The sequence below is a fragment of the Cygnus olor genome, chromosome 14 (genome assembly GCF_009769625.2).
Source record: "Cygnus olor isolate bCygOlo1 chromosome 14, bCygOlo1.pri.v2, whole genome shotgun sequence".
In the NCBI taxonomy this organism is placed as follows: Eukaryota; Metazoa; Chordata; class Aves; order Anseriformes; family Anatidae; genus Cygnus; species Cygnus olor.
Window position 1 is genome coordinate 8,933,913 of NC_049182.1, and position 60,906 is coordinate 8,994,818.

The 60,906-nt window shown below is 48.6% G+C and overlaps 2 protein-coding genes and 1 long non-coding RNA gene across 7 annotated transcripts; 1 reads left to right on the forward strand and 2 right to left on the reverse strand.

The window, feature by feature from the left end:
- Positions 1-1,933: 1,933 nt before the first annotated feature.
- On the reverse strand, positions 1,934-17,854 carry LOC121077741 (serine protease inhibitor Kazal-type 5-like). Of its 5 annotated transcripts, none has more exons than XM_040573198.1 (14): positions 17,726-17,854; positions 16,575-16,600; positions 15,385-15,512; positions 14,827-14,890; positions 13,235-13,362; positions 13,099-13,150; positions 10,921-11,051; positions 10,264-10,345; positions 9,701-9,768; positions 8,607-8,697; positions 6,220-6,347; positions 5,790-5,853; positions 2,653-2,705; positions 1,934-2,184 (listed from the first exon to the last, which is right to left on the reverse strand). In XM_040573198.1, exons 1-13 carry the CDS (start codon positions 17,781-17,783, stop codon positions 2,700-2,702), a joined length of 1,026 nt encoding a protein of 341 aa, XP_040429132.1. In that variant the 5' UTR covers positions 17,784-17,854; the 3' UTR covers positions 1,934-2,184; positions 2,653-2,699. The 5 variants fall into 5 exon arrangements, 4 of the variants coding, with proteins under 4 accessions (XP_040429132.1, XP_040429131.1, XP_040429133.1 ...); XM_040573197.1 differs by having other exon boundaries at positions 15,385-15,569; positions 17,726-17,852; XR_005824280.1 differs by lacking the exon at positions 6,220-6,347 and having other exon boundaries at positions 15,385-15,569; positions 17,726-17,852.
- A 6,249-nt stretch (positions 17,855-24,103) lies between these two features.
- Positions 24,104-44,729, reverse strand: LOC121077743. The gene is made up of 3 exons (XR_005824281.1): positions 44,606-44,729; positions 27,492-28,814; positions 24,104-26,683 (listed from the first exon to the last, which is right to left on the reverse strand). It is a non-coding gene; the product is annotated as an uncharacterized LOC121077743 (long non-coding RNA).
- A 9,769-nt stretch (positions 44,730-54,498) lies between these two features.
- Positions 54,499-59,474, forward strand: LOC121077744 (pancreatic secretory trypsin inhibitor-like). The gene is made up of 4 exons (XM_040573201.1): positions 54,499-54,664; positions 56,115-56,155; positions 56,759-56,871; positions 59,284-59,474. The coding sequence occupies exons 1-4, from the start codon at positions 54,610-54,612 to the stop codon at positions 59,363-59,365; spliced, it is 291 nt and encodes a 96-aa protein (XP_040429135.1). The 5' UTR covers positions 54,499-54,609; the 3' UTR covers positions 59,366-59,474.
- The last annotated feature ends 1,432 nt before the right edge of the window (positions 59,475-60,906 follow it).

Sequence of the window (60,906 nt, forward strand, 5' to 3'; positions counted from 1 at the left end):
CTATGATTTCTGTGAATGATCATTTCTGCTGGTAGCAGGAGAAATTCAGAAGGTGCTCAAGCCCTGGCAGAAGAGGCTAGTAGGGCACCCTCCTCATCAGTTCATTGATTTTGGAACACAATTAATGCAAGTTTTATGGGGGATTATTTCAAAATCTAAATGCTTGAAATCACTACAAGTTATAATAGCGCTTTCAAGTGCACTGATTTTCATCTGCAAGAATTTATTTTAAGCCTCAAATTGTGTGCTGCTTTTAAAAAAATATCACGCAGAGGTCCGTCCCTCAGTGAGCAGACATCATCAGCGAACATTTTTACTGCCTCATATTCATCCTTCTCGAGCTGCATAAATAACATTCAAGGGTTCACCTGTTTCATCAGCTCAAAGACAGACAAATTTTGGACCTCCAGAAACAGCTAAATAGGACCAAACCGGTGACTTTTCCCTGCATAACTGTACGTGGTGGGATTTTCCATGTAGAAATAATCAGTGATAATTTATTTCTAAACCATAGTGTTTGCACACGTTAAAAATCAGCATACAAAATATTAACCATTGTTTGTCAGAATCTGCTGATAATAAAGTCATAGACTGATAAATGTGATACATGTGGGAGTACTTTATGAGAGTAAAAATCAATTTTCATTAGCTGCATTAAGGAAAAAAAAAAGGAATTGTGATAACTTAATTGAAAAAAAAAATCAATATCTGTGAAGAGAGCCAAATTAATTGGCACTGAGTGAAATCCTGCCAAAATCTGAAAGAAAGTCACTCCAGCCTTATCTGCAACAGTGCGTATTTACAGATCAGGTCACAGCTAAAGTGGACTCAAACACTGTGTGTGTTCACTCAAGGTCTTCTGGAAACATCCTGCAATAAAGTTTATACAAATAAGAACATATTTGCTTTAAGTAACAGCTATAAATGAAAGTACAGGAAAGGCATGCAAACCACCAATAGGTTTCTGTTAATCCACTACCACATTTTCCTCCTTTGCAAATCCCACCCAATTTTCAGGTGCATGGCGCTAATAGACCCCTAGCTAGCCCCGGGAGCATTTAGCTCAAAGACCCAACTTCATCTCAAAATAGTTTCAGAATACAGATGAACTAGATCTATCTGCAAATCAGCTAACTCTCCAAGTGACATTTTTCTTTCCTTAAATAGTTTAAACTGTTCAACAGTCATGGAGCTTCTCTTCCCTCTCTTCCCCCTCCTGCACTGGCTGAGCCCACGTGCCGTCTGGGACATCAGACATCTGCACAGGACCTGCTTTGCACAAATTAGCCAAGGCAGAAAGGTGACCCAGAAGCACGTGGTGGTAGTCCACAGGCCACCAAGGTGGGCTGCTGAGCTTTCTGCTTGGCCAGCACAGCCTCAGAGGTGTCACAGGCCAGATGCATGCTGTGGATCCCAGAGACCTTCCCAGCTGTGCCCCTGATCCAGCAGCCTCACGCCCATCTGACATGACCCATCAGGTGCATCTGCTCCCCAGCGCTTCTCAAAGCCAAAAGGGCTGGAAGAAGGCACTTACTGCAGCAGTTAAACTGCCTGCACACCAGGTTTAGTGTTTTAAAACAGATTTCCCTCTGCAGGCTTCCAAATGTAAACCAATTAAAATCTCAAAACAACCCTCTGAGGTAGGTAAGCATCTTTTAATGTCTGTTTTACAGGCAAGAGAAAAGGGCCAAGGGGAGGTGAAGGAATTTACCAAAGGCCCCACATCTCAGAGAACCCAACCCCTGGCCCCTCCTCATGAAACCCAGACCACAATCTTCCTCTCTGGGTCTGACATCTTCACTTGGCATTTACGGCAGCAGATGCACCCCAGGGGCCTCTGTGATCGCTTACTGCCCAGGGTACACATGGTGACAAGCCGGAGCAGGGACTTGCACATCCCTCCCACGAGGCTCAGTGAAGAAAAGTGACAGGACGCTGTGGAGTTATCTTTATTGTAGAAGCACACTAAGACACAGCGAGGTGGCAGAGCCCGAGCCGAGCAGCAACCGCAACAGCACGCATGGGGCCAACTTGGGAAGCCACCACTGGGTCCCCGCAACTCTTCGCCCTCCACCTGAGCAAGGACAGGCCCGTTTGCTGCAGAAGGGGACAAAGGTGACTCCAACAGCGCCAGGAACTCTGCAGCTCCTCTGATGCTTGACATCAACTCTTCCGTTACTTGCCCTAGGTAGACAGGGAGAGACAGTTTCTTACTGTAGCCCCAGAAGGCAAAGGATCTGTAAGGACCACCAGGAAAGCTCCAAGCTGGGATACTCTCAAGGACTCTGTGCCACCCCTGCCTCCTTGTGATGGGGGGATAACAGCAGCCTGTTCTGCCAGCATCCTCTCACCCCTGCAGGGACAGCTGGGGAATGGGCAGAGCCCACCACTGCAGGAACTGAGAAGTCCTCATGGAATTTGCACGCTCCCATGGGCTGAGCTCCCTTAGCGGGGGCTTCCCTTCACCCCTCCGCTTCTGCAAGGACCCACACCTTGCTCCCAGGCTGTGTTGCGGGGGAAAGAGCACACTGCAGAGCCCTTTGCCCCAGCCGTGCTGCCTGCCCAGGCAAGGTTTGACACCCAAACCCTTGTGACACACCACCCCCACAGGACAGGCTGGCCAAAAGGGAGTAAATTACTGTTTCTCTGTACCTTTGGTCACAGCTGATCCCTGGTATTTGCTGGCAGTCTGAACTCCGTTACTTCTGGAAAAAAAAAAGAGCAAACAATAAGCCCATCCCCAAGCACAACACCGTCGTTACACTGGCAGAGCATTAGGACCTGCATGACAGCCCCTCTGGCCAGCTCAGAGGCTGCACAAATCAGCTGGGGCAGAGTGTGGCACTGTGGTAGGTAAGTTGGGTCACTGCCAGACTAGAAAACAAGACAAATTTCAGCCTGAAGCTAGGTGCTTTCCATACCCACTATCTAGCAGAGAAAGGTCCTGTTTGTTTTTTGTTTTTTTTTTTCCTCCTTCTTCTGCCTTCTTGAAGAGAGGCATGACAAAAAGAGCACTGTAAATAAATGGAGTAGCCCGTTGAAAACCTGGGATTTGTCTGTTTGTTCTTTAGGAAACACATTAAAAATTGACATCCCCTTTTTGCCTGACCTGTTAACTAATACAGGCAGACTGGTGTCTATTGCATGGGAGATTTAGGAGAAAGAGGAGAAAGCCTTTGAACAAGAAATTAAATTGCAAGAGAGAGCATTAAAAGTGAAACATTCTGGGAAGACCTACAATTAATAAACCCACATGACACAGCATAGCAGGACATAGTGGCCAGCTGGTCTGCTAAAAAAAATATCTAAGCCCTGGACTCAGCTACACTCCTCTGCAGTAAAGCAGAACCAGATCAAAGGAATTTGGTTATGGCACAGACCTTGCATGGGAGGCAGGAGCCCTGACGCCAGACAGCCCCAGGGCTCTCTCTGCAGGAAGGTTTTCCACCACATCAGTGCACGCTGTCCAGATGTACCCTTTAATGTCGGATCTCTCTCAAACCACACTGCTCTCATCCCTTCCTACAACCACCCCTCCCTGATGGCAATCTGGCCAACATCAAGGGAGCGTTGCCAGCAACTCCTGGAAATTCAGCAGGAGCTCTGCTGGCAGGTGTGGCTGCAGGCACTGAGCTGGGAAGAGATCAGGCAGCTTGGACACACATTTTGTCAGGCAACACAGCACCTCCACAGCTAATTTCAAAATAAAACTCAAGGAAAAATTATATGTTTTTTAGTAGCAATTTATCTTTTTTGAAGTTTAAAGAAGTCTTTGGTCCTTTGCATTTTCATTCTGCATATTGCGGCTGTCTAAAAGCATTTCTGATGCCAAAGGCACTGCTGGAGCTGGTCCCCTCCAGGTTTTTGTAGTAAATAGTGAGTACCTGGGTCTTCATGCATTAAAAGGCATGTTACCATGAATTTCAGTGCTAAAGAATAACATTGATCAGGGTATTTTTCATAAGCTTCCAACTGAGAAATAAGGGAAGTCTTTGATGGACATGAGGTTTCCCAAGGAAATGGGCTTCCATCAATTTCTAATCTGATTCTTCAAGTGACACAATATACATAAAGAAAGAATAACTCATTGTTCAGAGGGGTGTTTTGGCCTTTTTCAGTGGAAAATCTTATCATTTTCCTTTTACTTGCTTCCAACCCTCCTTGGAATAACGTTAACATAGCTAAAATTGTCTGACTTTCAGTATATGGCGTATTGCTCTAATTGCAAAGACTTGAGAGCTTATCACAGCTTGGTAAAACATGAAATGGTAAGGAATCCCAATCCAGGCACAGTTCTGAGGGAATCCTCTGTTTTTTTCAGTTGCCATGGTATACCCAGTCTTGGCCGTCCCCAGCAGCGTGAGCACAGCCCCTGGCAGGTTTGCTTAGTGCCTCTGCTCCCAGCGTACATGAGCCAACACTGACTTTATCACACTGAAGGGCAAGACACAGAGACCTCCACTACAGTCACAGGCAAATTTTTTCCCTGCACTACAGTTTATTCAGATTTAAACAGTGTTGAGAGCATTATGCTGCTTCACAGAAGAATAGGAGCTGGGTTGCTTCACTTTCAACACCTTGGGGATCTACAGGCATCCTGGCTCTGAGCAAAGGAGGGTAAAACCCCTGTGATGGCTGTTTTGCATTATAAAGCCCTTTATGCCAAGGAGGGTGGTGATACTGTTTTGCCTACAGAAACATCAATAGCAAATTCATATTAAGAAGCCAAAGTTCACATCCAAAAATTTATAGAACTTGCCAGTTTGTCTTGATATTTTGACTCACTCCAGGTTTAGAGTGCGACAAATATCAGCATTTCCCTAGGGATTAATATTTATTTTCTCAAGAACTCATGCCAACACTAAGGTCAGTCCTGCACACCCAGGACATGCAAACCGAGACACCCTGGCTGCAGATCAAAGCTCCGAAGGCTGTTAAGCTGCCACTGAGAAGTCTTTGAGTCATCTGCTATGGGAGAAATCACATAAGGTTCAAGACCTTTCCCAAAAGTACGTCACCTCATGAACAATTTTCACTTCCCAACCATCCCCGTGGATATTATTTGGGAAATGAGGCCTCTATGGTTTATGCAATTCTGGACTTTTTGGTGTCACCATAGTCTCAGGAGAAAAGCCAGATGTTTTCCCAGATGTTGTGTCACTCTCCTACCATATGGTCTAGGTAAAAATATGGGGATCATGCCTCAGTTAAATCCAAGTCTGAACCTATCTGAATGCATCTTGAACATGAGCACCCCACTCCCAAGGCTCTGGTGCTCCCACCACAGACACAGTGTGCAGGCTGGGACCCCAGCACACATCTGGAATGAGGGTGCCACAGCAGGGAGGCATTTTGGGTGGCCATTTTCTCCAGCTCCCAACCACCCGCACTCCAGCAAGGAGGGAAAGAAAGGAAGAAAAAGGAAGAGATCAGGGGCTCCGTTGCCCCTCTGACCCTAACGCCCTAGCTTGTTGTGCCACGTGACAGAAGTGCACCCTCAGAGCATGGTTTTAATTAAGTCATTAGTTCAGTTAACCTGTTAGTTAACCTGCCTACAAGGTCAACTTGTGGACTCCTGGCTGTTGCTGGGCGAGCACAGCAGGGCAGGTGGTCACCAATGGCCACAGCTGCTTATTTTTCACTCTCTGTGGTGGGTGGGGAAGGGACAACCTCTCCATCACAAACCTGGATCAGGGCCCCACAAGCTCACACAGTGCCAACAAAGAACTTTCACAAGGGAAAAGGAAAAGACTGATGCTCCCCCAGCCCGGCAGTGACACGCTGCTTACCATTTCAGGGACAGAGTTTCGGCATTCACCTCGATAGTTTACTGTGATGTAGACTGACGCTCTCCTGTAAAGGGAGGACAAGACACTGCTTATTATTCACTTGCAGTGCCACAGCTCTCTGCCATTGGCATGATGGTCCTCTGTGGACTCCTTAATACTTTGATGCTACTTCCAATTTGATGGCATTTATTACTCCCCAAGCAATCTTATGATTGGGCAGAAGGGGAACAGGGGACTCTGGAAAGTTGTGTATCTTAATTAGCTGTCATCAGATTAATCTCAAGCATTTTGATCTATGTTTGCTTAACAGCAAGGCACCAAGGACACACTTGATAGTGAGTCATGATGTATCAAAACAAACACTGTGCTGCAAAAGACACTCGGGAATGGTGGATGGCCCTGTATTACTGAAATCTCTCCGCCTACTCACATGGCAGCTGAACACAAGTCACATTCATTTTTGTATGTTTTCCCATCAGTGCCACAGACGGGTTGTGAGGATTTGTTGCAGAAAATCCTTCCACCCTTTACCCCGTGCAGAATTCGATCACAGTCCAGCTGAAGAGAGAAAGAAATCACATTTGGTGCTGGTTCTCTTGCAAGACCTTCCTTTACGCTACTTAACAGAGCTCACAAGCCAGGCATTGCCCTGAGGCCCCTCTGCCCTGCGGCACATCCATCACACCTTTGGCAAAGCCAGGTTTGCAAAGAGGTAACTCCTTCTGTTGGACTAGGCAGCCCAAATCTGGGGGCCAGAGCACCCCTGCCAGGCACAGACCTAGAGCTGCTTGCCTGACCTGCCTTGACACTTTGGTCCAGGGCACATTTACTTCTCTGAGGAACCATGAGAAAGCAAAAAACTTCTGCTACCTGTCCCTAGCTCTTCTTTATTAGGGCTTTCATGCCTGTTTCTTCTGCAAGACAGCAGACACTCATTGCCAAAAACGAAGGAAAAGCCTTGGCAAAGTAGTCCAGCCACCCGAGGGTGGTGCAACACCGTGCGACTTGACACCCATGGAATGAGGAGACGCAAGCACGTATGAACAGCTATGACTAAGTGTGCCCTCCTGTTTCCTCTTAGACATGACAGCAGGAGCATCTAAACACAGCTTTTCGTATAAAGCACATGTGGCACAGCCAGGAAAAACTCAGAACAGTAGGAGCAAGACGTCTCATGCTTAGGTCATCATCCTACAAGCACACCAGCACAGACGTTTGCAGAGTCATGGCAAGTTTCAAACAGATCAGAGATCCTGCAGCCTCCCTGCCATGCAGACCCTTCCCCAGCCTCACTGCCCACCTCTGCACCAGGGGCCGAAAAAAAGTCCAAGACAAAGGAGCAACTAATGTGTTCCCATACCCTTTCTTTCTCCAGGTCCTATACAAATGTGTCGCAATGACTGTGAATGGCGCAATCGGAGGAGATCTGCAGCCAGGACAGGGAAGACATCTCACCTCCTCTCCCTGTGCCATTTGGCACAAAGAGATATTGCCTTGCTGGAGTCAACAGCACTACGGAGTGGGAAGCACCATGCAGAAGGAAGGTTTCTTGCTGGGCGGCACAGTGGGTTCAGTGATATCGGGGTGCTGCAGCAACACCCTCTGGTTAAACGTCACTTGCTAATTTCATTAATGTGCTGCTTCCTCCCTCATCTGGGTGATCAGCGATGACGTGAAGACAGACAGCGCTGACCTTTGCAATTCCCTGCCAGATGCCTTCCTACGCATCAGACACTGCTGCCTGTGGTGCGACCCATGCGTGTGCCACCACCGCCTCGCCGGCAGCACCACATCATGCAGGGACCAGCATCGAGCGCTGCCCCTCCTTCAGCTCTGGGAACTGGAGCTCCCTGTGACAAACCCCACAGATGGCCCTGGAGAGAGGAGAGGGGCAGGTTTGCTCTCTGAATCACCTCTCGTCAGTCAGGCTGATCAGCATCTGCTCCTCCTCTGGAGCTACCAGGAAATACCACTAAGCCCTGAAGCAGACTGGCGTTACTATGCCTGATGCTTCCTCTGGAATGCATTAAAACTGCAGTACCAGAATAGAAAAAAAACAGGAGCCGGTTCAGGTATCTTTTTTCTAATAGCTGTCAGTGACAGAGACTTCAGAGAGTTAGGGGAGTTCATAGTCATTTCCCTCCAGCCCCACAGAAAAGCATTTCCCATCCTTTCCAAAATGTTATTTAAATTGCTGCATTGACTATAAGTGGCAGGTCATTTTTTTTTAATCACCCTAGCTCTTGGCAACACCCTGTGACAGCAAGATCCACAGGTTAGTCATCGTTTTTATAGTAACTTATTTTCTCTTATTAGTTTCATAATTTCCACTTTAGCTTCATTGAAACTAATGCATTTTCTTTTTGCGGAGACAGGGAGAGCACACACCCCCTTCTTCCTCCCACGTTACTCCATGCAGTCATTACCTATTGCTCAGTGTGTCCTCCTCCAGCACTCCCTCCCTGCGTGAGCCTTGTCCTTGTCCCCGGTCAGCCCCAGCCCTGCTCAGGGTCTTTGACTTGATATCTTCTCAGCACTCAGCGGGGGACACCACCATCACTTCCCTGAGCTCCAGGCCACCACCACCACCCCCATACCTGACATACACCTATAACAAACCAACTCCAGCAACAGAACTGGCCTTAGAGGCTCCCATATGGCCACATCCAGCCTCACACCCCTTTTGTGCCAAGGGACAGCGGCGGTGTACGGACTCTGCCACCCAACTCAAACCCTTCCGAGGACACAGGTCCCAGCGCGAGTTTCGGAGTGACGTTGGGAACAGGAGCAGCCGCTGGGAAAGGGAGCTGGGCGTACCGGCTGGTAGGTGTCGGGGCCTCCGCGCTGTCCTGGGCGGCCAGGCGCCGGGCTGCAGTCCCCACCGCTCTGGGCCGAGTTTCCTTGCGGGCTGGCAGGGAGAAAGAGCACAGAGACTGCTGATGGCACAGCTGCTGCAGTGCACGGGGAACCCGGTGCAGACCCACCCGCCCCACCAGTCCCCGCAGAGCTGCTTGTGCCAAGGCAGAGGAGGTCAAGCAGCCCCTGGCCATGTACCAACAGGGACAAATCGTGCCCTGTGCTCAGCCCAGCCACATCACTGCCCCGGGGTCTTAACTAGACTGCTTTAATGTGAAATGCCATTATTCTGCACTTTTTCAACAGGGAGCTTGGCTTGCCATAGAGTACAGGCAGACCCTGCAACAGGCCTCCCCCCACCTGCCTGTGGGGAAGTCAGCAGCAGGTCCCCATTACAGAGATTATCCCAGGAGAGTCAGGGAATCAGCTTTCTATGGCAATTGCTGCTACAGAGAGGGCTCTACACCCTGTCTGCCTGCTGACACTGCTGCATTGGGGGAAACGAAGGGACTGCAACACCCAAAACCAAGAAATCTCAGAGCTCCTCAGCAAAAGCTTTGAAAAAGCAGCAACTGATCCCTGCTCAAGTCTGGCAGCCCTAAAATCCAGGGGGACTGACCAGTGCCCAGAGAGCACATGGGACGGCAGGCACTGCCTCCCAGCCAGCACGTGAGGATGTGCTGGGGCCAGGCAGCAGGACTGGCTGCCAGGAGGCAGGCTTTGATGGACAACGTGTCTTGAAAGATTTTGAGCACAGCAATCACCGCTTTGTGTACAGGAGAAGCAAGAATGCCTTTGAAAAGGAGCAAGGGTTGCACAAGAAACGTGCCCTGCTCTATGCCTAGCTTCCCCATCGCCAACCTGAGCTGCGCTGAGCTGCGCAGCGCTGAGCACCGCAGCTCTTGCTTCTCCATCCCAGGTGATGCCCTTGGGTGCAGCTGAACCGCTCCCGCCCTGATTAACCTCCAAACCACCCCTAGGAGAAAGCACGCCACACTTGTGGAAGGGGGCAGAAACTGGTGCTGGGGTTTGTGGGGCCAGGCTGCCACGCTCACCCTCTGTTCGTGGAGAAGGGCCGTCTGTTGTTCATGCCCTGCTGAGACCCTGAGCCACTGCAGCTCTTCTGCAAAAGGGGCAGGAGCACATTTGTCAACCAGAAACAGAAAAGTCTTTAATATGAGCAGAGAAGCAGGAAGTTACAGCAGCTCCCATCCTGCCCCATCCTCCTCCCAGACCCAGGGAACTGTGAGGCTGGCTCTTCCTGAAAAAGCAGCTCTGAAGCTTGCTCCATACAGGGTTTCATTCCCACCAAATGAGCTGACAGAACTATGGAGATCCCAAACCTGCTCTTTATCTCCCATGTACCATCACACCACCGGGACAGCAAGAGGGGCTGTTCTGCCAAGTCCAAACCTGGCCACTTTTTGTATGTTCACACACATCCATCCCACTGCAGGGCTTGCAATACAACCTGCTTCGCCCCCACCATCAGTTGGCTCCAGCATCCCGAGCCCTGGGGTCACCGCAGGCTAAGCACGGGCAGTCCCTGGCCACGAGGATCCCTCAGACCCCCTAGCCCGTTCCCTGAGCTCAGGGGAGGCTCTGAGCTCGGTCTCACCTGGTTTGCACATTCTGCAGTGAGCGGTTTGTTGCGCTGGGCAGTTCCACCAGACTGGCCTCCTCTTTGGGCTTCTTTTTTGCTGGAAGAAGAGGATAGGAAAAAAGAGGGAGCGCTATGGCAGCGCAAGTACCACCAGGACCTGGGGCTGCCCCGCAAACCAACGTCATGTCATTAGGCACCAGCTCCCCATCCACAGACCCTGTTCCTGGTGGCCCTGCTCCTAATTCCCTCCCTTAAGCCTTCTCCCTTCTCCTCACCATTCCCACTGTACGCTACATCCTGGATCCAGGTGGCTGCTTTCATATCAGGGCTGCTTCTGCATATGCTCTATGGGAGTAGAGAGAGAGCATCTGGAAGGCAAAGTACACGCATGGGAAACTCCTCGGGAGCTACCCGCGGCCGACAGCCCCTGGGGAAGAGGTTGCTCTCTATCAACCCTGCTTCTCCTCTACTCCCCGCTGCTTCTCACCTGCCCCTGAGCCCTTCTCACCAAGAGGGAGGTAGAAAGAGGGGCAATAGCCAAAGCCCTACGGCAAGAGCATCTCTCAGAGGGCCACTGGGATTCGGGACTCCCCCAGGCGTCGCCCAGGTGCAGAAGCCGTGGTTTCACAGCGTGAGGTTTTCCTCTTTGCCGTTGCTGGAAGCTATACTCACAACTTCTCTGCACACATGAGACACTTGTTGGTGTGCTGCTTGCCAGAGGAATCCCGAACAGGGTCGTTCTCCCGTGTACAGGACAGCCGTCCTCCGGCCTCAAACTGGGAGCGATACTCACTGCAGTCATCCTGCAGAAGGAGGGAAACAGTTAGGGCACCCCGTCCTCCCTGCCTTGTTGACCTGATTCTTAGAAACCTGGGGTTTCCTGCCAGGAAAGCACTGAACCATCACAAATGCATCACAGGGAAGGCTGGGTGCAAGCAAGAGAAGAGGGTGTGCAGTATCAGCCACTTAGTATATAAACAGAGTGAGTCAGAAAAATGATGGGTGCCTCTGCCTGCACAGCACGTGTCAGGAGTTTTCTACTACAGCCTGACTAATTATTGTGCTCCATGTTGGGCTATCCAAAGCATGCCAGTGACGTGACCGATAGGTAACAAAGCTGTCCTACTTCTCCCACCATCCTTAGTACACAGCTTCAGCATTTATCCCAGATGTTAGCTCAGATAATTCCATATACAAAGCAGTACTACTCCCCACAACCAACCACGCTTTGGGACAAAAGCACAATGCAAACATCCTTAAAAGTCCCTGAGCAGTGGAAGGCTGTTTGGAGAGATGATGATTAATTTGTTCCCTGCTGAAAGTCACTGCACAGAAACTATGTTAATTTGCCCCCGTTATGTAACCTGGAGGGAAGCATTCGGTCCCTCCAATTTCAGCTACTGGAGATCCTGCAACAGCTGATCCCAAATAGCAGATATTGGAGATGCATACCTGGATCCCACTTACATCTTACAAATAGATTTTAACATTTGCTATTTTCTGCTCACTTAGTACACGAGAGGTTTTGGCCACCTTGCATTAAGGTCCTTAGCAGGTCAGTGGCCTCCTCCTTTGCCTAGAAGTCACCAGTTCTCTGTGCCCAGGGAGGATTTCCCCAGCAGCACACCCCAGATCCCTCAGCCTCCCACTCCTCAGCTTTGCTACTGGACTAACACTGGCAGCCACCAAGAAAACCACTCAGAGCACACAAACCCACACCTCCCTAGTGCCCAGCTAGCCATGGGGAGCAGAGGCACAACCCAACACCAGGTGAACCAAGCTCCAGGTGACCCCTGGACCTGCTGTTGCCTCAGAGACTGATCTGCTTTTCCCCTAGCAGCCTCTCTCAAACCCTCTCCCTTTGAACCAGTATTTCTGGAGCTTTTTTCACAGCCTGACCTCTGCTGCAAAAACCTTGCTGAGACATACATTTGCCTTTTTCATGGGTCTGTCGCATCCCTGACCCACTAATAAATGCAGGGCTTTCTTATCCTTTGTCATTTCTAATTGATGAGTAGGAATTCTCGTTAATCACTGCCTGTGTGATCTTGCACTCTGTTATTATATTTTATCTTGTTTCTATTACTCCAGGCCTCAGCACTATCCAATTAGTCCTGAGTGATCTGCTGATCCTTCTCTGCTGATGCTGCCTCCCAGCTTTGCCATCAGCAAGTTTCACTCACACTTCCATTTTTTTGTGCCAATGTCATTAGGAAAAGCACTAAAACAGGATTATCCCCAAGACTGAGGCTTAAGGGGACCGCGCTAGTCCCCAGTATAGCAGAAATCAAAAGGTAAATATTGATAAGTACCTCTTTTTTTCATTACTGAATTGCTTTCACCAGGAAAGCATCACGGCACAACAGCACAGTGGCTGCATTATGAGAGCAAAGTTTCCAATGGGGAAAGCTAAAAACCGAGTTACCCTAGAGACTGCACAGGGCTGAGCTCTCCTCCCACAACAGAATGATCTTTGGAGTATCTCAGAGCACAGACTTAAAGCTTTTTGCCCAGCTTTTCTTTTTAACTTAATTAGCACCCTCAGCAGCACTGGCTTCCCCATCCTTTGCCAGATGTCAGGACAGTGCAGCACACACTTTTTTTTTTTATTCTCATGGGGTTTGTCCCTGTGTAATTAGACCTGTGGGTCAGTGGAATAGACCATAACATTCAAACACAAACTATTTACTTAGGGGATTAAAGGGCATCAACAAGAAACAAGCAGGGAAAGCAAAGTGGATCTCCAAGTTAAATCACTAGAGACAAAACAACTGAGTACAGTAATGCTGCCTCTTTATCTTGAATGAAAATCCAATAGAGTTGTCTATTGACCTAATACTTAAATCTCACCTTATCTTTTCTTCCTCTGGTTGTAGTTGCTTTCTGCTCATTCTCCCTTTTGCTGAAAGAGAAGCAGGATGAGAAAGTGAAGAAACTATTGCTCCAGGGAGCCCCAGTAACAGAAACAGTGGTTTTCTCTACTCACAACTTCTCTGCACACATGATGCACTTATTGCTGTGCTGCTTCCCCGAGGAATCCCGCACAGGGTCATTCTCTCTTGTACAAGAAAGTTTCCCTTTCTTGAACAGATCCCGAAACTCCCGGCACTCATCCTGCAGAAGCGCCAGAAACGTGGTTTCACATGGACATGCTGACCGCGATGCATCTCCCACAAATCCACAAAGCATCACGCATCCAATCAATTACATTTCAAACACAATTTGTTTCCTTGAAGCATAACTCTCTGGCAAACCATAAATTGTTTGCCTGATGTGTCGTTTCTTAAACTGTAGCATGCAGCATAAAAATCTCTATTCTTAGATGAGCACATTTATCATCTCCATCCAGGGTAGATTTATTTCTACTTCTAATAGAGAAGACATGCAAGAGCCTGCCTGAAGAACCTAGGTTGAGCTCTATGTATAAAAGCAACAATGTTGTTAGTTTTCCCATTGTTAGTGAGTAAACACACTACCAAGAAGTTTAAAAAGCAGTGGACAGTAGAGAGATGAAGCTGCAGGCATTAAAAAAATGCCTTGTACAGCTCACACTTCCAGGTATGCAGGAATAATAGGGGGGTATTTTTACCCTCCACATAACATTATATATTAATTTAAGGAAAGCACTCTTTCACAAAAATATTTTTGTAGCAAAACCTGCTTAAGTATTTCAGCCTGTCCTTTACTTTCTTCTGAGCAGCTTTCCTATGGCTTTTGGGACAAACAAATAGGCCTGCAGCACCAGTAGCACATGCTATGTGCAAGCCTTTAGGATCCTTTCCGCAGCACTTTTAAGGTTATCTGCCACGTGGTCTGTAACACATTTTCCCCCTCACAGTGCATTTGGAAGAGATGGCATTGCAGCTTATCCCAGATCTGCAGATAGGAAAACCCAGAAAATTACTTGCCAAAAGCCACACTGAACCTGTGGCTGAACAACGAAATTCAGGGTAGGTCTCTGCCTGACGCCCTGGAGCTGTCCTTCTGCCTTTGGGACCACACACTGGCAAGTCTGACGTTTAAAAAAGATTTCCCTTCGATCAGCTATGTTTTACAAATCATTTCAATTACCTGGACAGACCAGAGCAAGAAAGCTATCCTACTTAACCAGGAGGTATAAAAAAATATATCCCTGTAACCAACACTATCTGATGAACACCAACTCTCTCCTACACAGGATGAAAACCCAAGGCTGGAAAAGACAAGTCCCTCTACGTAAAGACATGCTGTCTAGAAAAACAGCTGTGGGTAAAAAGAAACCAGCCAGGTGCATCGACAAGATAAACAAGGCACAATTAGAGCCAGCCTGTCCCACACCCTGCCCTAGTCAGAGCTCACATGCACCATCACTGCTATTAATTATTTGCCGAATGCCAGCAGTGTGCTTTATAAGCAGGAGACATCTTCCTTAGCCTACACTCTGGGCCAGGCACAGAACATATGTACTGTGTTGGTAACTGCCTGATAGGGACTGCAGGCAGGGAAGCACACAATGAGTGGGTTGGAGACCAACAAGGCCATGCCACGGCATCGCCCCGCTGCTGGTGTCCCACCAGAAGTAGCGATGCTTCACCTCACCTCTCCGGAGCTCACGTCCCTGTTCACTTCTCCACCACTCCCTTTGTTTTTTGAGTCTCTTTCCCTGCAAGAAAGGGAGGTGTGAGCGACAGAGCAGCATGCAGCCCTCAGACGTAAAACCAAAATAAGTGGTGATTAAAGGCCAGCCCTGCCAACCCCACCTCCCCGTTGTGCAATGCAGCGGGATGGCCCGGGACTCGGGGCTCCAGCCCCGTGAGACATGCCCAGGGTATTTAGCATCTCCTCATAGGTGGCATTTTGCCATCTTTTCTCTCTGCCTAACACCCGGGTGTTCCATCCCATTCGACATCATCTATAGGAACAAGAAATGAAATCCATGTGTTTTTTTCTTCCCCGTGGATTTGTTCCTCACAGCCTGTGCCCCCCGCTGCCTGTACTATCAGGTGCAGAGCACTACCAGGTGCACAGGTTTGCTGAAGATCTACAGACAGATCTGCCTGGCCCAGGGCTGCAGTGCTTGGATGGAGCCTCCCAGGAGCAAGCACTTCGCTACAGGACGAAAGGAGGCACCCAAGGGGCCAGGCAGCCAATACTCACAGCAGTCTCTGGCACATCAGGCACTTGTTGAGGTCCCTCTTGCCATCCGGGCCGTTGATGGGCTGCTTGTTGGTGGGGCAGGAAAACTTGCCGCTGCGAAGGAGGGACCAAATTTTCATGCACTCATCCTGAAATGTGCGGAAGAGGGCAGTCAGCGGAAGGTTCCCTCGGAGGCCATCGAGATCCTGAGAACAGTTCATTCACATTTCATTTTTGGGGTGGTCTGTGTGCTCTGGACAACAATGAGCTTTTCACACCAGGGTGGCTACCACGTTCCTTGCCCCATCCCTCACCACAGGCTGTGCCAGGAGCCCCTCTTGTGGCTCCCGAGGCAGAAGAGACAAGAAGAAAGTTCAAAGCCCGTTGCAAGGGCCATTATTCATGAGAAAAGGAATATGCATTTAATTTGCATACAGCTGCAAATTGCTACCCACTGCAGGGGAGAACTCTATATTATAAAGTAATTCAAGAGCAGCAAATAAAGCCCTAGAAGTGCCAGCGGGATGTGAAAGCAATGAATCGGCCAGAGCGGAGTAAGTGAGGAGAGATTCGGGTGCAAGGGATGAGCCATAGAGAAGCGTGATCTTCTCAGGGAGCAGAGCACCAACACTGTCTAATGTGGCATCAGCCAGTTGCCTCTTCTGCCAGGGAACTGGAGATGCAGGCTAGGGAGAATCAACGAAGCATTTAGGTTTTTTGTTTGTTTTTTTGGGGGGTGTTTTTTTTTGGTCTACTATATTTTCCAAATGGGTCTTTGCTAGGGAGAGACAAGCTTGTTTGATTAAAACATGAATAGAACTGACTTCTCGGTCATTGAATCAAATCATTTTCTGAATCTCAAAGGACTTTGCTTAATTCTTTTAATTATCAGACTCAGAAAAGGGGGTTTCTGCTGGATCAGAAGCAAATATCATTAGAAATATAGCTCATGCCATTTCTAACTTCATCCCGTAAGACTTCGAGCTCAGAGCAGTTTGGTGCACTATGCTGAACATACACTGTCAGCTAGAGCCATTGCTGATTATAAGCATGTTGTCTCTAAACACGGTGAAATTCAATCCCTGTTTTCAGCCCTAGAACAACAGTGTGATCTCTCAGTAGTTTGTCTGAATGACTTTGCTTAAAGCGGGCATTAAGCAGCGTAGTTGTCAAAACAAAAGGAGAACCAAAATAGAAAAGGTTGGACTCGCCTTAATCGAAGCTTGGCTGGCAACATCTGTGGAGAAAAAAAAACAACAATGAAACCATACAAGGTCTTTGAAGGAAATTTTTAAAATCAAAAGCCTTTAATTAAAATACTTGATGCAGTTTCATAATCCACTCAAATACCTCTAAATAAAAGCTAATCCAATACATTATTGTACATTGATAGAAAGGACTGGGCATTAGAGACTTTCTGGAAGATTGCATTTTTTTGCAATTCAAATGCAAAAACAAATCCTTTTTTGTGCCCCCCTTTACTGCGTTACTTTTCACAGTCTTAAAATCCCAATTTCAAGGATTGTTTGATAACTGTTTCTCTATTATTCTACTCCACTGCCTTGGTAGTGGCATCAACCTTACCCAAATACTTTTAGCTTTCTTCATCTTCACATAAAACTGGGACACTGGAGCCAGCCCATAATGTCATTGTTTATCCAAACCTTCAAATTCCTTTTCAAGGCCCATTCCATTTGCAGTATTTCTTATAAATTACCAAATTAATGAGTCAGTAGATGAGTCGCTGATATGTTTCTTTCTACTAAGCCATTTAGAGCAAGTATAATATATTTCATCCTTTTCTCTTGCATCATCTGTGGCATCACAGGGAACCATCAAAAAATCCTCCATCAGCTCTTTTTCAGTATAAATAGGCAGCAAAGTGAAAGACCATTACATCAAGCTTGAACTCCTGCTGAAGTTTCTCTACTGCAGCCATATGAAAACATATTCACTAGCAAGAACTTTGACAAGAAATTCCCATTTTTCCAAATTCACCAAAATATACTTTTGTTCAAAATTAAACATTTTATGTGAAAGTCCAGCCAGGTTGGAAATTTGTATTCTTCCACATAAACAACTGGGGTGATTGGTTTTAGGGTTTATTTTGTTTTATTATTTTTAAACTGTTAACCCTACTAAATATATTTCCATCTATTGGTGGAACTTCACCATTTTCATGTGCAAAAGAAAAAGCAATTATCAAGAATGTGTTAAATAAAAATCAATCCCATAAGTGGTACAGAAAAAATGGTCTTCTGTTGCTCCTTTTAAAGAGCAAGGGCTCTCTAATCCTCTATTTCACTGTCTTTAAGTGCTGTACCAGGCCCAGATTTCAGCACAAAGAACAGAGTTTACTAACCTGAGAAGAAGCAGAAAAATGCGAGAGCAAGGACCACCGAGGCACCTTCTATTTTCATGGTGAGGGTGGCGGCTCTTTGCCTGTGTTGACTCTATTAGTGCATTGCTCAATGAGACCCAAAGAAAGGGCTCAGGTCAGATCACGTATATATAGATGACCAGATTCTCCGCCTTCGTTATGACATAATCTTCCCAAGAACCATCATTAGCCGCAAAAACCAGTTTGATGACAGTAGCTTTAAATTCTAATCATCCCATTAACACAATTAATTTCCATAAGGATGGGACATATTTGAGTCACTCCCTGCATTTTGTCAAGGTAAGAAAATTACAAATGGATCATTTCATTTTACCCACACGGCCAGGGGAATTCTTACCACCTTCAGGGTGGTTTATAAGACAGAGGTACTTCAGAGCATACCACTAATTGCCTTTCATATCTCAACAAAATAGCTGAAAGGGGTTTATTTTAATTATTTTGTTTCAGCAGACAATGGGAGTACGGGGTCACTTAAGACCTCTGGAAGTCAGTCGGCTTCTATTAAAGCACCTAAGTTTGAAGGCAAATAGTAAGCATCCAGGCAAGTTTGAAAAAAACCAGGCTTGAGGCAGTGTTGAAAGACTTTGAATTTGTTCCTACAATTCACATAGTGCTGTGTTAACAAGAAAACCTTATTGCAAGATCCTCATTCATCCCTTCCCTGTTTCTCCCCATTATCTTTGGAAGAAAGGGCAGTGATATTAGTGAAAAACCTTTCCTCAGCCCACCTGGGCCTTGGCAGACCATATAGATACTGCTCCTCAAGCAGATCAGTGCTCACAGAGGTGTGACGTTATTGATGATAAACGGTTCAGCAAAGCGGCCTCGCTTAAGTCTCTCCCAAAGAAAAGGTGAAATAATGAAGGTGGTTGTTCCAGGGAATAGAGTTTATCGGAAGATACAAGAGAAGAAAATAAGGTTAACATCAAAGTTTTGGAATGTGATTTACACAGGAAGAAGCTGTGCAACTTGTTCACTGGGAAAAATAGGAGAATTTGAAGAGAAAAGTCATTTGCAAGGTTTGAAGGTGGATAAATGGCAATCCAGCAGACCAGAGCCACAAGATGCTTGAGCACAGGCAAGCAGGCAGAGGCCGCACCAGAGAGACAAGTAAGCGCCATTTGAAGAAGGAAGAAAACATACTTTTGCATGACTTATGCATTTGGCCAGAGAGGCCAACGCAGCTCAGCTCAAGTATAAACTCTCATAATAAATTGCTGCCACATGTTTCCCAAATCAGAATAGTTGCTGCTGTTTACAACTGGAGCCAAAGCCAAACGAGCAGAAAGTCCTAATTTGGTATGTGGTCATCCCTAATGTTTCTTTTCCACTCAAAAAATTAAGTCATATGCAGGTTCACAGGGGTGAATTTGGAAAATGAAAATGCCCAAGGTCATACAGATGCTTAGTGGCAGATTGGAAGAGCTGTGTGTTGCCCTGAACCATGACATCATTTCCGTACGCATATTTGGGCATGGACTTAGAGGGGAGACCAACAGGAAAAGAAAATAACTAACCTGATATAGCACGTCTCAGTAAATTCTTGGGAGAAACTGGAAAAGAACTAGGATGGAAAAAGCCAAAATATACGGTAGTTTAGAACTGCATAGAGCTGGAAGCCTTTTTGGAGCACGAAAACAAAAGACATTCTTGGCTACTGAGGTGTCTTCCCATGAGTCAGTCACAGGGTAGTAAGGGAGATGCATTTTTAGACAGGTTTTATTTTAAAGATCATTTTTTCCACTAAAAGTTCCATTCCCATAAAGTGAAAGAACGCCCTGATTTCAGACAGCTGGCTGACCACCTCATTCCTGAAGGAGGTACTGTGGGTCCTCCACCCAGTCAGACTGGCCAAGTGAGAGCAAATTGCAGCCCTGACAGCACACCTCAGGTCAAGGAAGAGGGAAGAGACCCAGACCCCGACTCTGGACCAACCCTGTGACTGCTGCATCTCACTCCCATCCTCGCACCCCTGCACCCCATCCCCCAGCCGAAATCACACCAATTTGTGGGAGAAGGCCAGAATGCCCCAAATGCCCCTCAAGACCAAAGCCAGAACTACTTTCAGTACTAAATCTCAAAAAAAAGAAAAAAGATTTCCTTCTAATTACTACCACATAATTACAATCTCCTGAAAAAAAAAATAAAAACAATCAATGGTATGAAAAGTGATGTGAGGGGACGGGGAGAACCCTACAAAGCCATAGGATTTGAAGGATTTGCTCCTGTGTACTGTACTTACAAGAGGAAACCCAGTCACAATAACGAAGGATGACAGCAAGAGTATTAAACAAACCTCGCCTGACTCACTTGATTGCCTTTATTGATGGATTTACACAATAAAGTCTCCATCCTGCACTGGAATCCAGTCAACCCACTAATTTCTGTGGGATTTTGTATTGCAGGATCTAATCTGCTTTTTTAGAGATGTTCCTGATCTTTTAGCAATTAATTTGGTACAGTGCCTTGCTAATCTTGATTTAAAGATAATGCCAAACATCTGAAGAGCGATGTGCCATTGAGGAAAGCAGCTGGAAGCAAGAGATGCTACAAAGACCCTTTTGTTCTTTTCTCAATTTCAAATTTAGATGAGAAGTAAAGAGCGTATAAAATGGTGCTAGGTAGGACAGCTCTCACAGAGTCCAATTTCCTACGCACTCTGCTAGGAAAATTGGAGAATGGGATAAAAATAATCATGGAGGAGCAACTGGGAAAATGCAGGGGGGGGATGGAGAATAACGTGAAATTTAGACAAACTTGTGAGGCAGAAATCCAACAGGCTGTAAGGAATCCTAGGGACAAAACAGAACAGCAATCAAACTGGGACAGCCCCAGCGTGGGCAGGACACAGGCAGAGACATTTACCTCTTCCCTCTTCAGAGCCCCCAAAGATTTCAGAAAATAGTCCAATAAGCAACCAAATGGTTCACAAACTAATAAAATAAACGCCTTGTCCTTTCATCAAATAGTTTCCTTCCTTTTGTGACATGGCACTATCCCATTTTGCATATGGGATCACCTCCTTTCTAATGGGTTCAGCATCACCTGGGGATATTTTAGTCCCTGACAGTATAACTGTCCAAATTCTCTGCCTTGGTAGTTCCTCACTGGTCAGATGCCAGCCTCCACCTCAAGCAGCTGAAGGGTGTGCTCCATGCTTGAGAGCAGGAGCAGTGCAGCCCCATTCCAGAGTAATTCAGTGTTTTGGCTCAAATCTCTAAAGGCACCACATGAAAACAAAGTGACCTCAATAAGGACAAGCCCATGTTTCATTTACTTTGGTACTTCTGCCAGGGACTGTCCCCTTTGCAGTGCTAAGTTTGCCCCTTGTTTTCCACGGGAAGCCCTGCATCCCTGCAATCAGTGCTGTGGCTTCAGCACCATAACCGTGACTCCCAATGACAAAAGCGGACTTTGCCTAATGTCACTGCTGGGTCCTCAGACCAAACTGAAAAAGTAACACATGCTTGCATGAGCTGCTAGCCCTGCTCACCTGCAGAGCCTAGGTCTCCTCACTTTTCCTCCTGAGCACCAGCCGAGCTCACCTTAGCACAGCCTTGCTGGTCCCAGGGTGCTCCCTTGGGCAGTTCGTGCTCTGTCACCTCTCCAGGAGCCCTCTTCCCACCAGCACAGGCAGCCTGTGGCACCAGCTGCCCTCTGCTGCTCTCATCATGTTCCAGGGAAATAAACCCCTTCATACCCAGCAAGAAATAACATGAGGAGGGAAACAATTTAATGTTTAATAAAACTACCCGTTATTCCCACCAGAGCTATTCTTTTCTGTCCTGACTGGCATGCTTTTTACCTCCCTACCGCCTTTTTTCCCTTCTCAGAGCAACTCTGTCCACACCAACACCAGATGCTTATTTCTCTGAAACTTCTTTTCCAGCCCACCACTACATCTCTCTCAGATCAGAAACCCTCAGGGCTAAAAGAGAATAGACATGGTTGTTTGGCATATTTAGCAAAGGAAATGTAGAGTAGATGGTATTTTGCTTCCCAGCGAAGCAGAGTCCAGAGCTCTCAACGTCAGTAGTGCTGTATGAGTTGCACCTTCAGAGTGAGATATTTCAAAACCCAAGGACTTCAAAGGCACTTTCCTATTTTTAATCAGCCTCTCAGCACAAGAGGCCCCTTGCAGCTCCTTTGGGCTCATCTGCAGCTCTCAAATAGAAAATAAAGTGTAGAGCACTGTGCTGCCACACTAATGCTGCAAGCTAACAGTCTTTTGGACTGCAGCTATGTGGGTGTTGCGCACAGAGTCCCCATTCTTTGTATCTTGCTGCCTTGCTTAGTGCCTCGGAAAAGGACTCATCTTTGCTGTCAACAACATCAGTACCGTTTCCTCCCCTCCAGGGACACCCAGTTATTCACCCATCCCATGCTGCAAGAGCCACGAGTCTTACCCATCTCCTCAGTGCAATTTGGGAGGCACCTCACCTGCATACATCCCGTGCAAGACAAGGTTTATGACACCAGACAAAGTTCTTTAGCTTGCACCCACTTCTATGGCTGAAATCCAGTAGCTGATCAGCCAACAAGCCAGTCAGCCCCAAACTAATGGAGTTTGAGTTTCCAGACTGCAATAGCCAAGTGCCTCAGAGCTCCCTTGTTCATACCTGCTGCTGCCACAGCTCTCAGGCAAGCTCTGCCCAAATCTCCACGGAAGCAATCTTGGTCATCCTGAAATCCAAATGACACCACAGTCACCCAAGGTCTATATCACAGTCCTCTTCCTTCAAGCAGGATGAGCTTTCTGAGCCCAAAATTGAGCCCCACCAGCCCAACCCAGTGAAAGGTCCTTCAAGTGGCTCCTCGTTTCCAACCCTTGTGTTGTGTGTGCAATTCAGCCCAGCAGCACACCACCTGGCTGCATTGCTGCAACGGCTGATTGTGTTAACTCTCAGCATCCTGGAGCACTATTCCCTCTGGAGCAGGTCGCAAAGGAGAGTGAATTACAAGAGGCCAGGAGGAGAATGACAGGAATTTCCTGACTCCATCCACCTCTGAGAATTTTGGTTGCAGAGCAAGTCTTGCACATCCTAGAGTGCGCAGAGCCTCAGCAAAAAGTTTCGGAAGCATGTCTGGAGCACGGCGGTAAGCTTCACCAACAAAAAACTCTGGGTCAAGCGGACTCACTGCTTCAAAGGGAAAGAATAGGGATGAGCTTAATTTGTATCTGCAGTTTTATAAACCTCTATGCACAGAGAGCATCTAACAGCTTTGCCTAAACCCAGCACCTACTGCATCCTCCTCCAGACCCAGTATCTCATTGGTTGTGCCCTTCCCTGTCACCATGTCCTTTCCTGCCCAAATCCATCTTTTAGCTCTGATCAACACTAAAATCGCAAAAAGCATCTTTGGTTATGGACTCTTACGTGTCATTTGCACAAACTCCAGCGCGGAAAGGTTGTGACACACACCAGGTCCCCACGTCACATCTGCAGTACAATCACGGCAACTTCCAGCACTCTGTGCTCGAGCCAGCCTTGCCTTTGCAATCCTTCTTAGGCCATGAGCCACCATGACATGTGGCTGACTCTTCTGGACAGGCCTCTGCCACTGCTGACTTGGCTTGATGATGCTGGGGAGGAGGGGGAAATGAATCAGGAAGTGAGCAACTGTGAGAGGTGTATGTCTGAAAGGCAGGGATGAGGCTAACTTTGGAAGATCACAATAACAGCGTGTAACACATGCCATCTTCAAAGCACTAATGAATCCCTACAAGGTTCCCCTGTTATTATTTGCATTTCACAGATGGGTATATTAAGATGCAGAAGGCCACATTATCCTCTGGGTCACACCTATTTCAGACTATTCATCTCTGGTCTTATACTAGTATTCATCCCTGTGGTGTGAGAGATCCTCCCACCAGTCAAAACAACAATGCTATCTCTCAGACAGGCTTGGTGTGGGAATCACTAGTATGATCTATGGTCTGATTTGCACAGCATGCTGGGCTGACTGGTCCTATTGATCTCTCCTGGCCTTGAAAACCTACCAGTTAATCAATTCTCCCCTCCTACCAGGCTGAAGGTACAAGGAGTTCTGCCTTATTGCTGGCTTGGATGCCTTTAATATTTATCTTTCTTGATGCAAAATATGACAGAAAACCAAGAGAGAGATGCATCTGGGAGCATCTAACATGCTACCCAGCCTTGATTCAGGCAGCAGTCTCAGCCCAGCCCACAGAAAGGTGCCACCTTCCAGCCAGGAGCCTCCCCACAGCTCAACAGCTTTTGTTCACAAAAGAATGAAGCTGCCCTGGGAAGTGGGCTCCCTGAGAGAGCAAAGCTGCTCCCCGAGCTATAAGCAATACCATGTGGGGCTGGGGCAACAGGATGCTGGAACCAGCCCCTGTATTCAGGGGAGATCCAGCATAGAAGCAACAAGCTCCTCCTGCCAGCTTGGGGGAAGCAGCCTGCCGATCCTGATGTCAACGCTTTCCAGGACAGTATTTGCTCATTAAAAGTTGCTGTGCTGGAAGTGGTGGGAGCTGGGTTTTGATCTACAAGGCCTCAGCAAATAACATCTGCACAGTGAAAGGACTTCCCACCCTGACATCCCATGGAGCTGCAAAGGACTTGCAGGCTCGGAAGGCCACCAAGATCCACACTTTGGTGGGCCCTACCAGAGCTAGCTGATTTTCTGGCCGTTAACAGTATTTGTAGCTTAGATAAGGGTAATCAAAATCTCATCATTCAGGGCGTAAACTGATCGCCTGCAGGGGTTAGAAAGGAATTTTACTTCATGTGCAGCGTTGCATAACTGCCTGGATTCATTGTGGGTATTTTCCAGCTTCTGCTGAGCACCAGCCATGGGCCATAGCTAGAAGCGAAGCACAGCACACCGGCTGAAAAGACGAAGTCATCATGCGAAAAAATCACAGCCCCATTGTTTGGAGACAAAGTAGAAAGTTTCTGATTCTGGCTTCAGCTCACACATGGAAATAAAAGACAATGACTGTCAGTGGGCTGCTGAAACAGCAGAATTTCAACAGAGGAAGAAAAATCCATCCTGAGATTAGTTTCCTGTGGACAGTAAGAAGAGCAGCAGCAAGCCCACAAGAACAGCACACAAAGGATTACGCAACATGAAATAACCCATTTGAGTAACATTGCCCCCTCCCATGCTGCCAGCTGGACCCTATAAGTGCTGCTCCACTGAGGGGTATCAATAACCTGCCCTCCAGAGAGGACCAGGCTCTTCCATGTCCTCCAGCAACCCTCGTCACCAGCCATCCCCACCTGAACAAGGAGGGACAAGAACATGGTGTTTTTCTCTCAAGAAAATTATTATTTATGTTTTATTAGTGGCAAAGGCTCTATAATGTTGGAATTGGCCACAGGGCGTGGTGGCCTAAGTGCCAGTACCCATCAGCACAGCAAGAGCAGGAGGCCAAAACATGCCCTGTGTGGGTGGTGGTTGCTCTCAGATTATAGTATCACCACACCCCACTCTGCTAATTGCAGCATGAAACTCTGATCTCCACCATATGCCAGTGCCACTACTTCTAGCCATGCATGTGATCCATCACAACACTAGTCGTTCCTCTGGGGAAACCTGCAGGAAGGCCCCCGGTTTCTTTCCCTTGTAGAAGGTAATTGAGAATATGGCATTTCCATGCACGTGAAAGACTAAGAATGGGGAAGACAATAGTGGCACTACTAGATGTACCTGATGCTGTGGTTTGTGACTATAACTGCTTGAAAGTTCTCCATAGAAAAAATGATAGCTTTCTATAAAAAAGAAACAGCCACATCTGAAGAAGTGAAGTGTACCCATGAGAACTATGGATCTTCCATAATCTTGTTTTATTTCATATTCTCCCAATTTAGGTGAAAGCACACAAATTGCACAATTGCACAAAGATTTGCATTTTGTGGAAAACTGTTTTGAAATTTAGAGGTGTAAGACATCTTCAAGGCACCCATGGGTTGCGTTTCAGACACCGTGCAACATTTCCCCAACCTGTGATGGTGTACCTGGGTAAGATGAAACTTGTTCCTTTGTGAGATGCATAAAGGTTTAATAAAGGTTTAAACAGCTGGAAAGGGAGGCATGTTGTCAAATAGCACCATTACTTTCAATCACATCTGGTTGCTAAAGAAATAGTTCATCCTGATGAAAGCTGATGGCACAATCCTTGATACTTCAGGGAAGATGGGAAGCACCAGAAATGCATCAGGATTTTCAGGAATCACATTAGGTCTAACACAAAGAAATCTTTATTCCATCCTCACTGTTCAGTTGTGTATTCAAGTGCCAAAACCTGGGTTTCATGTGGGTGTTCATACCCTACAGTCTCCTCTGCACTCTGGTCAAATACTCCAGAGCAGAGAGTTTGCAGCCAAATTCCTTGCAAGTTGGTACCTGATTCCCAGCTAATATGCTTGCTACTGAACAAATAAACCCTGTTTTCTGTTGGGAGTGTTTGCCAGGCCCTTTCTAGCAACCGTACTAAGACACTGAGCATTTCCAGCTAGCATAACTTCCCAAACATGCAGACATGAAACTTCTGGCATTGACATTCCACAGCAAAGCCCTCCTTCATGTCTGATAGCCAGAATTTTTCTACACAACCCGTCTGGCCAGACACCAGCAGTTCTGTTTGTGCTGAGTACAGAGCTTGTCCTGAGCCACATAAATGTTGATGAGACATCCCAGCAAGCTGTCCGTGTGGCCAGTAAGCTGGGGCACACCATACACAGGACACTCCAGGTACTGCCCACCCTGCAGGTCTGGTGAAGGTTGCGTCTGGGCTCCCCAGGCATAGACATGGATCACACCTCCCAGCAGGAGTGCAAGATGCTCATCAACTGGTCATCTGCTGTGCTACAGGCACCTTCCAACATCTCAAGCAGACACAGCTGATTGCCATGGCAGTCTTGTTATTTTTTTTCCCCTCCAGCTTCTCTTCTGGAAGACAGAGAAGGGAATAAGCCATCTTCCTTCTCCACATCACAAGGGACCATACCTGTGCTGTTGGCTCTTTTTTTGTTCCATGTTTCGCTGAGCTCCCATTTACTCCATCAAAGATGGGGAAAGAACTTTTCCTAAAGAATTTCTGGGTCTTTCACGCTTTTTCATCTTATTTGGTGGTCTGAAGCACTCTCCTAACCACTGGAAAATCATAGTCCTTTTGTCAACTTTTCAAGCACGTGCACTTCATGCATTTAACCCAACCACTTTCCCCAAGGGAAAGTTATAAACCACTCTTTTCCATGGGCACTCATCCACACGCAGTTCTGTTATACCTGCAGCAGGAGTGTACTCACCACAGAAGCCCTGAGGTTTACCTGATTACCTTTAACTACCTGTGGGTTTTCCCTTGTGTTTAATAACACCATTCCACACAACACACTAGCCTGTGTACCCATATCCAACTTAATAAGCATCCCATTGCAACCAGGTCACCAGTCTGGTGGAGGAGCAGAGAGGTTAATGAACGCCTAATGACAGCAGTGGAAGCAGCATGTTCACCAGTGGGGATCGACTGGCAAACTGGCTACTGGGAGCAGCACATGGCAAACACCAACAGAACCCCACAGCTGAAACAAGACCAGGAAAAGACCCAAATCAATGCTATTTCAAGGTTGTTCTAGGAACATCTGGAACATGACCTAGCCCTGTTCTTCACCAGTCAGTGCTTGGCAGAAGGGCTACACCCATAAAACATCATACAGGCACTATCCAACCATGGAGCCAAGCTCCTGTGGGCACTCACCTTTGTTCTAAAACATCTGGTGTCTTGGTTGAGTGTGCTCCAAGTGTTTGTCCATGTTGGTGAGAGACCAACAGCAACATTGTCTTTGCTGGCAGACTGCTGGGATCTGAGCCTGTGGTCCCTTCCAGGACTGGGCTTCCATTTGCCATTTGTTTCCCAGCTGAAAATAAAGCCATGATCCAACATTTAGGCTGCAGAAATGGAGTCTTCCAAATAGGATTTAATAAGCTTGTGTATTTCTTGCATTTGCACCTTCTGTAGGAACAATGCATGGGATAAAGGATGCCACAGATGAGCTATTTCACTTGAGTACATCTGTACACACATGGCTGCACTTCTCACACAGCATGAACGAAAAAGGAGACATCACTGCTGGACAAAAACAGGGAGCAGCAAATGAGCTGCTACCTCAGGAATCCCCCCTTCATTTTTTGAAATCTCTGCTTGTAACAAGGTAAGTCTCCTGCATTTGTAGAGCCCTTTTCCTTTCTCTCCCTTCTGCATTTTTTACATGTTTATATGGTTTCTGCTGCTGCTTGTCCTTCTGCAGCCCATTCACACCACCCAGCTGATGCTGGTGGTCCATCCCTGAGCAAGTCCTTGTCTCTCCAGAAGCTGTCCACCCATCACTTGCTGCAGACTGACTCAGTACCAGATGCTGCAGACAACTGCATCTGAAAGCTATTTTCTTGTATTCATTGCCCTACATGTTCGGCTGTTTTGCCTGGTGTACTGGCTTTAGGGAACATGCTTTGCCTTGTTAATCGCCATTGTCAGCAATGCCATGGAGCCTGCTTCCAAAGATGTAGGACAGATACACCCGTGATTCACCCTTGGCATCAAACACTGCACTACCTCCATGGAGCACAGAAGTGGAAAGAACCTCCTGGGTCATCAAGTTCATCTGCCTGTCGTCACTAGTAACCACATCACTAGATCAATTAGGAAATGGTTGATTGGCCTGTCACAGCTAATGGGCTCCTCGGTCTGGCAGAGGAATAAAGGATCCAAGTCTGGAAGCTGCACCTAGGTGAAGTCAGACTGGCAACGAGGGGTTACCATTTAACGGTGTTGGGTTTGTACAGAAGAGCAGCAGTACAGGGCATCCTGCATCACCTGCAAATTTTCAGTCTAGTCCAAATGTTTTACTAACACAATATTATCCAGTGGCTTTCTGCCTCGAATTCACAAGTCTCTGGACTACTGCTACAAGGTTTGTGAAAGGCAAAGAAAAGCATTTCCCATCAGCTGCTTAACAGTATGCTCAGTAAGAATTTTTATGGAATTTCACCTTCCCTGGAGAGATCCATAAGAAACCACAAGCTGAAAGAAAAGGTTTAAAAAAAAATCACTGCTCCCACTGAAACAAGAATTAACTCAAAGCAATTCTCTGGCTACAGTTAACTGGTTTAAATCCCACTCTAAGAGCTGCACCCATCACCAGGCTTCCAAAAGAAAGCAGTTAACTGGAATTTATTATTTGTTTTCAAGGTAAGACAAAATAAAATTGAAAAGTACCATATCCACATGCCCTGGGCTTTTTTCCACATGCTTTTGAAGATGCTCTCCTAGAGATTAGGCTGACATCTAAGATAATTAGCATATCTTCAGGCTAGAAATTTAATTAATAAACAAATAAGTCTCTCACTTACTAAGAGACCTCGGGAATTTTTGTTGTAATATTTTCTCCTAACTAAACAGGTATACATTGCATCATAGTTATAACGGTGTTAGTACACACACTGTTCACTGTCAGTTCCAGGGGAAAAAATAAACTTAAAGGGATAAAATAATTTTAGGTCAAATAAAGTGTTTTTCTTCATTCTCGATCTTTCTATGCTTCACATTTCACAAAACCATAATATTCCAGACTGATATGTAGTTTAGATAGCAAATCACTAACATTCAAAGCACTGTCAGAATTAAGGCCTTCATTGCATTTGGGGTACTTTTCAGCCTTCTGTAGATTATGAATAGTGGAGTTGCCCAGAACTCACAGCAAATTCTGCTCAAGGAATCCTGCACATGCGGTGGGAATGGAGGGGGGGGTGTTTGAATCACTAAGTGACAGAACATGAATTCACCTTGCTTCAGAGCAACAGGACAAACAACCACATTTTGCCCAGCAGCAGACATCTCTGTAGCTTCATGCTGGATGTTTGTAGGACCTCCCAAAAAGCAACAGCCTTGAGAAAAGTGCCAAAAGCTTATCAAAATAAAAATGTCCAAGTATTTACATCTGATCACAATACTATTCATGTGAATAATTTATTCAGTCTGTTTAAAGGGTGTTCAAAGACCCTTTTCAGATCATTCCATTCAGTCCCTCCTAATGGCATCTCAAGGGCTGAGCAGAGGACCCATACTGCGGATTTGAGCTGTTAGACTCGCACAGCTGAACAGCAAGGTGCACGTGTTATGGCTGGCCATGGGCAGGTCACACAAGTCTGTACATTGTGAAGAAAGCCCACAGACCTCAATGGCAAAGTGCCATGCCTTGTAACAAGAGTGATTAGGCTTGAGGCTTGCTGGGAATACGACACAGCAGTGACACCTTTAAGGATGCTGGGAAGAACTTATTTAGACCAGCAGTTCCAAAACTGCCTGAGGAAGGAGATCCATTCTGTTGTGCTAAGGACATCCCTCTGAAGATGAGGAATTCAATGAAAAGGATGAGAAAGGCTATTGCAATAGAAACAGCTGAGGAACAGAACATCACTTGCCTGCTAAATGCTAAGAGGGTGGTCTCACATCTGGACTGCCCCCTACTCAGTGAGCTGGGGAAGAACTCGTGGTGTGGTCCACATGGTCTCCACCAACATAGGATGGAGGAGGAGAACAATCTTGAAGGCAAGATTTAGCTGGTAGCTAGCAGGCTAAAGGCCAGGACCAACTCAGTTACATGCTCAGAAATGCTCCTTCCAGTGCCCTGTGGAAAAATCCAGAGACATCACAAGGTTCAGGAAATAGTACCTTGAGGACAGGCTTGAATAGGCACAGATCATGCAGCAAGGATCTAAATATTAAATCCAAATGAAAATAGATCAAGGCTGCTGGCACATAAAGGTCTTTTAAATTAAATATTGTAGGAGAGCCAAGAGTTTGACAAGACATGTGGTTTGGGAAAACGCAGTCTCCAGTGGAGAAGTCATGAAAATTTTGCATCCTTGAATAAAAGGATAGGAGAGTTGCCAAAAACAGTCAGGGAGGAAAGAGCAGACTGCAGCCCCAGCAGACAACAGCCCTCTCAGGCATGCAGAGCCAGAGAACAGAATAAGACAACACCATGTACGCATTTCTATCCCAGTGCCAATGGTCTAAAAGCAAGATGAGTGAACAGCAGTGCCCTGATTTCAGATGGGACTATTAACATAACCAGCACCTTAGAAATCTGGTGGAAGGAAGATAAGCAGCGGGACATGGTAATGAGTGGCAACAAATTATACAGGAATGGGAGTAGGCTGGGCAGGTGGAGGAGCTGAGCTGTACATTAAGGAGAGCTGATCAAAGAGCTCAACAAAGTTAACTGTATCAACAAGTGTCAGAGTCCCTAGGATTGCAGTCCCATGCCCGGACATTATAATATTAAGGTTACTCCATCCACTCATCCAGAGCAGGGCAATGACCATGAAACTTAAGATGAATGAGGCTGTGATGGAAATACCAGGATGCAAGCACAAGCAATGGAAGATATCCGTCTTCCCATACAGATAGTGTAAGTAACAGGACAGAAAGACGTTCAAGTTTAAGAGAGGAAGTTACTGCTTCTCCAGCAGCAATTAGTGACCTCTGAAGCATTAAATCACTTCTACAGCATGTTCTGAGCAGCGCCCAGGAGCACCAGTACTTTGGATTTCAAGAAGCAAAGAGCCACTGGTGACATGCTTAAAACCAACAGTCCTGAAGAAGCCTTGCAACCCTGTCACTGTAAGCTTCACTTGAAAACAGGAAGCTGCCTAAAAATACAGACACTTGCTTAAAGTAAGTTAGGAAGAGTCAATAGGGAAAAAACATGCCCCAGAGGCAAGACAACCATTTGAAGAAATGTTTATTGTAAACACTTATCTCCTAATGGATTTTTCTAAAAAAGTTAGTGTGCTTAGCAGAAAATAGTACAAACGGCAGTGAGACAAGGTTAAGGAGAAGTACTGTCCAAATAATGGAAATAAAAACAATCTAAAATATAAAACCTTCTGCTGTGCCAAAATATACTACGAGTATTCTGAGCAGAATTTTTTGAGTCACAGGCACTAATAACAAAACAAATTTGAGTGTCCATGATCAGAGGGACAAGGGAGCCTCCAAGGAAGATAACACCATAGCAGAAAAGCTAAATTAACTTTTTTATTTACAATAAATGGATAAATCTCATTAACACAGGGTCACAGGCAGGGACTAAGTCCTCCAGCAGCACTGAAGGAACTCAAAAAATGATCATCCAGCCCAAGCTCCGCACTGCACTTTTGCAGTAAAGGGAGGAATGTTCATACAAATAGAATAATGCAGTAAGGACAGAGAAAGGACAGACCAGGGAAGACTCATGACAGGTTTTGGGGAGGAAAGTCCTGTCTTGTCATACATGAGAATTCCACCAAGCACGGACAATGGCATTGCTTGATACAATTAACTTTTACTTCTAATCCAGACTTGAGATCCGTCTTCTAAAGGCTTCTTAGGAAACTAAGGTACCATAGAGTAAAGGAGAAGCTTCTTTGAGTTAAGTGGTTAAAAAAGAAAGCAGTAATGACAGGACAGCTGTCCCAGTGGAGGTGGGACCCAACAGGAATCTCTGCAGCTCAAGTTATTATAAATGACTCGGAAAAGGGGATTAGCAAGGGGACAAATGGAATGATTCAGAAAATTTCAAAGCTCCAAATCACCCAAGAGAAAAGCATAAGTCACTCATGACACAGTAGCTGGACAAGAAAATGGCAGATGAATTTCAGTATTGAAAGATGTAGATTGGGAAATTAGCTAGCTATACTCTAGCTGCCTATTATAGCTCTCTCAGGGGTGTATCGTGGAGACATTGTAGGTAAGGCCACAAGTAGACATCAGGTCAGAGTTCAGCAACCAGAAAGATTTAGCACCTGATTGGAACCATTAAGAGGGAGAAAAGAAAATGAATTATTACTATCATAATAATGACTGCTGGGTCTGTCCAGATTCTACACATCTGTGGCCACAGGGCCACCCCCCTCCTTCTCCCAATGGCACAGCACGGCTGTAGGAAGCTGCAGAAAGCCCCTGCCCTGGCCACCCAGAGGAACAGAGGTAGGAAGGGCTTTTGTCCAGAAAAGGACTAAACTCACCAGAACACCTATAGTGGAAGGCAGGCTACAAAGAGAATAGGAGTATGACAGTCTAAAATAAGGAATGCCCAGAGAAAATGAACAGGAGATGTTCGAGATTACTCATAGCACTCAAATCAAATGATACCAAATGAAATTATCATATAGTAGGTTTAAACAAACAAAAGGAAGTTTTTTCCCCCTTCCCATACAATCTAATTGCATTGTGGAACTCATTGCCTCAGGATGTTGTGGATGCCAAACACATCAAGGGAGTCAAAAGTCAATTAAACTCATGGACTGGTCCATCAGTGGCTATTAAACATGATGATGATGGAGATGCAGCCTCTGGCTGGTGAGTCCCCAAGCCACAGGAAGCTTTATCACAGGAAGAATTGCTTTGTGCTTGCCCTGTTTATTCCCCTCAACATCCATAACCAGCCATGGCCAGACCAGCACCCAGGTTTGGGGTTTGCTGTCCCCAGCTGCTGCAACATCTGAGTTGACGTGGACATTCCCAGATCTCAGCACATGCCAGCTCCAGCCTGGAGGTCGGGACAGCTCCTTAGTCCCCGTCCTGAAGTGACATCAAACCTTCTGAAAACAGGATGGACTGCCAACATCTTGGGCTAAAATTTTGGGCTTAAACCTCAGGAGATCCCGCACACATGAAGTCCAAAATCACACCCAGATGTCAGCCCTTTGTTTGAATGTTACGATTTATATTCTGAGTGACACTTCCTCTTCTGTCTCCCTAACAATGAGGAAACAAAGAGGTATAAACAAATCCTGGCTCCAGATGTTCTGCCCTCATTAGCGACCAGCTTGGCTAATGCTATTTCATCAGCCCTTTGTTTCAGGGTGGCAAGCCAACATCAGCAAGTCAAGGACACTTTGATGGGCTCCCCCTCCTCCTTGGGATGTGACAAATTCCCAGGACACTCCTGCCCAACACTCACTGCAATAACAAGCACGGGGCTGAATGGCTGCCCTCGACAATGTTTGGTACGTGGAAAAACTTGTGCTTGCTAATTGCCATGATTGCTCCATAAAAATCCCCCTCAGGCAGCCGCGTGCGATGCAGGTGAGTGCAGTGCCGCAGCCCTGCCCCTCGGCAGCCCGCAGCCCAGGAGGAGACAGACATCCCCGGTCTTTGAAGAGCCTCCCCCAGCCAGCACTGGAGGTGTCCCACCCACCGGATCTATTCCTAGACACAGCAGTTTCTATTTCTTTTCTCCACCATTACACCAGTGCAAAGAGACAAGGGTTGAGGATCAGCGAGACCAAACACGTACGCAGGCTACAAAGCAAAGGTTTTCCTCCTCCTTTGAAGCCTGCTCTCCATTATCTGAGAAGAGATGCAGCAGATTTACTTCCCTGGGTTGAGCAGTCCTAAGCCTCTTTACTAAACCTGCCAGCGAAAGCCTCAAAGCAGATGCCAAACCCTGCAATCTTTTTATGCATGGTAGAAATAATCTCTTAGCCTGGTGTCTGGGAGAACTGAACCCAGCATCCAGGCAAGATACGGCTGGACTGGGAGCCAGAGCAGAGCCCGCAGCCGGGTCCCAGCACCTTCTCTCAGCCACCTGCTCTGCTTTCACCTGAGCTCCAACCACGATCTTGTGCCAAGGTTGGAAAGAAATATGAGGATCCAACCCCAGAACCCATCAGGTATGCCCTAGGTGGTCTCTGCTAGTAGACTTGGGCCTTGTCTTCCCCAGAAGGGAGCTCTGCGTCCCCTCCTGCTGTGATTCCACTCACACCTGTTTTACAGGTTGAAGGGGGGAGCCCAAAGACACCCTTCAAGAGTACAACAGCTCCAGAAGCAACCCCTGCTTCCTGACTCCGAGCTAACGAGGGCCTTCTTGCTGGCTGGCTGCCCTGAGCTGACAAGGTTGAACCTCATGAGTCACACCACCATTGCCAAATCCCCAGAACTATGGCAACTGCAGATGTTTTCAACCAGAACAAGCCGCAAGGGCAGAGGGAAGCTAGTTGTAAAAGGAATAAATCAAAGGGAAATATTTGGCACTTCACTTTCAACAGGGAGGGACTCATCAACTTTTACTGTGGAGGAATAAAGAGTGAGACGAAAGATCCACTTTCACTTCACTCCCAGGATGCCCAAGGACTTTCACATCCCTATACTGAGAACAGCTGCTCTAAGTCTTTGCATCTCATAATGATAGATTCCTTGCTTAAAAATAAATCAGTGCAGCCTGGGATGCATGCCAACACTTTCCCCCCAGTTTTCCCACGTCCTACATTTTAAAAGCAGCTGATGAGATCCATCCTTGTTTATTCCTCATCCTTCCTTTAATAACTCCGTGTTCTCATTAAAGCCAGTGTGCTGCCCTCCTCACCTTTAAAGTTTCCCAGAGCTGCAGCCTCTTGCCTTGTCTACTCTTGCTTCATTCTGCATCATATTACTCTACTTTGGCAACACTGGCAGCCTTGGAAGCTCCTTTTGGTAATTTCTCCCACAAGCACCACTCTTGAACTCTGTACCCTAGATCTAAAAAAAATTTCTTCTGCTGCACTTCTCCATCTCCAAAAACAGAGGCAAATTAATAGTTCAGGGCTAGTTGAAACCAAAACACTCTTACTCTTTTCGTATTGCTCTTGACCTTCAGGTTGATATTATTCCCTAAAATTTAGAAAAGGCACCCAAAGTTTGCAAACAAGGTGCTCAAACACACCATGCTGTGCAACATGCAGGCTATCAGACCTGGGATCTCATTACACCCTCTGCCTCCCACTCTGGGTTGTGTTCCCTTGTTACATCTTGTTTCAAATTAGACTGAAAGCTCTTCATGCCAGCGGCAGTGGCTCCCTGTGGCATCACTGCAGCAAACAGGATTAATAAGCAAGACTAAACACAGCTCTCAAAAGCATCAAAAAAACAAAGAAACTGAAGAGATATGGGAAAGTGAGTCCCCCTGATCTGAATAAAGAACAGCTCTCCAGATGCTAGAATAACTCCAGGACATCTGTGAACTTGACTTCTCTATGAGTTTTTTTTCACTTCTAGCCTCAGCATTTACCAGATTAAGTGAACCTAAGTGAAAAGATGCTTTGCATGGTCAGATTCTTGTGCTGTCTTTCATCAGCATAGCTCCAAGATTTAACTAGACTATTCAAATCAGGTCATTTGCATCATAAATGACAGGGCATACTCAGCAAGCAGAGGATATAAGCAATGGAGTGACAAGAAAATAAGCAACCTGTCCCTTGTCAGCAGACAACTGTCCTAGCTCAAGATCTCCCCCCATGAGCATGGCTTTGCAGTGCCTTACTGCACTGACTTCTGCTTCAGGACCTAACTGGAATTAAGCTATCCCTCCCGCAATAATGGCTGTCTGGGGAGGTGCTCTCTCATCAGCTTTCCACCTCTGGCTTAAATCTCACCTAGAGCCCCAGGTGCCGCCCTTCCATTAGGGCACACCTGCCATTTAGGGAACAGTTTGGCCAACACATCCTAGGGGCTTTACACCAACTGAGTAGTTTTTCCTATAGCCTGGAGAGGCTGAGACAAGTAGTGTCCTCTATCAGCTGAACTATGAAGAAAGGCAAGATTTGCCATTGGCCACAGAATGAGTCAATAGTTAGGGTAAGACACAACCTTCCCTTGAGCTGAGCCTGGGGTTCATTCCACTGTCCCCCACCAGCTCCCCAGCTCCACACACTTCTGCTGCTGAGGTCTACGACACCAGCATTGAGGTCTGGGAGAGTTTGCTTTGCACAGCTATTTCACCCTGATGCAGTAGAGATGGGTTTGTCCCTTTTCACTGGACACGATTTCTGTAACAGTGAGCTTTCAGTGATGGGAATTACCAGCCCAGAAATTATAATGCTAATATTTCGGGTGCACAAGAGCATATCAGCCGTCACTGCTTCCCAGGAGCAGACCTACCTCTCCCAGGCCTAGCACCACTGCTGGATTTTGCTTCTGCAGAACTTACTGGCACCAGAAATCAAGCCCCAGAAGCAATTCTGGTGACTTTCTCTAAGCAGGTATAAAGGAATTGCCCAACAGCACTGCTAGTTTCAGAGCAACACTGACAGCATTGCTCTTGCTGGCACCACAGACCTCCAGCAAAGATGGGTCTCTGGGTGGCAGAAGGAGCACAACATGCCCACACAGGTGAGCACACATTCATAGAAGACAACAGCACTAAAACAGAATTGTCATTCCATAGGCAATTTCAAACAAGACGAGCTTTACTCTTTTAATCACCCTCCATCCAACTGGTGCTCAGGTCAACACTTGCAGGCAAAACTTTGCCTTACCCTGCTGTTACCTCTGCTTGCAGCAGTAGCTACAAAGACCCACAAATGGGAGCACCGTATCTGCATGCCATTTAGCTTGGTACTGCAGCTTTGCTGCTGGGCAGGAGGTTTACACTGGCTGTGTGGAATAGATTTGTCCAGGAACAAAACCATTTTCTGCAGAAAGGGAGGAAGAAGTTAGTTATCTCCTGCCTCCAAGAGCTTTAGAGTAGAGGCACTCATGGCAACTGCAAACAAGTGCTCAGCAGCACTCCAGTAATGTGGTTTAAGCAAAAAAAAAAAAAGTTTTTGAGCATGGAGCTAAGCAGGCCCCAGGCAGTAATGGGTACATGATGAATAACAAATCCATCCAAAGCATCAAGCATGAGTCAACCCAGATGAAGAGTTCCTCGGTTCCCCTCCCTCCCCACCCCACCCTCCTCAGCACTTTAGCTGTTCCTTGGGAAACCCATATGCATTATGAGGGTGTCCATAAAACAAACAACATTTGGCTGGTTTTTTGAAGAAACCTTGGAGAGCCCAAAACTGACTGTGTGGGCTGAGTCCTCAGCAGGGTACAGTAACCGAAGCAAAAAAGAAGCCTCCTCCGGGGCTGCTACAGCCTTTGGGAAGCGGAGCAGAAATCTTTGTAGAAAAGCTATTTACATCTGTTTGACCCTTGTAAAACAAGTCCCCAGGCTTTCCCCCATTTAGAGGCATTTGGATGACAGTCTGCAACAGCAGCTGGATCCTTCCCGGGGCGAAGGAGTGGTGCAGAGCAGGCATGGGGAACCATGGAGCAGCGGGTGCAGGCGGAGGAGCAGTCCCACCTGCTCTGCAAGGCCAGAGGGGGCTGCCAGCAGGCTCCCTGCAAGGCCCACGGCACCAGCTGCAGTGCCACCTCTTGGCTCTGGTTTGCAGGAGAGGTCAATGAAAGTGAAAGACACTGGCACCCTCCTCCTGGCTCCACCTGGCCAGCCCGACCTCCCCCTTCCCAGACCAGCTGCTTATCTTCTCCCACGCAAGGCCCTTTGATCTGCGTGCCAAGCCCCAGCCTGCTCCAGGAAGGCCGGGCAGCCCAGGTGCTGCCGGTGACTGCAGGGCTGCTGCTCAGCTCCGGGCTGCCACAGCTGGGTGGCTCCATGGCTGGTCTCCCCTTGGTTTGTCCTAAACACCCAGAGTCCCACAGTTTCACCTGTCCCAGCACTCGCCCTGTCCCACATGCTGGCTGCAGACCCAGGAAAGCCAGTCCCATGAGGTGCAGAGAACAGGAATCCCACACGCTAAGCCCAAGAGAGACCAGGACAAACCCCTCTGCCCTTGCTGAACCCACACAGACAGGGGCACAGACACACAGACAAGGGCACAACCCACCCAGCAGCCAGGCACAGCTCTGAGCAGCTCCTGCTGCTGCCTTGAAGCCAGGCTCAGGCAGTCCCCTGCCCCATTGCTACCCAAATCCTCCCCCAGAGACTAGCACCATCTCCAATTCTCCCTACATCACCAGAGGGACAAAAGCACAAGCACCGGGCACTACAAACCATGGAGAAATGGGGTGATGGAGGCCAGACTTATGCTGTCCTACATTGCGCAGTCACCCAGCAGCTTTGTGCCATGGAAACTAGACAGCATGGCCCACAAGCAACAGCAGATAAATGCTGGCCCACCCCCACATGCGCCATCCTTCCAGGAGGAAAGCCTCAAGTCTTCAGTCTCATTCAACACAGGTGTCAGCAGCCAGGTCTGCTGCTGGCTTCTGTCACTGCTCCCCCATCCTGCAGGATGAAGTCTCACCCTGTCCTCCCCAGAAGAAAAATGCAGTTTGACCCCCTTCTTCCAGTGTGGATGCCCTGGGTACGTGACAATGCCATACCACACAGGGAGGGCTCATACCGAGGGCTGACACAACCCCCCGGAGCGCTCTGCCCCCAACCCAGAGTCCCAGTTCCCCCTCACTGGGAACGGGACATCGCACCATGGCTGGGGCTCCTGGCCAGGCTCAGCCCCAGCAAGCACCAAGCAAACATCGCCACTGCCTCCTTCAGCTTGTTAAGCAACCACCAGTGGGTGGACACACACCCAGGCTAAGCACAGCTCCAGCACCACCGCCCCCACCCGCCAGGGCTTACCCAGGTCTCCAAACACATTCTTGCTTTGGGTACACCGGTTCTCACGCTCCTCCCCGGGAGGGAGCCCACATTGCTCAACCCCTGCCCCACTCCAGTTCCAGTTTCCCCTGCCTTGAACCCGGAACTTGATTTCACTCGTCACAAAACATGCTGGCCCTTCTTGCCCACGCAGCCCTGGCCCAAGGACAGGGAGGACAGGGCAGTGCCAGCACTGCAGCAAGGCCCAGCTGCCCCTCACCACGGGGCTGCAGCACCACAGCCCATCCCTGCGAGCCAGGGGCAGATTAGCCTGGAATTTAATGAGAAGGGAAAGGTCTTGGTGTTGCAATTGCCATTCAGATCCCTCTAATCCTTGTGTTTGACTGCTTCTGAACACGGGAAGCACCTGACATCTGAACAACAGAAGTTTTAAGGCTCACAGTGCCTTCTCAGCACAGCCTTTACCTCCACATGACACATCTAGCTGTTGCAATCTTGGTTAGCACTCACCTAACCTATTTCAGCTTCAAAGCACTTCACAAACATTAACCAATTAATCCTCTCACCACCCTCAGAGGGAGGTGAGCATCTTTATTTTTATCCATTTCCCCATCAGTGAGAAGGAGAGAGTTCAGAGCCTCTCCCAAGGCCATCCCAGCTGACTCCCAGTGACTGCGACTCAGCTCCCAGCCCCAGGCTCTGGCCCTCAGATGAGCGCGTGCACCTGGCCTGGTGGAAACGCTACAGCAACAGTCATAAGAGGCTAAGCAGGGCTGTCACTGAGCACCTTTGTTTTCATCCATGCCCCATATGAGTTGGCTTCTTGAGCACCTTCTGTTCATCAATGACCTGGAAGAAAAACAATCCAAGACAAGTGGCACAGAGCTGGCTACCACCTCAGAGCACCTGGGACCAGCTGGCAAACCAGGGGCACACAGACAAAGAGTGTTTTTAACAGGCTGGTGAAAAGTTCTGCATTTTGCAATAAAAAGCACAGGCCAGTGGGGATGGATCCAGAGCGCGGGGACAAGCTTTGCCATGACTGACACTGGACAGAGCGTGACATGAGCTGCTGGCAGTGCTCAGCATTTGCTGAGAATTGGGGCAGAACATCCCAGCTCTTTCTACGCTCAAAAATTGCATTTATTCCCTCCCAAGTGATTTTCTCCAGCTCAGACAGTTTGGTTTAGGGGACCTCACAATCCTTGCAGTTATTGCTGAGGGCAGAGCGCTGAAAGGGCAGCCAACTGGAAGACTGCAGGAAATCAGGACATGTCACACCAGTGCGGTGTCAGCTCTCCCGGGGTGGGACACATGTCACCAGGAGTGATGCTCCCCCTCAGAGCCATCCTCTGCATCAGTCAGGATGCAATCAAACACTGCCAGCAAGCAGCACCCACATCCACCAGGTCCATCACACACCTCCAAGGTGTTAACAACCAAAAAAACATTGTCACCTGAAGTATTTCAGTGTTGAAGCCTACATGAAAGCCCCGACATAGGCAGCACTCCCCCCTCCCCCTGCAGGTGGTGGGCAGAGATCCCATACAGGTGGATGCTCATGAGGGGAGTAAACATCCAGGTCCCTAATGGCTCTGTGTGACAGGGGCTGGGGAGAGGGAAATCAGGGTGCATGCCTGCACAAGGAGGGGATGCCCACCAGAGCCCACCGTCAGAGAACACAATTATATCAGGGGTGTAACAACCCTCTCTGAAGGACCTGCCTGAGCCATGGCAGCGCCCCCGCTCACCCGTGTCAGAGCCAGCAGGGCTGGGAGGTTGCTTTTCCCAGCTCCCTTTCACTCAAGCAGCAACCTCCATCTCCAGGGCTCCCCGCAGCATGCAGTGAAAGTCGCTCTGCTTTTGCAACACCGCTGACCCGGAGCAGGACTCCAGCTCCTCCGCCACTCTGCCAGTGGCGAGAGCCCACAATTGCAGGGCTTACAAGGAAGCGCCAGTTCATTTTTCTCATTGTTTCCAGTGGCTGTGGCCTAGCACTGACTGCCGGCAATTATTCATTACCATTCATCCTAAGGTCCCAAATTACTCACTAAATGCTGTAAAGATGTAGGGATCCCAAAGTCTTTAGGATGGAAAGGGGCAGCCTTTAAACAATGCACAGCAACACCAGATCAATAGCTGAAATTATTCCAGCATCTCACTGAAGCAGCAGGAGAATTTCAGGCAGAAGAAACAATTCTCTAAATGCAGTTCTTAGAGGCAGCGGGGGTAGAAACCTTCCTTGTATCACAGATACAATACCGTCCCAAGGGAATGCTTTACTTAGTGTCAAGAATCACTCTGAATACCTGTTAAAACCAGCATATATAATGTGCTTTAGAGGCATTGCTAAGCACAGACCTACAGCCACAGCAACAGCTTTGCAGCCAGATTCACCCACCTCTGCAGGGTGTCACATCTGCACCAGCCAGAGCTGTGGCTGCCCCCAGTCCTGCAGGAGCACCCCTGGGTGCAGGCACAGCCCAGGGCTTGCTCGCAGCAGACAGTGCCACCTGCTGACACCCTGGCCTGGCCCAGCCCTCCCAGCAGGATGGGTGCAGTGTTTGCTGCCAAGCAGCCCAGGATTTGGAGTCACTGCCATACCCCTGCACTGCGTGCATCATCCAGGCCACTGCTGTCACGCATGTCTTGCGAGCCCTGTTGCAACAGGCCCTAGGTAGAAACACGTTAAATCTAACCCACATCATCCCTTATTTCCTAGGAACCCACTGTAGCTGACATCAGAGACAGAGGCACAGCCCAAATTCAGCTGTTCCTACAAGGTGGGTAACCCACACACTTCCCCAACCTCCCCTCGGGCCAATATAATGATGCACAATCCCCTTTTCATACAGCAATAAAAGCCAGATCCCTGCACCTCACTGCTGCTTGGCAGGCTGACCTAGACCAGATAATCCCAACCCCGACACAACCACAGGCCATTCTGTGTGCATCAAGCCTCCTTCCTCACTCAGATCTCAGCAGGACTCCTCTGATCTCCTTGGCACATGTTAGTCCATATAACGAGTTCATCCAACAGTCAAAGCATCTGCGTGGCCTCCACTTGCCAACACATCAGCAAAGCTTTTTGCTAGAAGCTTTCCCAGCAAGGCCCATCCACACAATTAAACCTCACGTGCTATTCAAAATCCCAAAGCAGCAGTACCTCTGTATAATATTCTTGGCAGCTCCTTGGGCCATTACCTCTTTCCATGCAAGTGTACAGGGCAGGCACTGAGCTGTGGACCACATGCCATCTGGCAAGGCCATCAGCATAGCATGGGATTTGATGCCATATACCAAGACCATTCTTCAGGAAGGGGAAAACTTCAGGGAGGGGAGAAGACAACAGATACCTGCCCTGGAAAGCAGCAAGCAACAATTTGAGTGTGATTTCATCTTCCTCCCTGGATGTTTCCCAGCTGTTAACCTTTGTTGCATATCTTTCTTGAACATTTCCATCATCTATTCCCCTTTTGAACCTCTCCCAACATTCTGGGGCACAGAGAGGAACCCAAGCTGCTCAAGAACACTGGGCAACAAGATAACCCCACTCTGTTCTTGCACCACGATTGGATTGTACATTTGACATTGCAAATGCATAGCGTGCAAGAACCCAAGATGCCCTAGGTAATGGCTGCAGTACTTAGCTTAACCCTGTAGTGATGCAACATCCCCACAAAGTCGCTATGAACTCCTCCAGGCAGGATGTGCAGCATGGCCCAGACAAGAATCAAATCCCCAGACAAAGCCACCAGCAGCAGTCCAGAGCCCTCAGGGACCAGGAAGGTTCCTGACATTCACCACAAGAAGTTTCTTCATGTGGGTGGATTCTTAATCATGTTCCCAAACTTATTAACCTTCAACCTGCTCTTCTCAGTTAAATATGATCCTCCCAAAAAATACATTTCCTAAGCCATTTTCAAGCCCAAGCTTGCTTTTTCCACTAACTGGCCAACAAGATCCTTAGGTCACGTCCTACCAACATCCTTGACCAACAGCCATTAACATTTGCTTTAAGAAGTGAAAGAGGCCAAATAATTCATGAGGACAGATATTTAAGCTGGTTTACAAAAAAGTTAAAAAGGGAAAATCTTCAGAAATAATAGTGTTGGCACATTCTTTGTGTATGAACTACCATTATTACTGATTATTTACACTGCAGCAGTCACTACAAGCCCTAGTGCCATTGTGCCAGGTACTGGATAATATGCACATGTTGAAAGGCAATATTCTTTTCCACAGAAACTATAAAGAGAGAAAAGACAAAAGACAAGAGAGCATCGTTCACATGTGGAAGCAAAACTATAAATTAATTGACTAGCCAGAGTTATACAGCAAATGGCAGTACTCAGCTGTGCACACTAATTTGTGCTCAAAACGTGCTTATTAAATATATTAAAGCCCACGGGACACTGCCATCAGTCTGTATAAACAGCACAAGCCTATACTCCCCAATCCTCACTTACAAGCATACCCCCAAATCTTACTTCCTCCGCCCTGCCTTCCCCTTACAGAGGCTCTGCTCTAATTTTAGACTTAATTAAATTAAACCTCTGACTCACCTCAGATCTCTGATTTAGGCTTACATGATCTTTGCTACAAGACCTCGCCGTGCTGTTATTTGGCAGCACTCCCCTAAACACAACCTGCTGCTGCTTCTGCAGCCTGGGGACGATCACAGCAGCTCCCGGGAGCACGCAGAGGGCCAGAGCTAACAGGCAGGGAGGGCTCCCGCAGGAGCAGCACCTCCCGATGCGCCCGTGGTCTGCCTGCATGCGGCACAGCAGCACCACGCTGCCCTGGCTGCGTGGGAGGGATGCCCACGGATTTCGCTAACCTGCGGATCTCGCTCCAGAAATCAAGACAACAGCAGCCAGACCTTGCCACTGTTACCCAGCTGTCTCATAGACAGAGACTGCAGCCACTCTCTGCACTTCTCTGAGGGGGAACAGAAACCCCTGACACCACAGAGATTTTACACAGCCCCTTTGTGAAAAGGAAACAAAGAGCATGGCCCAGGAAGCTCCCTCTCAAACTCCCATTCTCACAGCAAATGTTGCCAGCACAACCAGGAATAGCCAACTGACTTCTAGAGAGGTCACTCCCTCATGCTGCAGGAGACATGAGTAAGCACAGATGCCAGTGCAGGTGTTAGCACAGCAGGGCTCCTCCAAAACCTGGCACACACCAGAAACCTGCCTGTCCACAAGCAAGGCAGATGCAGACACACTGCTAGTGGAGGAGCTTGTTCCTCCAAGCCATCTGCAAGAGGCCCACCCTGGAGAGAGCCACCCCTTCTAAAGTTACCTTACCAGCTCCCCAAAACACTGGGGTTTGAAACCAAGGATACCACCAGAGATCAGAGTCGTACACAAGCAGGACCACCCCTGAGAGCACAGGCAGTCCCCTACCACCCCAAATCTCATAATTACCTGGAATTTACCTTAATTTCAGACCTAGTATTTAGCCCATAGACTCCGCAAAGCCCAGAAGTCACAGGAGCCACTTCTTCCTAGCATGGCACCCAAGACACTTCCCAAGACTACCCACCCAGCTTAAGCAGCCCCCTGCTCAGGGGCACATGCATTTATAATGTCTGCAGGAGCCGTGTCCCTTCGGCCAGCTGAGCTTGTTTCCCAGACTTCTTTTTTTTTTTTCTTTTTCTTTTTTCCTTTTTCCTGTTTCCCTCCTTCAGTCAGTGCTAAGTGGCACAGGAGAGCCAAATTCAATTAACAGGACTGAAAGCAATTAAGCCCCTATTGGAGTCAGGGTTGTGCTCTTTAGGCTTGGAAAGAAACTACATGTCACTGCAGCAAGATAAGCAGCAGGTGATGTCAGAGGCTTTTTATTTCCAAGGAGAAAAATTGGTTGTCTTTATGTGTTTAAAAAAAAAAAAAAGTCTCATAGCATCTATGGGAAAAAGCAGAGCATTTGGATGCGAAGCCAAATTCCCCGTAGTTTGCCATGCCCACAGGACCCACTGATGACAGCCTGGCCTGGGTGTGTGGGGATGTTTTGCAAGCAGGGAGCAGATCAAATCCTTCCTGCACCTTGGGGTGCAGGCAGGAAGGAGTCTCACCCCTCATGGCAGTGCCTTGCAGTAGTTATTTTAGTTATTTCTGGCTTCCTGTGCTGTCCCTCAACGGTCCTCCTAATTGGGGGCTTTTAACATTAACAGCATTTAGCAGCTGTTGTCCTTCCGGCCTGGGGGAAGGCACCACATCTTTTATTTAAACTTCCTCCCTATGGAGCGGAGTCGTGACCCGCACCCTGATAAAGACAACCCTCTGGTGACAAGCCTGCCTTGCTCTGCCAGGGCTCCTGTTAGGCTCCCATCCCACCACCTGCTGAGCTGAGGGGTCCCTGCATCGCGCCCAAGCAGGAGCCAGGGAACCCCAGCTGGATTTGTCATCCCAGGCCAGGCTCCACGTGGTTTGGGAGGAGCTGGAGGCTCCCAGGTCCCATGCAGGACAGCAGGGAGAGGGCACTGATGCCCCGGGGGGGTGATGTGACACAACATCCAGAGGGATGCTCGCATCAATGCAAAAAGAAGCCCATGTGTGGGAATGAAGGGGACAACATGCCTGGGCACAAGGACAAGTCCTGGGCAGGAGCTCTGCTTCTGGTTATTTTGTGTTCACCACAAATTCTGCTTCACTGTTATTGTGGGACTGGAGGTGGTGGGAGAGAAACCACAGATATCTGCATATCTCCCAGAGGCTCTAGAGAGCAGGACAGCGTGTCCATCATGTGATGGGTTGTAGAGCATCTGCCCGTGTCCATCCGGAGCTGCTGGGAGCAGAAGCTGCAGCTCCTCACATCTCTTGCAAACAACACATCTTCCATGTCTCGTCTTGATCTTTCCTGTGACTTTGCAGTGACACAGGCCAGCTCTTGCCTGCTGACACAAAGGGAGGGGACACAGCTGTGACATGGGGTGACACTGCCCCGTGACGGTGGCTCACCACAGCTGACTTCGAGGTGCACACCGCATTGCATGCGCCGAGGTGCCTCTGCAAGCCTGGGGCAGCAGGACACACGGACGTGTGCTGTGCTGCCTTACAGCCCATCCAACACCGCTCGTCAGGGCTGGGTTGGGAGCCATCCTGTGTGTAGGCTGGAGAAAGAGTGAGGGGTCGGGTGCAGCAGCTCAGGCAGACAGTGCACACACCAAGCAAACTGAGAAATGGGGTGGGCAACACTGAGCTTGGTGCCTACACTTCCCAGACAGGGTGGGATCTGCGCAGAAGAAAGCTGCCTGCGTCCTCACAAGAGGGCTAGGATTTAATTTTGTCAAGGACTTGAATGTTTTGAAGTCCGTAGAGAGGCAAGAAGCAGCATGCTCCAGCAGCGCCCCGGGAAAATTGCAACAGAGTCACCAGTCAAAAGCGCTCGGAGATCACAAACCAGGCCCAGATGATCATGAATCACAGCTTAGAAGCCACAAATGGTTCTTAAGCCCCTTCAGAATAATGGCATTCACCAACAGGCTCCTTTGAGGTGGTTCACATCTTCCAGCCTTCTTCTGAAGCCGAGAGGCACTGGGCTGAAGGAGGAGCAGAGCTGCTCTGCAGTGCCGGGCCTGGGCGCTAAAGGGGCGATACGGCACGCTGTCTTCTGAAGGACCCAGAGGCTTCCTCCAGGATTTTACCTCTCCAGACCAATTCTGACTTTCCAAGTCTCACAATATTGCTTCTAAATTATAACAATATAGCATTGTAAATGCAAAGCCGGGCATCATGATAATTACTTGTGACTTACACTCCTGGCCAGCGCTGAGCATTTGTGTAGAGGCTTCAATTATCATTTGTGCATCTTTGTTCTGTGTCCATAAACGTCCCAGGGCTCCGTAAGGCTGGAAGCTGAAGTTACAGGATCAAAGAAACTGCAGAGCCTGGGTCTGGTGAGAAAGGCTGCCCCTGCCCAATGAAGCGCCTGGTCTGGTGAAAGGACACAAATGTCAGGCAGGCACAAAATGAAGAAATGGCACCAGCATCAGCGGCTGCCTCTGGTGTGCCCATCACCAGCTGCTCCCAGCGAGCAGATCAGTGCTGGAGGAGAGCTGCCCCAAGCAGCTGTGGGGCTGCCTTCAGCTTGGGTTTCTTCTTCTGTAGCATGATCTCTGAGTGTTTCCTATGGAAAATACAGCATAGCATGGGAACCTCAGCTGGCTTTTCACAGGAAAGCCAAGTTTCTTGCTAAGGGAGGTGTGAAGTTATGAGCCAGGGTCCTCCAGAAGCTCAGAATAGAGGAAGAAATGAAGAAAAGAGGATCCTGGCAGGGATGAATGAGGATAAGAAGGAAAAGCGTACTGCAGGCAGCAGCCATGGGCTTTGGCAGCCACTTCCTCGTGTAGAGGGGGAAAAAAAAAAAAGTTAAAAAAAAGTTAAAAGCTGCTTGGGAAAGGAGGTTCAGCAGTGGCTTATTTAATCTCCATTACCAGAGCAAAAGGACTGCTCCTCACATCCCTGATGGGCTGAAGACAGTGCTTTCACTGCAATGCGCCGTGCTCTCACAACCAGGCTAACAATGTACCAGGAATCAAAAATAATGTCACATTTATTAGGGAAACAATTCAAGTGCAAAGCTCACCGAGGGACACGGGGAGCTGACTACATGCAGAAATCAAAGGGAAACCCTTGATTGAAAGGAAATGTTTAGCCACTATGTTCAAAGGCTGCCTAAATCAAAGACAAAATCCTTCTTTAATCAAGGCCATTGACCAAAGCTGAAAGCACACCGAGCCACAGCGCTCTTTTCATGGCAGGGCTGCCGGCACTGATGCTCTCAGACCCTGGTGTCTTTTCCCCAAAGCCTCATAGCCACTTCCTCGTGCTGCTGGCCAGGACAGCAGCTCGTGGTATTCAAACCAAAGCACGCTTCTGGAGGGACAATAAGCAGAAGCCATCAGCTAAGGCCCAGAGCACCTTAATTCAGCTGCCTTCAACTTTCAGCTTCTGTCTGAGCTTAAGTGGTCATTAAGAAGTGGAGCAAGTGTTAATCAGGCCTTGTCTAACCTCAGCCCAACCCAAGGGTCAACAGCAGGTAGCTGAATTTTGTCAGTGGTGTTCAACCAACATTTGTTAGCTCTGGGGAGCTTTCACTCGGGAGGTGTGTGGCACACTGACACACAGGAGGGTCCAGGAGCATTGCTTACCCACACCAGAGAGCAGATAGGAACAGTCAACAGGATGATAAATGCAACTTTATTGCAGCTACAGCAACCAGAGTTAACAGTAGATGCTGGCAGGGGAAGAGCTCATCATGAATGCAATCCAAATTTATAAATGAACTTTTGAAAGAACATGCCATGAGCCTCACAGTGCTTTATGGCAGCAAGGTTTCAAGGAAAAGCCATCTCTGGAAACAGAAGCAGCATTTCCAACCTCGACCAAGATTTTCTCTCTCTTTTCTGACATGTTCAGGATCAGAGTCCAGCAATAGAAACACTGTCACCAGCTCTAACCCACATCCGCTACTTTTTCTTTTTCCTCCCAAAATCTCATTTCTATCAGCCAGTGGAAAAAAACAACAACATTCTTCTCATTTTAAATTTTCTCCGTGGCTAATGGGAAGAAGAAATGTTGTCAGAAATGAAAGCCTCATTTCATAGTTTTCATTACTTTTCCCTTCCTTTCTGCATCTTTCTATTTTTATCTTTTTTTCATAGCCAGTTTTTCCCACATTGCTAAGAGGCGGAGAGGTTTCTGCTGGAAAAGCCTCATCTCCTCTAATTGTCTGAAACAGTGCAGTGAGATAGCCTGAGAGCTTTGGCCACTTCTAGCCACATATTTCACTGAAATCAGAAACATAACAGTGTTTTCTGGGGCCATGGGCCAGGGAGCAAGCCACATATCAATAGTGGTTAGCTCTGCCAGCGTAACCCATGGGATTAGCTACAAATGCCAAATGTTTCTGGGGCTGCGATGGAAGTCATTCGCAATTTTTGTTTGATTGTTTGTTTATCTACTGCATTCCAAAGCAATGGAAAGTAGTACAAAAACCTGACAGAAACTTTGACGTATGTTTTCAAGAAATTAAGAAGGAGTGTAAGAAATGTGAAAATATTCTGCATTTCAGGCCTCCATGGAGAGCAGCCTAAAAAAAGCTCCTGGTCTTGGGGACATTGGGTTAGTTAAGGACCACAGAGGGGACAGGCTGTTGCTCGTCTGCTGGCTTTTGAGAGCTTTCGTGGAAAGCATTGGCTTGCTCAGCCAGGTCAGGAACCTCTCCAAGGTTGGGAACTGCACTCTTTGGCTCCCCAGCAGTACTTGGCCACCCAAGTGGTGGATTTTTTTCATTGCACACAGCTGGGATGAGCCTTCCTGCAACTTGTCTCCATCACCTCCCATCCTTTTTCTGTGCAGCTCCATCTTCTCCCAGTGCCCTGATCAATTCTTCACTTGCTTATAGGCAAGGTCCAGCCCCGGATGAGGCACACATGGACCTTGGGAGCAGGGGCAGAGCTGGGCTGTGCTATGAAGGTCAGATTAGACCAGATCATCCTCCAGGAGTCCGTGACCCTGAGAGGAGGGGGTATGCCAAATCCTTGCGTATCCTTCAGCTGCGAGGAAGAAGGAGTGGGCAGGGGGGCTGCTTTATTTTGGAGAAAAATGGAGTCCCTTGCTGGAGGAGATTGAAAACCATGTTCATCCAATTATTGACCGCAGCACTTAATCGCTCTGCCCTGGATCGCCCTGGCAGCCACAGGGGCACTGGAGGTGGGAGGCAGAAAGGGTTTAATAAAGAAGCAATTTTATAAAGGAATTCTTTGATTTAGGCATTTGCTGTAGGAGTGGGAAAATGATGTTTTTTTCTCCAATAATGCCAGTGAAAGCAAGAAGAGCAGAGCTCGGTGTTGTAGCTTCTGGGCAACCGACCCCACGTGCTCCCATGTCCCATGGAGACCCCATACAGGAGCTGAGGAGAGGGGCTGAGGAGAAGCAAGGGGGAGAGAAAACCCTGCTGGGAGCCCCAGCCCCTGCACTGCCCCTCACGTGGGATTGCTGCAGGGCAGACAGTCCCTGCAGGGACAAGTTCTGCAAGGGCCAGTGCCCTGAGACCACTGCCGTGACCAGAGGTATTCCCACCAGCCACATGCCCTCACCCAGAAAGCCGCAGCAGATTTCTTGGCGTGGTGTCCCTGCAGCGGTGGGACAGGACAGGCAAATGGGCCAGGAGCTGGGCTGGGAGCTTGCCACCATGCCAGGGAGTCGTGCAGCTGTAGCCCAGCCAATTTCAGCCAGTAATCTGTGCAAACACGTCGCCTGTCCCCAGCACATTCATCCTCCTCAGGAAGCGTTTGATTGGCATTCAGGCACAGCCTCTTCTGAACAACCCAAGCTATGATTTATGCGATGCTTTTGTTTTCAGACACTGTTGTCAGCAATACCCATCCTCAGGCGAAGCCACCAATGCCTGCAGATTTCCAAAAGTTGTTATCATGGCTGTGCTGCCCTTGTCGAAGGGTAACAAACAGAAGCTTTGGTAAAAGTAGGAATGATCATTTGTTAATTCTCGCCTGTGGCTATGCTCAGCCTCCTCCCCTGAAACCAAAGGCCCCAGGGACAACATTTCATTCCAGGAAAAAGGAGAAAACAAATTGATATACTGTCCTGGGCTCCAAAGAGTCTCCTACAGCTGGAGAAAATAAGTGATATTTTCACGCCAGCTAGTCAGACGTTTCCTTTTCCTAAACTGTCAGAGTGCTCAGTATCTGCCATGCACCCAGAGCAACAAAATAGTTTTGCCAGCATTAATGGCAAAGAATCCAAGACAGAATAACTATGGATTAAATAGTGGCCAAATTATGTGTTTGTTTGTGTTTATTTCTGCGGGAAATCTGTGTTTCAGCTGCAGCTCCTGGATACAAGAACAGCTGATCACTGCACAGCGGCCAGCCCTCACCTTCCTGATGCAAAATGATTTGCTTTGCCTCCAGCGCCCAAGTGGATCCAGCTGCACCATTGCCCTTCCTCCAGGTGACCTCCAGGCCTCCCCACGGGCACAAAGGACACACACAGATTTCCTCCTCCCCTACGTGGGCTTGCCACTCCACGAGGCCTGTCTGCACAGACTGCTTTCAAAGCCATCTCAGATACCATAGGCAAGGTCCTGGGTACACCTGCAAGCTCTGCGCCTGGCAAAGCGAGCAGATAGCACAGCTTTAGGAATTTGGACCCAAGAGAGCTTTGATAATCTCGGGAAGCATCTCTTGTAACACTCCTGGGCTTCCCATTTGCCTTTCTCCAACCTCCACTTCTCCGTTTTGCCTCCATGACTCTGAAGGAAGGCCACCACGACCTCCCCTGAGCAACCAAAGCCCTGGGATGCCACCAGCCCAGGGCTATGGTGTGGGGTCTGGGCTGTGCAGCCACTGCTTGGTGGCAGGGGTTGGGATGGGACTGTGGGGTCGCTCCTTGGCCACTGTCCCCAGCAGATGAGCCCCCAGGCAGCCCCAGCACCACCAATACAAGTGTGCCGTATCGCCCGTTTAGCACCCAGCACCCAGGCCCGGCACTGCAGAGCAGCTCTGCTCCTCCTTCAGCCCAGTGCCTCTCGGCTTCAGAGGAAGGCTGGAAGATGTGAACCACCTCAAAGGAGCCTGTTGGTGAATGCCATTATTCTGAAGGGGCTTAAGAACCATTTGTGGCTTCTAAGCTGTGATTCATGATCATCTGGGCCTGGTTTGTGGTCTCTGAATGCTTTTGACTGGTGACTCTGTTGCAATTTCTCTGGGGCGCTGGTGTTTTTTCTCAGTATATCAAACCTTAAAAAAAAAAAAAAAAAAAAAAGCACATTCCAGCCCTGGTGCAACAAGTGCTCCTCCAGCCTGTCACGGCCGGGCATTTCACTCCGCACCATGAATGGGGTTCTGCATTAGCTTCAGAGCCTGCAGGTCCTCACCATCTCCCCGTGACGGGCACTGAGCTCGGCGAGTCGCACAGCAGGCGGGGGGAGCCGCCTGACTCATGTTTCTCTGCTCCTCCGGCTGCTGTGTTGGGAGGAACAGGCTGCTCTGACAAGGTGGCACATCACGAGAAAGCCCACACTGCTGAAGACATCTCCCTGCTCCCTCTCCCAGGAGCACCCAGCGCAGTAGCGGTTCACAGCTCTTTTTCATTCCTCCCCACTCAAAAAAAAAAAAAAAAAAGCCCCGAGCGTTTCTGTTTCCTGAGGGATGTAGAATATGTCAATCAGGAGAGAGGTGAAATCCCACAAAATGTGAAATCCCACATCTTGAAGGCATCTCACCAACACACAGGTGCCAGGAGAGGCGTTTGGGAAGGGAGGGCAACTGCTAACAGAGAACCCGCATTAAAGCCCTCACGTGCTGCTGTTTGGCTGCAGCAGTGCTAGCAGCCCATGTTGTTCTTTTGGCAGAGGCAACTGCCCCTAATTGGTTGGTTTGGCTCAATTTGTTGGGGAATAATAAAGTTCAGTTGGTTGTGTTGTGTAATCTGGAGTTCCTTCAACCTGTTTTGGTATTAAAGTGCTTGATCTCGTACAGCTCTTGGAGGGGGCACAGATATGAAATTAAGTCACTGCAAACCAAACAGGAGACTAAAAGAGGCAGATGAGGAGAGAAGTGTGCAGGAGGCAGGGGGAGGTCAGCAGATGGTCTCTGCTTCAGTGCCCCTGACTTGCAGAGGAAGGAAAGACGAAAACCACAGCATTATACGCACTTGAAAAGTCCCAGGAGCCAACAGTTCCCATCTGTGGAGCAGCTTTCGTAAACACTGAGGATTTACCCACCAAACTCAAGTTTGGAGATGTGCCTGGATGTTTCCAAGGAATCTGAGGTAAGACGTTTCTGTTTCTGGACAATCAAAACTATCACATTTCCCGGCTAGAGTGAGGCTCTCTAAACTGGAAAATGTGCAAATATGTTTTACCATGAGTGGGCACATCCCAAACAAGGGTAATCAGAGAAACTCTTTTCAGCACTGCTCTATTTACATGTGTTACAGATTGAAAAGAAAAATCTTATCCCCAGTTGGCCTGGCGTATAACCATAAACGCCTTGGCTAAGTCCTCTTCCAGCTTTGGGAAGCGAAACCAAAACACCTCTTGGCACCATCTGCTTTATTCACCTGCCAGGTGTGTTGGAGGAGCGATGGGGGCAGTGCTGGACCAAGATGAACCTCCTTCTGTTGTTAAAAATGACCGATTCCTCCCTCCCTTGCTCTTCAGAGGGTGATGCTGCCATGGGGATCTTTGTCCTGGGCACACTAAAGGGCTCCTGCTTGCTCACAGAGACCATAAGCACCCAGCCCAGCTGCTCACAGCTGGCTCAGGAGGTCATACCTAAAGCCAGCTTTACGCTCTGAGTTAATGAAATGAGAGAGGCTGTTAAGAGCCTCGTGTTGCTGGTTGCCCCAGGGAGAGCAGTGGGAAGCCCAGGCAAAAGCAGGGAAAGTCTCCAACCCCACATAAACAGCCTCCCACGGGACATTTCTGGCAGGGGAAAGCATCCTCCAGAGCCACGTTTGGACGGGGTCTCCCCTGGACAGTGGAGCAGCTGCCAACATGAGCTGAGATTTCTGTCTCACAAACAGCTCCTTGAATTGCTCTTGGCATTGACTTTTTCTGTTCAGCTAATTAAAAATCTGTCTTTGAGTCATAAGCCCCCATTAGTAATAATTTGCTTTGCACTTCTCCAGTGATTTATGGCTGAGATATCAAAGTGCTTTAGAAACATTAATTAATCCTTCTAATACCCAGGGGACTGATCCGCTCTCCACAGTGCACTATTGGCGGAGTAAATGTAGGAAATCCCCAGGGCTTACTCCAACATGCAGGCAGGGAGATGGGCAGCATCTGACCCAACGAGCTTATTTCGGCTGCCTGCCTGCCATCGGGGAGACGTGCAGGCAAAATAACAGCACTCAGCGTGCAGCCACAGTGAGCCCAAGGCACATCCAGGCTCTCTGCCCTCCGGCAGCGGTTCCTGCTGCTGCCTCCATCTGTCTGGGTGGGAAGGGGAGCTGTGGCACCCCAGAGCCCCACAAGTGGCAGTGGCAGGGTCATTAATCAAAGCTGCTCTACTCCTGCTAATGGGATCGAGCTCACTGATGCATTCCCCTTGCCAACCTGCCCGTTTCTCCATCCTGCCTCTTGTCCAAAATCACTTTTTCCCTGTTTTGCAGTGCGGACCTGAGGCTGTCTGCCATCAGCCCCACCAGTGATAAGGATGGGGACCTCCATGGCGAGTGCTGAGGCTTTCAGCCCTGTGCGCACCGGTGCGCCATTTGCCACCTGGCCTTGTCCCTGTGTGTCAAACACTGTCGCCACAAGACTCCGGGGTGGAGCTGGCCACGGAGGGTGGTGCCAGAGGTGGGGAAAGGTATAAAGGTCCAGGCCTGGGCTGCTGGAGGTGGGATCTCAGGGAGCTGGAGACGTGTCCTGTTTCCCCTTTGCTGTCTCCAGTCAAGTATCACCTTGACCATGAAGGCAATTCGTGTTTTCCTGCTCCTTTTCCTGGCACTCTGCTTCTACCAAGGTGAGTACAATGTTTTGCTTCGGAGACGTTTCCTCTCCTTGCTAAAACCCCCACATCTGCCACATGGGGAGGCAGGGCTGGGAACAGGCCAGCTGCTGCTGGGACCTTGCTCCAGCTCTGGGCAGGGAACGGGAGCGCTCCCCGGGGCATGCTGCAATGGCCAACAGGCACCAAACCGGTGGTCTGCGAGCAAGACTGATGGAAAGGCTCTAAAAGGGTGCCTGGCTCCCCAGACGAACAGACCTGCTGGGCTGACACTTTTCCTTCAGGACCGGAACGTGTCTGGGAGCTGGTAGTTTCTAGGAAAGTGCCGTTCTTTTAGAGGGAATAGGTGCTGTTCTGGTTTTAAAAAAAGCAAAGCCAAGACGACAGGAAACAGATCTATAGAAGGGAAAATGCAGATCTCGTTCCCAAAGTCAACATTTAAGCCAACTGTGTTTTCAAAATCCCATATGGTGCAGAGGGATGAGAACACGAGCTGTTGCTGCTCTTTAGGTCCCGCTCACCAGGGATTTCTGCATTAAAGGGTTCATTCCCAATGCTTCTGAAGCAAGTCCCCCATCATCCTATTTACTGTGCTGCAGTTGCCATTGCAGAGCAGTCTGACCATAAAATATGGCTTCCTTTTAGATGAGCTAAGCACACAGTGAGACTCAGCTCCTGGGACTAGGTGCTAGTCCAAAGTAAAACCCCTGAAACACCAAACAGTGCAGATATCAGGTCCTCAGCAGCAAACGGTCTCACTGCAGCCCAAATGCTATTGGGCCGCACTGGCTGGTAATGTAGATGTCGCCTAAATCCTCTAAGTAAGTGACTGCTGGATCTACAGGCAACCCAAGGTCTTCTCAGTATTGCTTTTTGCCAGAAAAGATCAGGCTGAAAACACCCCCACCACATGTTCCACCTATGTCATCCCAGCCCAGGGCCAGTATTTCCATGGAGAAGCCCACCAGAGTCACAGCTCGCTCACACCTTTGGTGTGAGACCTCAGGGTCTACTTACTTCTCCTTCTGGCAGAGTACTTCAGCAACTTTTGTTCTGCTGCCTTGTGGTACCACTGACACCAGAAAAATCCCCCTGGATTTACTCCAGGAGCAGGCCAGCACCAGCAGGGGTTTCTCAGCTACCCACGAACAAGTTATAAGAGATAACAACAGCCACCTTTGCTCCCTGGCAGCTGGAACAAACACCATGGAAAGTTGTTAGACATGCATCTGGCCTTGACAGGGAGTTGCACCATCGTGCTCTTTCTGCCAGGGGAAAGAGGCAGATGCAGCAGGGACCCAGCAGCAAAACAGGAGATGATGGGAGGTATTTATTTGGTGGGCCTTTGAAAGCACAAAGTGAAGATGAACGATCCTCAGGCTGAAACATCTTTTGTGAAAGACGCCAGCCTGTGTGAAGAAGGGTGCTGAGGTGTCTTCTCTCTCTCTCTCCACATTTTCTCTAGGAGATGCTGAGCCAGACGGCGCTGCTGACCAAGGAACAGAGGTGAAGGCTCCCATTTCTGTGTAGCACGAGGGTATGCCCAGCTGAGGGGAAAGAGCACTGCCCCATGCACCGGGGAGCCACACTTGCTAAATGCAATGAAGTAATGTGAGCTGCTGCGTTGGCAGCACGTGCTGGTGCCTGGGAAACTCCTTCTACCTGCTGTGCCACAGCAAAATCCCAGTGATGGTGTTGGTTTCCCACTGCACTTCCCCCACACTCCGTGGAGGAAAACTTAATGAAGAGCTGAACGTTGCTGTTACCTGCCAAGAAGATCACAGCTCCCGTTTCCCTACAGCTTGGAATGTGACGGCAGGTATCCCTGTGGCCAAGGGCAATAAAAACTGGGGGAAACCTGGTCAAACACTGCCCATGGATCATTACTTGCTCAGTATTGTCATTCCAATGGGAGTGCCAGGTGAAGTTCAGCTGGCCAAGGGATGGTGACATGGTCCCAGTGTTTCTGAGAGTTCACAGCAGAGTGCTGAGCAAGCTGGAATGGGTAACCAAGATACACAAATCATGCACAACCCTGTGAATGCAAAGCTCTTTTGGTAAGCTGAAAGCATGTTTAATAATTTCAGCACTATCATTTTCCGTCTCCAGGCAGATTGTGGCAACTACAACTTAAGGAAAGGTTGTACAAAGATGTTTGACCCCATCTGTGGCACGGATGATGTCCTATACAGCAATGAGTGCTTGCTGTGCAGTCAGAACCTGTGAGTATCGGGACGGACCTCTTGCAAAGTCCAAGAACCCCACACATGAGGGTACCACATGTGCCTGGGATTTCCTAGAAAGCAAGCTGCTAGCATGCAGCTGGCTGGGGCGTGGGCAGTCAACCCAGCACATCTGGCACACATCTGGCCTCCTGCAGAGATGCTGCTCCCGCTGCTCCGAGCATGTGGGCTCTGGCTGCGTTAGAGGGCCATGGGATGATCCTCACAGCACACGCGCTGCAGCCCCATCTGCCCACACACGGGGACCAAACAGCCAAAATCTCTCCACACCTGCAGCAGCAATGGCTTCGGCTGCGCTGGCGGTTGTCCAGGAGCTCAGACAAATGACAAAACCCCCAAAGTCTGCCCAGATCTAGCATGCAGGCAGGAAAATACTTTTTCAGCTGAGCTCAGACATGTGGTGGCTGAGGAAAAACTCTGTTTTTTCACACCAGCAGTTTACAGCTGAGCTCTGCTTTCTGTCTTCTCCGCATATGAAAGGTTACAATTTGCTCTGGTTATTTTTAAGAAGCCTTTATTTAATCTGTGCTGGTGCTAGATTGCACTGACAGCAGAAGACCAGGTCTAATAGCAAGTGAAGCGTCTGGCAGGACTTACTTCATTTCATCTGGCTCGGGCCCCACGTAATTCGGAGTGTATTTATACACAAGGAATTACCTGCAACTCGATGCTACTAGGTGTTGGAAAATCCCTGTTGGGAAGACTGAGTCTTGTCTGTGACCCGGTGCCCCAGTCTGTGGGGCTAAGGGAGCTTCACCCTTGACTTTCCCTGATGGAGGCAGGGTTTTGGGGCCATGATCACACACTCATTTGCCACCCGCAGACATGCCTTTAACAGGAGCTCAAATTCCAGCTTTTCTGTCCCTGGATGAGTGGAGCTGTGGAGCCAAATTCTACTTTTAGGAGCATTTCCTCCCAGCTAACTCTACAGTAACAAGGAGCAGAGTCAAGACCACCAAAGAAAAGAGCCTGGATGAGGCTTGTTGGTCTGGCTAGCCCCTCTTTCCTTCATTAACCCGAGCTCCAGCCCCATACCCTGCTCCTTCCCTGCTCTTTTACACTGAGGAGCCAAAGAAGCAGCAATCGGGCAGAGAGGTGCTGAGCAGGATCCCCTGAACGAAGGCGCCACAGTTAATGACCTGGTGCGGCGGTAATGACCGTGCTGGAAGCCAGCAGCCCAGCACCAGCTGCCGGCTGCGCTGTGCAGCAGATGGGGGTGGGAGGTTTGTCAGACACAACATCGTTAGGGCTTTGGCCAGGAACCAGGAGTGGGGGAACAAGAGCGAGGAAGGCTTCGAAGCCCGGCACGCAGGGAGCAAAGCGGCATTGAGGACACTGCATCTTCCCGGTGCTGAGCCTGGCTTCGAAGGGGATGGAGACCTGGGGGATCAAGGGATGGAAAGTGTGGGGTGAGAAAATGAGAACAGCTGAGCTAGCGGTGTATCCATAGAGGGAAGGGATGGGGGAGCAGCTGGTGCTGGTGCTCCTGCTTTAAAAATTAACAGTCCCCTCTCCTTCAAACTCCTCTTTGTGCAAGCTCCCAGCAGCTGCCGCTGGAAATGAGCTGCCCCTCTGGCTCTAGGCACCAGGCTCTGCAGCTCCCCTTTGAAGATCCCAAGCAAAGAAGCTGTGGGGTTAGGAACAACAGCCGTTCGGTGCATGCAACCGGCCTGACAGCAGCTGGAGGGCTGCAAGGAGCCCAGGGATATCTACAGCGAGAGCAGCTGGCAGGTCTCTGTGCACCAGTGCCTCACCCATCGCCTGTGGTCAGTCCACTGGCTGCAGCGTTTCTTTCCAAATTGCAAAAAGCTTGAAAATCACTTTAACAGCATTTCGCTATGCACCTGAGAAACGGGTGGATCTTTCCAAATAGGACAACATAATGATTCTGCACGAAAACAGAAAAAAATCAGAGTAATTAGGTCCGCTACTGGGCAAAAATAATAACAGCAATTTTTTACAGATTCCTTTTTAATATTTTCCTCACATTTGATGCAGAAGCAGTCAGTAAGGGAAGCTGGGAGCAGGCCTAAGCCCAAGCAAGACACAATGACAGGCATTTGTCTGCAAAAACCCCCCCACACAAAGTCGTAACCTTTATCATCCGCAGCCAGGCAGGCATCAGAGGTTCCTAACATCTGTCCTTACAGCAAAAAGGTGAATTATTCTGCCAGGAGGTGGTAGGAAGTGCCAGCTCTTGAGCTTATTGGAATTAATTAACCTATGTCCATGGTAACCCTGAACTCCCTGTCAAAAACATGTGAGCTTTCCTACAACAGTGTGTAATGCTTAAATGATGACTTAGGCAGTATTTTCCTTTCTTTCTTCATCACCTGAGCCAGACTCTGCTGTGTATCAGGCACCTGAAGACATTTTTAACCTCTCTTCCAGGCAAAGACACACTAATGTGCGCATAAAGTACAGGGGAAAGTGCCAAAACCTGTCCCCACGCTCCAACCCCGCTCAAAACTAAAAGGTGCAACCATGCTGGAGAAGATGGCACAAAGACGTCCCTCACCTCTACAAACTCCTAATAAACTGGAAGAACTGCAATGGCTTGCCCTGGGATTTCTCACACACACAGCACACCCCTTCCCCTGACATTTAAAATACCTTCCTGTAAAATGGTTTTGTTATTGTTGTTTTGGGTTTTGTTGGGTTTCTTTTTTTTTCTTTTTTTCTGTAAGATCCACAAAAAGCAAAAATTACCACTGGAGCCCCAGGGAAAAGGCCAGGACATTCCCAAGGAGCGCTGGGCCATGGCGTAACAAGGCTCCCTATCGCATCCAGACTTCTGTTTTCCCTTCCTAAACTTCCAGCAGATGAGATTTTAGCATTCTCATTAATTTCATTGACGTTTGCTAAAAACAAAGCAGTAAATCCTGTGCTCCAAGACCTTTGCCAGGAGCAAGGGTCCCAGAGGTCACCTCCACACCGACCTCCCCCCTGCCTCCTCCGCACAGCACAGGACCACCGGCTCGAGCCTTGCCCTGCAGGTCACCCAACGCCCCGGAAAACCCCAAAAAGCTGCATTTTTTCTATAAAACAAAAAACAATAGGGGGGTGGGCGGGGGTGGGCTTTTTTTCCTCCGGCGGCCTCGCTGAGCCTCGCACCCGCGGGAGGAGGTTTGGGCACTGGAGGCCGCTGTTGCTCCGCCAAGAAGCCGAGGCCCGGGGCCGCAGCTGGAGGCCGGGGCAGCCCCGGGGGTGGCGGGGGGGGCGAGAGGCGAGACCCCGGTGCGCGGAGGGAGGCCCGGTGGGGAGGCTGCCGGGGTGGAGGCCCGGCCTCCCTGCCTCCCCAGCCTTCACCCGGCACGGAGCCTCCCCCCCCCCCCCCGAAAAAAAAAGCCAACCGCACCCGGACGAGGTGCCAGAAGCGAGGCGTGGGCTGGGGGTTGAAACATCTCGGTGTCAGTGTCAGTCCCTCGAACGAGCGGCCGGCTGGTTTTTGAGGAAATCGGACCGTTTGTTCGTAGCGGACTCTGAAGTCCGCTTCGGTTAGAAACATCTGCTTGAGTTCTCTTTGTGTTCCTTGAAGAAGCGGCTGATGCACAAAAAAGTTGTATGATTGGGCCGAGTGGAAGCTCCAGTGCTCGCTCGAAATAAGAAATGAAACCAGCTGCAGCTGGGGAGGGGCAGGAGGGGGGGTAATTCAGGTTCCTCTTCCCAGAGCTGCTGTGGTCAAGGGAGAGTTGAAAAATGACTCACTGTGCCCTCCTGTAAAATTAATGCACTGAAGGTGGAAGCCCCAAATGGGCTTAGGAGTGCAAACTGCCCCGACGTCTTGGCACAAAGGGTGTCCTGGAAGTGTGCCTCCTGCCGCTGGGATATTTCCAATTCTGCTGCACTGTGAGAAACGGAGCAGGGTTTTTACCTGGAGGGGTCCCTGCAGCTGGGGCTGGCCAGAGGGGAGCTGAGCCTCCCCGTGGTCACTCGCCGTGCTTGGACTTTGTAGTGTGGCTAAACCCAACCTAGCTCCAGTCGTGTCCAGGCTGGTTCCTTCCACCCAGACTC

Coding starts and splice junctions, on each gene's coding strand:
- LOC121077741 (XM_040573197.1), bottom strand. CDS start 17,783: ATGAAAATAGAAGGTGCCTCGGTGGTCCTTGCTCTCGCATTTTTCTGC. Junction 10,346..10,920: donor CTCATGTGTGCAGAGAAGTT/GTGAGTATAGCT, acceptor CTCTTCTTCCAG/CAAAAAAGAAGCCCAAAGAG. Junction 9,769..10,263: donor CTGCAGAATGTGCAAACCAG/GTGAGACCGAGC, acceptor CCCCTTTTGCAG/AAGAGCTGCAGTGGCTCAGG.
- LOC121077744 (XM_040573201.1), top strand. CDS start 54,610: ATGAAGGCAATTCGTGTTTTCCTGCTCCTTTTCCTGGCACTCTGCTTC. Junction 54,665..56,114: donor GGCACTCTGCTTCTACCAAG/GTGAGTACAATG, acceptor CATTTTCTCTAG/GAGATGCTGAGCCAGACGGC. Junction 56,872..59,283: donor TTGCTGTGCAGTCAGAACCT/GTGAGTATCGGG, acceptor CCTCTCTTCCAG/GCAAAGACACACTAATGTGC.